The sequence below is a fragment of the Lemur catta genome, chromosome 4 (assembly GCF_020740605.2).
Source record: "Lemur catta isolate mLemCat1 chromosome 4, mLemCat1.pri, whole genome shotgun sequence".
NCBI classification, from domain to species: Eukaryota; Metazoa; Chordata; class Mammalia; order Primates; family Lemuridae; genus Lemur; species Lemur catta.
The window spans coordinates 94549813-94620184 of record NC_059131.1 but is presented as its reverse complement, the minus strand read 5'-3'; the positions used below and the strand labels follow the sequence as shown (position 1 = coordinate 94620184).

Below are 70372 nucleotides of genomic sequence, written 5' to 3'. Positions count from 1 at the left end.
TGTGTGTGTGTGTGTGTGTGTGTGTGTGTGTGTACATGACTATTCTTTGTGAACACACAGAAATGAAACCTTGAGATAAATAATTCTGCTGAAAAGTAGAATGTCATGTGTAGTGGGCTGTCCCCCGAAGATTCATGTCCACCTGGAATCTCATAACATGACCTTAATTGAAAATAGGCTCTTTGCAGAAATAATCAGTTAAGGATCGAGATGGGATCACACTGGATTAGGGTGAGCCCTAATGACTGGCATCCTTATAAGATGAGGAAAGGGACTGGGTATGGTGGCTCACACCTGTAATCCTAGCACTCTGAGAGGCCGAGGCGGGAGGATCACTGGAGCTCAGGAGTTCGAGACCAGCCTGAGCAAGAGCGAGGCTCTGTCTCTACTAAAAATAGAAAAATTAACCAGACATGGTGGTGCACGGGAGGCTGAGACAAGAGTATCGCTTGAGCCCAGGAGATTGAGGTTGCAGTGAGCTATGGTGACACCACTGCGCCCCAACCGAGATGATGGAGTGAGACTCTGTCTCAAAAAACAACAAAAAAAGATGAGGAAAGGACACAGAGAGACACACACAGAAAAGCCATGTGAAGACAGAGGTAGGCAGAGACTGGAGTTATCCACCACGAGCCAAGAAACATCTGTGGTCACCAAAAGCTGAAGGCTTCTAGAAGCTTCTAGAGCAGTGGTCCCCAACCTTTTTAGCACCAGGGACCAGTTTCATGGAAGACAGTTTTTCCGTGGACAGGGGTGGGGAAGTTGTTTTCGGGATGATTCAAATGCATTACATTTATTGTGTCAAACCTCTCTGCTAATGATAATCTGTGTTTGCAGCCGCTCCCCAGCACTAGCCTCACCGCCTGAGCTCCACCTCAGATCATCAGGCATTAGATTCTCATAAGGAGCTGCAACCTACATCCCTCGCATGCACAGTTTACAGTTGGGTTAGCGCTCCTGTGAGAATCTAATGCTGCCGCTGATCTGACAGGAGGCGCAGCTCAGGCTATGGTGCAAATGCTGGGGAGCAGCTGTCAATACAGACGAGGCTTCCCTGGCTCACCTGCCTCTCACCTCCTGCTGTGTGGCCCAGTTTCCAACAGGCCAAGGACCGGTACCAGTCCACGGCCTTGGGGTTGGGGACCACAGTTCTAGAATACTTCTAGAAGCTGAAGAGGCAAGAAAGGATTCTCCACTAGACCCTTCAGAGAAAGCATAGCTCTGCTGATGTCTTGATTTCAGACCCCTTATCTCCAGAACTGTGAGAAAATAAATTTCTGTTGTTTTAAGCTATGCAGTTTGAGGCACTTTGGAAACTAATATATTTTGTATATTAGATGCTTTGTTTGAAGTCCTTCTCTCTGAGAGCTTGGCTGTAAATTTACCAAATCCTAGCTCTGCCACTTACTTTCCAAATGACCTTGGAGAAGTCACTATCAGAGCTTCAGTTTCTTCATCTGTAAAAATCACAATACTGTCGACTGTCAGGGAGTTGGGGGGTGGGAGAACATGAGAAAAGGCATGTGGGAGCACCTTGTCGACTGCCAAGTGATACGTAGATATTAGTTACTAAATTGTTATTTTATAGCTGTGTTCAAATATCTAAAGGTGGTGTTATATGGCAGAGAACACATGGATTGGTCAATACAGTAGAACCTGGGTGAGATTATAAGGAAGTAGATTTTGGCTGAAAAATAATACACTGTCAGGTTCCTAGAAGCAGGATGGAGAGTCTTCTGCAAGTGATTTTTTGGAGGAGAAACCTGTAAGGAAGTAGGAGAAGCTGGAGATGGCAGGGGCAGAAGCAAGGCAGAGAGGAAGTTTTAGCTGAAGATGGGTTTCTAGCCTCAGCCTGCTCGTGCAAGGGGCTCTGGTACTTAAATGGCACCGCAGCACTGCCTGCTTTGAGGCTGGGGGCTTTTGTACTTCCCCATCAGTCAGCCAGGCTGTGAGCTTCCCACTTGCAATCCCAGAGGTAAGCAGAAGTCCTGCATAGGACTTCAGAGAAACGCCCTCCAAGGAATTGACTAGGAGGTTTATCTCCCCTTCGTTCCCCCCTCCTCTTCCCTGCAGCATGGAATGCAGATATGATGGCTGAAGCTCCAGCAGCCGTCTTGCACATTGAGGTAAACTTGAGACAGAAGCCAGGAAGATAGGAACTGGACTGTGTAACTTAACTTCTTTTTCATGAGCATAAACCCTTATCTGTTCATGCCTCTTGCATTTTGTGTTTTCTGTTATATGCAACTCAAACTCAATATGGGCTGGTGCAGGGCGGAAGCTATGGCAAAAAAAAATGTGATTTGTAACCAAAATTATACACACTGTATACTCTGCAGATGATGATGTTCCTCCCTTAAAAAGGGAAGAATTAGAACTTGGATAATAACTATAATTTTTCTGAAAATCCTACCAGTGTGTCGGGTGCTTTAGATAAACCATTTCATCCATATATCAACTCATGGGAGCTATGACCATGCTCATTTCACAGAAGAGGAAGCAGGACGGGACAGGGCAGGCTGAAGAATGTTGGCTCTGGAGTCAGACTGTCTTGGTCCCAACCCCAGCTCCACCTCTCCTTAGTTTAGGCAAGTTAATCTTTCTGTGCCTCAGTTTCTTTTTCTGTAACATAGGGATGATACCTTTTAAGGTACCCATGGGAAGATTAAAAGAGACAATCCATATAAAACACTTCCCACAGTGCCTGGAACATAATAAGTGATTAATAAAATTCTATTATTATAATGGCTCAAGATTAGAGCTGAGCTAGAGTTTGAACTGAAATCTAAGCCCGAGGCTCGTGCTCCCGCAGTCTCAGCAGCTGCTTATGCCCGTACCTTGTGGGATGGAGCGTGCTGCCTGTCCCTTCTCCTCTGCTCCCTGCCTGCCTGGTTAGCACCTATTCCCTCCCCCAGGGAGTGTGAGTGGGGGAAGTGCTCCTCTGCCGTGCTCCCGTGGCATCCTGCATGCACACCCGTGGTGTTAACCACGTCACCGGACACTGTAATTGCCCCATTACTGGCCAATGCTTCTCACTACGTTGCCCTTTGAAAGCAATGGCTGTGTATTTTTCTTATATCAGTAGCACCAACACACAATATTTAATACATATTTATTATAATAAGTGACAACTCTAATGAAATTCAAAAAATCTGAGAATATTTGAGAAGGGACCACGGAGTCATCTCATCGAGTGATTCCAACAAGGCCATGACACCTCCTAGGGAGCATTTTGGAACTGTGTGGTGTTTTTTGGTTGTCACATGATTGGGGGACACTGCTGCTATTTGGAGGGTGCTAAGTGGACTGTAATGGTTAGGACGGTCCACATAATGTCTGACGTACTTTTAGAGTCTGGACAGACATTTATGTAGATGGATAACCTGTTTATAATTACTTGAGCCTAGAATTGAACTTTGATTTACACTGTACAAAAACACAAAGTTGTAATATATCTGAATATTTCAGGAATGCATCTGCTGTGTAGGTGAAGGGGAAATTATACTGTGTTTTGTCCAGAAAAAAAAAGATTGCTCACCACTGTGGAAAAATCACATGACCAATAGCAACAAGGCTCATGGGATCTGAATTCCCAGCACAACCTGCCTGTACCATCTGCATCTGTAACTGCTACATTCATGCTAATTGTGTCTGTCAACAACTTCTGCATAACAGACCAGTCCAAAACAAAATGATGATCATTCTCCCCCACGCATTGGCAGGTTAGCTGGGGCTTGGCTGGTCTTGGCAGGGCTCAGCTGGGCAGTTCTGCCTCAAGTGTAGTCAACTGGGCTTGGCTCCTTGCTTGGGTTGGGCCCAGGTCTGTTCCACATGTCTCACTGGGGGGCTGAATGGGCAGCAGATACCTGGGAGAAGCTCTTCTCATGACAGTGCAGAGGCACAAAAGAGCAAACTCCACTGCACAGCACATTTCAAGCCCATTTCCATCTTGTCTGCTGTCATTCGAAATGGCCAAAGCAGGCCATACTGCCAAGCCCGAAATCGATGAGTGGAAAAGTGAGAGTACACACCTCCCAGGGAGGTGGAGGGAAGAGAGTGAATATTTTTGAGCAAAATTCAAATCCACCACAGTGATTTTACCTGATTAGTCTAATTTAGCCCTGAGTTCAAAATGTCATATATAAAGAATAAATTGTTTTGTCTTATCTTAAATCCAAATTGTATTCATTATAAGTACATGTCTCTGAAGACTTCATTATAACAACCACATGGTCATGCCTGAGTATTACCATATAAAATACATACAGTTATGCATCGTTTAATGACAAGGATATGTTTTGAGAAATGTGTCGTTAGGCGATTTCATTGTTGTCTGAACATCCTAGAGTGCACTTACACAAACCCAGATGGTACAGCCTACTACACACTTAGGCTGTGTTGTATAGCCTGCAGCGCCTAGGCTACAAACCTGTACAACCTGTTACTATCTTGCATACTGTAGGCAATTCTAACACAACGGGAAGGATTTTTATATCTGAACATATCTATGCATAAAAAAGGTACAGTAAAAATAGAGTATAAAAGATAAAAAATGGTACACCTTCATAGGCACTTACCAGGAAGGGAGCTTGCAGGACTGGAAGTTGCTCTGGACGAGTCAGTGAGTGAGTGGTGAGTGAAGGTTAGGTCATTACCATACACTGCTATAGACTTTATAAACACTGTACACTTAGACTGTACTGAATTTATATTAACAAATTGTGCTATGGCACTATGATGGCTACAACATCACTAGGTGATAGCATTTTTTCAGCTCCATTGTAATCTTATGGGGCCACTGAGCTACACATGGACCGTTGTTGAGCAAAATATATGGGGCCCCTGCCATATATATGGTCCATTGTTGAGCAAAACATCATTATGTGGGACATGACTGTGTTTTATTGTAAATAACTTTCCCTTTATTTTTTAATATATTTATTTTATTTGAAATTAGGTGTTTAGGTAAATTGTATTATTTATGAATTTCAAGTCGAGAGTCAAGGAGGTTGGCAAAGTATTTTTTATAAAAAGGGGGCCCTGAGCCCACAGGGTGGGAACCACATCGGTATCCAACATGGTTCAGCACAGTGGGGGGCAGTAGAGTTAAGTCAGAGACATCCGTCCCTTTGAATCCTGCTCACAAAGGATGTAGCTTCAGGCTCTGAGGCTTTCCCAGGTGTACTATGGGGATAATGACACATATCTCTTCCTGGCTGCAGTAAGAATTAAGTAAGATCACATGTGTGACATTCAGGATCCTGGCAGGAAACAGATGACACACTCAAGTGGGGTAATTGAAGGACATTTCATAAAGGGACTATTTGCCAGGTTGTGGGCAAAGTTAAGGCAAACCTCCCAGGGAACATGCATTATCTTAGGGTTATTAGAGAGCCATTTCCACCCCTAGTTCTACAGGGTCAAGGGAAGATGGAAGTTTCTGGAAATCAGAAAGAATAATTATATGGAAAGGGCAGCCCTGTAAGAGCTGTGACCTTCAGGAGAGGGCGTCAGCCAGCCATGCCAAGCCCACAGGGCAGAAGCTGTGGGGATGTGTGCTCCAGCCTCGCTCTTCTCTTTCCACCCTCAGATCTTTCTGCCATCAGTGTCTCCTGTTGGCAAAAGGCAGCCGGAAGTGAGGCGTGGAGGAGGCTGTTGATGCCACCTGTAAAGGTCAGCCTCCTAGAGCACAGAGCAGGAGGGTGGGGAGTGGGCCTGGAGGAGAAAACAGCTGTCTGGCACAGCAGGGAAAACACGTAGCAGAACACCTGGCAAAGTAAGAAATGTACACGTGGTAGCACCGCTGAACAAATAAGTGAACGTATACACATTCATGTACGTATACAATACAAATACACACACAGTAACTCAAATAACCTGCCCCAAATTATGAGTAGAACCTCCACTAGAATCTAATTGATCTCTTCATTCAGAGTCAAAGGCTTTTTCCACTGCATTCCTCCACAGATTATACCAAATTTCTGCATCAACAATGACAACTTGTCCCGAGCCACAGACTTTTGAAACTTAAAATAAAGGTAATATTTATATTTTTCCCTCAAGACATAGTAAGGGGCTGCTGTCCCAGTAAGGGGCAGCATTTTAGCTAGAAATTTGGGGAATTAAGCATTTCCCACCCCTCCCCGACAGCATGACAGCAAGTGTAGACAGATGTTAAATTGCTTGGGAGGTGTTAGGGCAGTTGCCACCCTAGTTTAAACCAGTACCTTGGTTGCCCTTAAGTGCTGCAATTTAAAACAAACACTTGAAGGGTAGAATAGCTTTCTGGACTGTTCCCAAAGCCATCCTGAGATGAAAGGCAGTGTTGTTCACCCCGACTGGCAGTCAGGCATAAGCACCTGGTTAAACCAGTTCCATCAGCCACAGGGATCAGCCCTAGATGTTGAGACAACATTCTGACTCTTGGGGAAGGCAAGTTTACTTGATTTTTCTGCTGCTTCTGCAGATCTCAATAGATTCAGAAGCCTTACCTGTGAGTAGGAATTGTGTAATCAGAGCTTTTGGAGCAGACAGGGTTCTGGGAGTCAAAAGAAAAATACACGCTTCTCTTTGCTTACAGAGATTAGCGGCTTCTCTTTGAAATCATGTGCTTTCAATTTCCAGATCTAAAAACTGCCCGCAGGGTGACATGCAGGAGCGCCAGCATTTCATGGGCTAGACCCAGGCGTCAGGGTTCTGAACAAACACCTTTTGAAATCTCTCTCAGTTCCTCAGGAAGTCAAGTTTGGATAAATCTCTAACCAGTGACCTCAGGTGCCTTGCCCTCTCCACCCCAAATTAACCCCACATGTACCACAGAAGAAAAAGCTTTAAAATAGCTTTATGATTCCAAATTTGTCACCACACCCCAAGAAAGATATCAAATCTAGAAATTTGCATGTGCACATGTACCCTTTATGCAATAATCCAAACCCATAAACATAGACGTATGCCTTGTTTCATCATCTAAAACTCAAAATCCAAAAGGGCCATTAATACACAGCTGCTCAGGTGGAAACTGAGCACATATCTTAACAGCATTTGTACCATATTTTCCACAAAACGTACGTCATTTATCCTTGTACAAACCTCTAAGGAACTATTCCCTCATGAGTTTTACACATGGAGAAAACTGATTTGTTTTTGTTTTTTTTTTTTTTTTTTTGAGACAGAGTCTCACTTTGTTGCCCAGGCTAGAGTGAGTGCCGTGGCGTCAGCCTAGCTCACAGCAACCTCACACTCCTGGGCTTAAGCGATCCTACTGCCTCAGCCTCCCGAGTAGCTGGGACTACAGGCATGCGCCACCATGCCTGGCTAATTTTTTTTTTTTTGCTATATATATTTTTAGTTGGCCAGATAATTTCTTTCTATTTTTAGTAGAGACGGGGTCTCACTCAGGCTGGTCTCGAACTCCTGACCTCGAGCGATCCACCCGCCTTTCGGCCTCCCAGAGTGCTAGGATTACAGGCGTGAGCCACCGCACCCGGCCGAGAAAACTGATTTGGGAGACTGCAAGATCTGCCTAAGGACACGGTGCAAACAAGGGGCAAAACCAGTGTTTAAAAGTTGTTCCCTTTTCCAAATCCCTAACTCACAAGATTGTCCAAAGAGAATTGTACATACTTCCCATTTATTGAAGATAAACAGTAATTAGAACATAAACTAAATTTACAGTATTTTACAATGACAAAAGTTAAAACTAATGTCACTTCATAGTGGCGGAATAAAGACTTTAAAGCTTAAGGATTTATTTTCTTGAAGAACTCTTTACATGGGTTCTGAAGCAGGTTAAAACTTAATTACTAAGTAAAATAACACAATTAATAATGCACTTTGCTTAGATAAATGCATTTTTGTTATATACTTTTACTGTTCAAGCCAAGGGCTTGGTGGAACCTGACTGTCCATCAACAGATAGATGGATAAAGAAAATGTGGTACACATACACAATGGAACACTGAATCACCTTAAAAAATACCATAGAAAATCCTGTCATTTGTGACAATATGAGTGAACCTGCAGGACCTGATGTTAAGTGAAATAAGCCAGGCAAATACTACATGATCTCACTGATACGTGGAGCGTAAAAACATTGATTTCATAGAAACACTAAAATGGTGGTCACTAGAGGCTGGGGGTGGGAGGATTGGGGAGATGTTGGTCAAAGGACACAGAACTTCAGTTAGAAGAATTAAGTTCAAGAGATCTGTTGTACATCACGGTGACTGTAGTTAGCAATAACACACAGTATTGTATATTTGGCAATTGCTGAGAGTAGATTTTAAATGAAAATATAGAGGTAACGCGTATGTTAAATAGCTTGATTTTGCCATTCCACAATGTATACATGTATCAAAACATGATATTTTACATCAGCCATCCCCAGCCTTTTTGACACCAGGGACCGGTTTCACGGAAGATGTTTCCATGGACAGTTGCGGTGGGGAGGGAGGCGGAGCTCAGGCAGTGATGCGAGCGATGGGGAGTGGCTGTAAATACAGATGAAGCTTCCCTTGCTCCTGGCTGCTCACCTGCTGTGTGGGTCCCTCCTTCCTGCTGTGTCCCCTCACCAGTTCCTAAGTTTCTTGGAAGACAATTTTTCCACGGATGGAGAGGGGTGAGCAGTGGAGCTCAGTGGCCCAGGTCCATAACAAGCCAGGGGGTGGGGACTGCAATTTTAAAACATTAGACTACTGTTTTCCTCTGCATCACAGATGTGTTTCTGGGAGTATCTTCATTTTGTGTAGATACATTATGCAGATTGTAAGCCTCTGTTTTCTCACGGCATGTTGTGAGATGTGTTCATGTTTAAATAAGATGGGTTTTTCCATATTTTTCCTTCTATATTTTTATAAGATTCCTATGTAGGAGGTGAGGGTGGGCCAGGACAGTTTTCTAGCTTCATGGTTCTAGGGCTCTCTCTTCTGTAGTTCCTACAGAGTATTAGAGAAAATGGTTTTGTGTATCTCTACCTCTTTAGTACTTTCTGAATTCTATCACATTTGGTCCCCCCTCTTCTATCAGTATCCAACCGCCCTCTCCTTCACGCCCAGAGCTCTTCCCTTGTCAGTGTGTCTTCTATTCGCAGGAGTTTCTCTCAGTACAGACCACGTCCCCTCACTGGCTATTTGTGAGAACTGTGGAGACAGATTGCCCCAGCACCCCCACCTTTCTGCAGGCCCCACCACTAGCTGTCAGTTGAACGCTGGGCAGCCTTCTCCCAGTTTTGACTGGGGTTTTGGATCTACCAACTGAGATTCCCACCACTACTGGGGATCTCTCCTTTCCAGGCTGAGTTCATGGTGGCAAATTCTGGGTTCTTTAGCTCTCAGGACCATCACAAATCCCCCTTCCCTTCTCTCTGCTTGCTCCGCCAAAGCTGCTGTTCCCACACGATCTTGTTGCTGTTGATGGTTTTGACCCAAACTACTCATATTCTGGGATTCACAGAGATACTCTGTCACCTAGTTTTTGTGAAGATGGTATCCCTGTATGCCTCCAATAACAGTTTTCCAAATTTTTATTTTAAAAGTGATTTGCATTTTTCTATTTATACCATAATGCCTAGGATAGGACAGACTAAGCTACAGTAACAATTAAATTAAAAACTGTGGTGATTACACACAAGCACTTCTTTCTTGTTCTTGTCACAAGTCCAACGCAGTCAGGAAGCTCTCCTGGTTGCTTTCCACCAACAGTGACTCCTGTGCCCAGCTGCTTCCATTTTGCAAATTCTTTGTTTATAGCCAAATAGGAAGACAAGAGAATGGCCAATCATGACAGTGAGTTTTACTCCCAGGCCTGGAAGTCACATAGATTACTTGTCTGCACATCTCGCTGGCCAGAACTCTGTCATGCAGCCCCAAACTAACTGCAAGAGAGGCTTGGAAACAGAGAATAGCAGTAAGAATTTCTGCCACAGCTCTGTACAGTTGCCCAAGCAACTTGGTGAAAGAAGGCAGACAAAAACTAAGATGCTACCTGTCTCTTCATATATCTGCACAAGGACGTAAAATGTAATTTGATAAAAGAACATGTCATCATATTTAATAAGGTTTTAATTCCTTAAAATTACTTTAAATTAAAAAAAAATTTTATAAGTCAAATTATTTTCAAGTCTGCAAAAAACCATGTCTCCACAGAGTCTCCAATTGCTAACAAATTTTGCGGGTGACAGAGTCAGCATATAATTAAATAAAATTAAAATGTCTCCAATTGTAAAGGTTCCAGTTAAATATGTTTTTAGGAATTATAAAGAATTAAACTATACCATTAACAAATGAAGTAAGAAAATGGTAGTTTGGCATCATTTATAAATGTGTATGTGTTCACATTCTAAATCTTCAATATATATAGACACAGAAGAAATATAACCTTAAAACAGTGATTTTTATTACCTTTAGTCTATTATGTTTGACTATAAATATAACCATTGGAAAAAACCACAATATTTAAATAAGAATTAAGTTCATGAACGTTTACAAAATACAACCAATATACTCTGACTTGTAATTGTATCTTAAATATTTCAACTTTATTTTTCTGGCATGGTCAGACCATTTAAAAACATTTTCACACTATTTTAATTTTAGGATATAAAACAGTAGTAATCTACTAAATTTTCCATTATAAAAATTAATATGGCAATTCTCAAAATACTGAAAAAACTGTTTTATGAAAGAACTCACATCACAGCAACTTATTTCCTTTCTTTTCAAACATATCTTCAAAAGGCACATTTTAATTAATAGTATTTATCTAAAAGATAGTAGTTGGAGTTTTGAATTTCCAGTCAATTTTCCATTATCTCAAAACTGAGCTCATGGAGGGTCAGAGGAGGTAGGAGAACACAGGTTTCCAATGAACTCTATTAAGGCGGCAGAATTCTCATTCATCACATCCATGAAGACCAAGAGAAAGACGTAAAGGACGCAAGAACTACAGGTCTGTCTTACATGCTAATTTAACCTTCAGGAAATAATTTCTACACAAAAATACTTTCTACACTAGACAATAAGCTTAAAAAACAAAACGTCAAGAGCACAAATTACTCAGTTTGGTCCAACTAGTGATGTTACCGATTTTGAGCTTGAAGAAAAGAACAAAGCTTCTGCTTCTCTATAATCACATCTTCATATCAGGCTCATTTCAATTTAAATCACATGGTGCTGCAAATTCCAAGAATGTCAGACATACTGATATTCAAAATAAAGTACAAAAATAAATTTTAAAATCAAATATAAATGATTTTCTCTGTCATGCTCTCCTTTAATTGGCCTGATAATATAAAGTTGACTGTAATTATAATAACATCTGTAATTTCAAGTACTATTATTTTTAAAAACTTATAACCTAGGACCCCAAAATGCAATCCAATATATAATTTGGGGTATGGTTTACTTTTTAAGTTTAATATTAATTGAAGTACTAAATTTTATAAGATCAGTACTCTGAAGTACTAATCTCAAGTACTTGATCCCATGCTAGAAAACAAAAGAGAATTTTATTGCTATTTTGGAATTCCAAAATATTGGGGATCTACTTAAATTTCATATTATTCCTGTCAAGTCTCACTTGAATGTTTCCATTTTTTAAGAAAAGGGGGAATGTCTTTAGAATTTTTCCTTACCTACAACAAAATAATTCACCAAAAATATTCTAAAGTACAAAAAAGAAAATGGTCACTTGATACTTAATGAAGATATAAATTTGTGGTCCCTAATAACAGCCACTTTAGGGGCACTTAGTCAAGTTCTAAAACAGCAGCTTTTAAAATTAAGGCAACATTGCTTTATTTTTATGTGTTTTTCTATTACCTAACTATTCTATTAAAGTTCGTAAGAGCAGTTTCAGACTTACGCACCCTCAAAAGCCTTTTGTAATGTAAAAAGAGTTAACATGAACATTCTTCTCAATGTTTAAAAAGTATATTAAAATTATTGTATTCAAAGTCAACAAACATCTTATTTTTCTACTTGGAATTCTAGGATAATTACACTATTCCAGCATGTGTGAAATTACCTTTTAAACTAACAACAACATAAAATACAAATTTTCTACAAAATACAATACAGGAGATTATCACTTCTTCCCTGAAATAGAAATTTAATATTGGGACAAAAACTTGTAAACTTTTGGTTACATTCAAAATATAACCTTTAAAGACTTGTATTTGTATTACTCAAGGTTTTGGCAACTGGCGCTCTTAACAGCAGATTTACATTACCGTAACGTTTAACAAAATAACTCTAAACAGTTTGTTTATCTTATTTTTACATCTGTTACCAGGCAGAAAAAAATGGCTTCCTGCAATGGACAGTCTGGGTAAAGCAATTGCTTAGGTGGACAATCCGACCCTGACTTCCACCTTGACTCCGTTCCACAATTACACAAGGCATTTGTACTAGCTGAAAAGGACTCTTCCCATCTTTCAATGCCTGAGTAAGGTTTAAGATCTGCAGAAAGAAGAGAGATTTTCACCAATTTTAGAAAGATAAAAAGCTTCACTTCACTGACATTATTTTAACCATTTATTCACTATAATTTTTTTCATCCACTTACACACACATGAGATTGTGATGAGGAGTGACTGCTATAAATATGATTATATGGATATATATATGTTTATATACACATGTACACAAATGCACAAAATTAGAAAAAAATAACTTTTGCCAATTGGTAGCTTTAAAATATTCTAGAATAAATATGTCCAGGAGCAATGGAATCAGAAAATGAATAAAGTGAAGAGTTCCACATATTCTATTCAACATAAAATCTAAATAAATACTAGTTTAAATAGTCTGGTTTTAACCAAATATTTACACCTTATCCACTCATTCAACAAATAAATTTACTGTATGCCTACTATGTGCTAGGTTCTGTTTAAAGTGCTAGTGATACAAAAGTTAAAAAAAAAAAAGCAAAATTCCTGCCTTCATAAAATGTACATTTTAGCAGGAAGAGGATTCAATAAATGTGAATAATAAATCATACCATGCATTAGAAGGTGCAAGTGCTATGGGAAAGCATGAAGGAAGGCAAGGGGGTTAGAGAATTTGCGAAGGTAGACATTTTAAACAATGTTTTATTTAAGAGCTTACTCTTAAATAAGAAAAATAAAACTAAGAAAAGTAAAATATATTACATTCTATGTCCAAAGACACCCTTGGAATTTCTACTTGAGCATACAAAGAAGGTTATAAAACTCGATGTATAGATTATAGCCTATTCTACTCTCTATTTAGATACAATAAAATTTTAGTAATTCATTTTCTTTCTTCCCTGCATATCGGGAAAAATTCCCTCTATTATGTACTTTAGAAATACAGATGTCTCCTTCAGGTATTTGAAAATATCTAATATATACATGCAGTACATTTTGATGGTTCTTGTAAAGACTGGTCAATAGTGATAAGCATAAACATTTCACATAAAGCCACACCAATAAGCAAGCTTCATAATTCTTTGAATAGTATAAACTAGATGGTTTAGTTCCTAGAAAATCTGGAGTACTTAACATATGAGGAGAATAGACCTGTACTAGCAATAGTATTATAGTTATAGATTATATTTGTTTTAGGTTCCCTTTTAAGTTCTTCTCTTAAACTTTTCTAAGTTGGCTATATTTGGATAACAAGGAAAAAAAGAACTTATGAAATTTAAGTCTATAAGCATGGTTCTTACCATGAAAATAAAACTATGTGCAAAAACATGGCTAAGGAATGAAATGTTCTGGTTAGCTTCTTCTTTGGGTTTTAAAAATTCTATTCTAAAAATGTTAGTCTAAATATACTAAACTTAAGTAACATCTAATATTTTCCTGCCTCTAAAAAACAATACATGATTGGTGCAGAGAATCTGGAAAACAGAAAGGTACACGAAAATGAAAGTCACTTTACAAATTCTCAATTTTTACAGTTATATAGCAGCAAAAATTATTCAATCCTAAAACTATACTATTAATTTTTCTTTGGGAGTTCAGAAGATACAATAGTCTTGCATTTATTTACTAAAGAAATCTTTGCTGAGCACTCACTGTGTTGAAGAAGGGCCTGCATAGGAGGGGAAAATCATGTGCGTCCTTAAAGAACTCACATTCTAGAAACAAACAGCCACGTGAATCAATAAACTGCAATACAGTGTGACAGACACTTTAACTACAAAGGACCTATATCCTGACTTTAAAATCTGATCCTCACCCCTACATACCACCCATTTTTTCACTTCTCAAAGAATAAGCAAATCTATTATTACATGTTTAAATCAGACAGGATTATTTTTAAAATATAGAATGGAACAAATACTGCAGGCGAGGGGAGATGCTAGAATACTCTACCCACGCCACATCTGAGAGCTTGATAGGCATATGACAGCCGTGGCAGAGGCAGATGGCATAAACTTGTGGGCTTCTGCATACAGACTTAGCTTTCCTTTAGATTAGTTCACTGGTTTTCAAATTTCAACGCGTATGAGAATTACTGCACTGTATACATCAAACCACATATATTCTACTTTATGGTCAATTTTAAGCTATTTTTCAGTAGTAATGTACCTGATATGCTGATTTTAAAACCACATTTCTGAGTAAAATGGGACACCAGCATATTCCCAGAAAGTGCTGCAGAAATCTAAAAAGAACAACTCCCTGGACTGCAGGAGGAGCCTAGGGAGACTGAGCTGGAGCTTGAAAGAACTGTTCTCCAGGTGAGGGAAAGGCATCTGGGGAGAGAACAGCGCAAGGGCTCCACAGGGAGACGGGAAGAAAGAGAAGTTACGAGTTGCTAAGCTTAAGGGAAGCCACAAAACAACAAAAGACAAAGGCAGGCACATTGCTTGGAGTCAGAGTGTGAAGGGTCTTGTTGACTGTGCTGAAAGCCTAGATTTGAGCCTATACACACGGGCAAATATATCTCGGGAGTTTTAAATCATGAAAGACATAATCAGACTTGTTTCTAGAGAGATTTTCTTCATCTTAATGTGGAAAAGAAATGGGACAAGAGGTAAGGACACCACATAGAATGTCAATAAATCCAGAGAAGAGATGATAAGGGCCCTAAGCAGAGGCAATGCCTAAATGGCACAGATCTGCCAGGCTAAGACAGACCCCCTTATTACACGGATGCAACATGGTACTTCACCACTCTGAGCCAAATTCTTCCATATAAAATGCAGATAACTGTAGAGCTGTGAGGATAAGCAATAACGAACACAAAAGTACCCAGTAAAGGGTCAAGTACTCAGAGGTACTAAAGTGCTTGTCTCACTTTCTTTAACATCAATTGTTACTAAATCTGTACATGAGCTTCTAGTTTGTAAATCACTGAATACTCGTTTACTGTATTTTCATAAAACAGTTTTATTTATCATTTTTGCCATTTTTTCAGATCATGGGGAAAATATATTTCACATTCCCATAAGTAAATATTCTCAGGTCCAATGTTCCAAATAGGCACAGGTAGAACGTTAATGAATTTTATTGAACCCGACTATGACCTATTAAATGTAAAAATCAAAACAAGGTTTATCTTTAGCTTTCATAAACATTACCAGTCCCAAACTACAAAAAAAAAAAAAAAACCTTCATGGTAGTTTCAGCCCACAACTTCATATGAAGAATTAGAGCATGTCACTGATTATATGCATAAAACTGAAGTCTTACTACAAACTAGGGCAAAAGGCTTGGTTATAGAAAACACAAATCATTAAGTTAATAGGCAAAACTGGAGGGGAAAGGAATTTAAGGGATATTTATAAATGATAGAAATAACACAAGCATTTTGACTCAGTGAAGGAACTGGCTAAAATAATGATTATGTTGTTTGGAATTTAGAGTATTATTACCTGTTTTTGTTAAGCCTCTCTTTAATAAGTCCTGATTTACTTTAGAATAATATCTGATTTTTTTAGACCATTTTTTTTTTTTTTTTTTAGAGATAGGGTCTTGTGTTGCCCAGACTGGACTGCAGTGGCTATTCCCAGGCACAATCATACTGCACTGCAGCCTGAAACTCCTGGGCTCAAGGGATCCTCCTGTCTCAGCCTTCCAAGTAGCTGAGACTAAAGGTGTATAACACCGTGCCCGGCCTTAGACCAACTTTAAAAAAATGAAACAACAACAATAACAAAAAGGCCAGCTAAAACCAGAGAGCTACACAATCATGTACATGGTCAGGGTACACTATTGTTTTTGGCTATGAGAAAGCTCAAAATCAAACTAAAATTAAAAGCAAAACAAAATCAAACTAAAACATATAACCAAAGTATCATCATTTTCTTTCTTTCTCTCCCCAGATCTTAACCCTGTCATTTTTGTATTTTATTACATACATTTTTATAATACCTTAAACTCCTTTGTAAATGAGACAGGATATGAATAAACCTAAAATAGCACATAACCACTGCTATATCTTGTACCAGACCTCAGAGTCATCAGAACTTTTCAGACAGGCATTTTTTTAACTTAAATTCTTCATGTGCTAACTTTAATCCACAATTAAAGCTTACAAAATTATTTACAGTATTTATTTCTTTATTTGTTTAAAATAACATCCCCAAGATAAAGATACACCTTTAAGGATAAGAAAATTCCAGAAGTTGAAGGATATTGATATGTCCAGTCAATCTGTTTCAAGCAAAAAGGTCAAATCAGGGCATAATTATCTATGCCTGAAAATTTAGCTCACATATATTCTGGAATGGTAAAACTGTGCAACAAAATTATAATCATTGATCATCTGATCCCTTCATTCATGCTAGAATTACCAAAAAAAGCCTCCTAGTGATGCTCGCTGGCTCTAGTCTCCTCATCTACTAAGCAAACCTGCACCCCACTGTTTAGCCTAGCTCTCTGCAGTGGTTCTTACCCTTTTTTGGGTTAGGGATCCCTTTTGCTGAGATATTCTATCTCCTCCCACACCCAAAATGCACATATAAACAAAATTTTATACACAATTTCAGGAAGTTCATAGAAGAAAACTAGAAGGAGGTCTCCTGTTCAAAAATTCTGTCTCATCACAGCCTTTCTTTAATGCTAAATTTCTAACTGCTCCAATTCCTTCTGTGTGAAATCTATATTTTGGTTCTTAAGGCTTTCTATACTCTGGTTCTATCCTACTTCTCCAGCCATTTCACTTACTGATTCCAGTAAAGCACTGCGTAAATGTGAAAGAGCACAGAGAGATGCACTAGCTAATAATCGGTCCCTTTTCACTGACCCCTGGCCTTCTCAGCAGAGCATAAGTTCCATGAGAGCAAGAATTTGGTTTTGCTCACGGCTTTATCTCCAGTGACTGGTTTCTGGCACTAGTTCTGTGAACAATTATTTGGTGAATGAATAAACGATTATCTTATTTAACTATCCTTACTTGATAAAGTTATATAATACAATATGAGTGTAAAAACTTGACTCATCTTCTTTGCCACAGGTATTGTAGCAAACAGCTACCTTAAATTAAATGTATATTTTAGGAAGAGAATGTTAATGTAAAAGTTACCAAAAGACAATGTTTACAGTATAATCTATTTTCATTTCAAGTCTTCCTTTTGGAATCTGAATACCATTAATAGAGTTGAAGAAACAAATGTCATCTGAGAGTCAGCCCAGCCTGCAGGTCCACATCAGCAGACTTATACCTTGAATCTCTAATATTTAATTAGAGGTGTGAGGAAGAGAGGGAAGAGAGGACTGAGTTACAACTAGTTCTTTCACGCCCCAATCAGTGCTGAACTTTGGTTATTAAACCACTACTCTAACAAAGGCCTAACATGTTCTGCAAGGAAAAGACTACTGACAACAGAACTTGATATTGAAATGCTCAAACAAGTGAATTTGAGAAGGAAAAATGTAATGATACTCAGGAAAATAGCTATCCAAATGGGGACAAACAATTCACAGTAGGAGGAAACAAATAGCTAAATAAACAATATACAAAACAAGGTCAAAAATACCTAATTTATAAAACAATAGAGTAAAGAAACTATTTAAATTAACTTCATTTCTAGTCATCTGAGCATAACAGGTAGTATTAAGAATTCTATCTCTGGGTAACAGTGGAAAAAACAGTTGACTAGTGTTCCAAAGAGATTTTTTTCCTAATGAATAAGATTATAAAAAAGTAACCTACCTGGCCCCTCATCACAGACATCTGACTTTCAAAAGTGGCTTTGTCAAATCCTTTGTCAGTCTATCACAGAAAGGGGAAAAAAATTATAATTTCTAAAATCGAGATCTTTGAAACAAATATTTGAAAACAAATGAATACTTCAACTTAGCAAATAAGATAATTAGAAAGCTTTCCTAATTGATAAAACAAAAAGAGTTTTTTACCTGATATCTTTTTGTATACTTTCAGAATGACAAAAAAAGATTTATTTATTTATACCTCCCCTTATTCCATAAGGGATTTAAGAGGGCTTAGGTTTTTCAAGAGAATTAAATAGCAGGTCACCAAATATGTATTATAACTTATGGAGTATTAATAATTTTGTGAAAGTTCAACTTTTGAAGAAAACAACTTCTTAAATTTTAATGCAGTCTCACTTCAAAGAATACTCATAGAAAGTGTAACTTTACAAATTTATGCTCCTGTAAAGTAAAACTGCTAATTCCTCTGTCATGTCAGATTCTACTGCAAGCAGCAATATAAGAAGTAATAAATTGCAAATTAGCTCTGTTAAGAAAATCTCTTCCATTTTAAGATTTACTTTTATTTTCTGCATAATCAAAATGAGACATTTATTTACCTTAAAAAGTTCATAAAGATCTTCACATAAATCTTGCACAAAGTTCATGTCAGAAATATATGGTAGAATCAAGTTTCTTATTTCTTCAGAAAAAGGAACTTTCGCTTGAGGAAGCCAAGCCCAGTGAAATGGATCTATAGAAAGAAGTATTCTAATCAGTGGGAAGAAATGGTTTATTTAGACTCACATTTATCCTGGTTCTTTCTCACAATCCTAGGTTCTTCCAAAAAAAGGACAGGAGAAAGAACTTAATCAGAATACATATTATTTACAATCCAAATTATTCAGATTTGGATAGCCAATTCAGACAGTAAAGCATAGTAAACTAGTTATGCCTCTGAGTTTAGACAGTAAAGAGTAAGAGTTTGGATAATGAGTCTATCTCAAAAAATATATCTGAATCTGGTTCCTGAGTTTAGAAATTGATGGATACCTATAATTTGCTCACAGTCTCAGATGAATACCATGGCTGAGGTCCCCCTGCCCTCCACAACTACAAATCATCAGAAGTGACTACTCACTTGTATATAGAAGATAATCTAAAATTTTAAATCATTAAGAAGTAAATAAGTGTGTGGCTTTAAGAGATAAAAGATCCATGACTCTGAGCTAACTCTACTTCTCCCCCAAGAAGACCATTAAATCTACACAGCCAAGACTAGAAAGATATATACAGACATAACAGAGGAATCTTCTAGAGAGGGTGCATATTCAGATTCCTACAAGTTAACGCTCACCACATTATGATCTACAGAGCTACTGTGGGTACATCGAATGAGAATCCTCAGCTTTGATGGATCCTACCTTAGAAAGCCCTGAGAAAGAAATCTGCCTTTGAAGTCATTCCTTCTTACTTCTCTATCTACTTCTTTGTACATGGTGGGAAAGACCCTCCATTCTAAAGAAAGCTTTTCCTCTGGACCACATCTCCTTGACACTATGTCCAATTTCCTTTGTACCTTTCCCTGAACAATTTCATTAAAAAAAAGCCCTTATTCTTTGCCTGCTTCCACTTCTAATCCCTACCCTCAACTTCTACTACCACCATGCAAACTCCCTCCCCTGACACCACCAGTCATCTCATAAGGGTCTCTCCAAAGGCCTACTTGCAGTCCTCATGCTACTTAATCTCTCTGTAGCAAGTAGCACTGTTTTCTACCATCTCCTTCATAAAATTCTCTCCTCTGGCTTTGGAGATATCACTCTCTCAAAGTTTACCTTGTTTTAAAAGCCATACCTTCTCTCTTTTGCTAGCTTTTCCTCCTCTTTTTCAGTGTCACTGTTCCCCCATCTTCCACACTAGTCCTTCGTTGTCTTCATTCATTAATCATTCATGAAACATTTATTGAGTACTTATGTACCTGGCATTGTACGAGGCTATAGTGATGGTTCTCCATGATTTCCCTGGGTGATAGCAAACACTACCATGGCTTCCACTATCAAGATGACAGGTTAAAAACTACATCCTCAATACCAATTCCTCTTTCAAGCTCCAGACTCTTAATCCTCAACTTCACGTTTGATAAAATTTCCCAGATGTATAGTAGGCACCTTAAACTTAACCTTTTAAAAATGCAATTTGCATACAGGTTCCAAACAATTAGGGGGAAAAAAATCAAATGGAACCAAGACATCTTAAATCAGTTCAACAAAAGATAAGAAAGACAAAAAACAATAAATTGGAATTCATGGTAAATAAAAAAAGAGAAGATGGCAGGAAAAGTTCAAGCATATCAGTTTACTGAGTATTAAACTACAAGGTTAAGTGTACCTTTTAAAAGACAAAGACTAGGTTAAAAAAAATCCACCTAAGTATTATTTATAAGTCATATACGTTAAAACAAAATGACTAAGGTTAAAAATAAAAGTAGAGAATAATACCAGGTGAATGCTAACAAGAAGAAAGGAGGAATGACAATGTTACAACAGACCAAATAAGAAAAACAAAAAACATTGAGAGGGATAAAGTAGGATATATTTCATACTGAAAAAAGAACAAGCCACCACGCAGATAAACCACTGGACCTTTATGTGTGTGAAATACAAAGCAAAAAATACGCAGAAATGTAAGAAGAAATGGATAAAATAACAATCACAGTGATCTTTAATTCTCTCTCAAAAATTAACAGATCAAGGGCTGAAAAAATAAATCAAGGATATTATATGAATAACAATTAACAAGTTTTAGTTAGCAGACACAGAATTTTGTGCCCAAACATTCTTTCCAAAAACAGTTCTCTAAATTGGCCATATATAAGATCATAAAGAAATTAATAACAAATTGCAAAACAATTCACACAGGCCATATTCACAGATCACAATGCAAGGATACTGGAAAATAACAATAATGAGCAGTTTTTAAAAAATAGCAACAATGGACAGTTGAAAATATAAACTGACCTAGAAATTTTAAAATCAAATAAAATACTTCTAAATTATTACTACCAAAAAGAAAATCAGAAAGTGTAAACATGTAAAGCAGAATAGAACAGCACCTATCCAATCTGTGGTTTAGCCAAAATAATACGTAGAGGAAAATATGTGGCTTCATATGCATTCACAGAAAAGCAATATAGCGGCCAGGCGCGGTGGCTCATGCCTCTAATCCTAGCACCCTGGGAGGCCAAGGCGGGAGGATCGCTCGAGGTCAGGAGTTCAAGAAAAGCAATATAGGATGAAGAGAAAAGAATAATGATGGAAAACATAAATCAACAAAAGAGAAAAAGCAACCTAACTAAAAGCCTGATCAATAAAATAAAAAGCCAATTATATGAAAAAAGCATAAATAAATGGGCCAACGCTTAACAATAGATAAATCTTTGGCAAACCTAATGACCTAATGATGACAAAGGCCCACTAATAAACAATAGGAAATTTAAAAGAGACATATCACTGATACAAAGATTTTTAAAACTTATCATATATTTTAGACATACATAAATTTTTTAAAAAAATTTTAATTAAAATATCATCTCCTATATTCCCAATAACCTAATTCAATTATTACCAAATTTTTGCAAAATTTGCTTCATCTGTTTCCCTGGTCCCTACCCCCACAAGCATTTTAAGGCAAATTCCAGATTATCATTTCATTTCATGCCTTAAATACTTAACATGCACTGAGGGGATTTTTTTAATTATAAGAGAATTCTAATAAAATGTTATAAATCTAAACTCAAGATATCATGGACAATTTTAGGCAAAATAAAAGTACCTAAAACTGGCTCAAGAAGATGTAGAAAACCTACTAACCATAAGAGACTGGGAAGGCAATTAAAGCACTGCTCACTCAAAAGGGGTTGGGGTTGTGGGGCAGGCCTAAACTGTTTTACAAGTGAATAACCCAAAACTCCAAATATAGTTCTACCAGAATATTAAAGTATATAATCCTCATGTTATATATATATTTAAAAATTGGAAAGCTACCAAACTCATTTTCCAAGGCTGATATAAGCTCAAAAATCAAAACCAGTCATCCAAAAATAAGCAAATAATACACAGCAAGGCCCATGTCATACATGTTTGCATCCCTAATGCCTAGAACTGAGCCCTAATGAATCATATACTTCAACAATTTTTTCCCCTGCTATTTTGATATCTGTAAATTTTGTTCCTTTCACATTCTGGAAGAGGTAATTATAAAATCTATATAAGGTTCTAAATACTCACATGCTCTCCATTCATCAGGGTGTTTGAAAGGAAATGCTAAACCATTATCAATTGCAGCTATTTTAATACGCAATTCCTTATCATCGATACATTTTGATTCCTAAAAAGAAAAATAATCTGTTGATAAAACAATCTATATAAATCTTACCAAAGGGTAAATTATTTTCAATAATTATTGAGATTTAAGAACATATTCACTCTGAAGAGCCTATAAAAATTAACAATAAGTTCCCAGAAAGAATACAAATTCACCCAGGAAGGGAAAAGATTGCCTTAAAAACCAGTAAGAATTTCATAATGACTATTTTTAAAAATTTGATATTACCTGTTTATCCAGTAATGGTTTTGTTTGTTTTCCTCTTTGGAGAAAAGGGCTTGAAAATACTAAGACTTAAGTGATGTTCTAAAATTCACTGCTAGATGCACTATTTAAATGTATGACATTTTGTAAAATATTAATGATTTTTTTAAGAAAATTTAACAAAATTACTTTATCAATATCTAGTCTTTCTCAGGGTCCCCTAGAAATAATTAGTTCAAACATAAAATGTTTCTAAATAAAACTCCCCCAAAGATCATAACTAAATATAATAAGATCCAGTAGAAAGAACCTCAAGATACTTATTCTTTTTTTTTTTTTCCTGAGACAGGGTCTTGGTCTGTCCCCTGGGCTAGAGCGCAGTGGTATGTATCATCATAATTCATGCAACCTCAAACTCCTGGGCTCAAGTGATCCTCCTGCCTCTACCTCCCTGGTAGCTGGGACTACAGGTTCACACCACCACACCCATATAATGTTTCTATTTTTTGTAAGAGATGAGGTCTCACTCTTGCTCAGGCTGGTCTTAAACTCCTGGCCTCAAACAATCCTCCCACCTCAGCCTCCCAAAGTGCTAGGATTACAACAGCTGTGAGCCACCACACCCAGCCAAGATATTCTTGATGATAGAATATAGGCCATTCCTAACTTCTACATCTTCTATAGCAGAAATGAAGACCTCAGGAGCAAGAGGGTTTTCATGTTAAATAGTATTTTCAGTTATTTAAAGACAGATGACTGCCACTACTAACTGGCCTAGATAAAATGACAAAAAGTGAAAAAAGGCAATTTTTAAATTAAAAGTACTACAGTGAAGGCTCATGTCATGTATCAGGTTTCTTTTGTTTCTTTTAGTTTGTATCAAATATCTTAACTCAATGAAAATGCATGAAATATTACTAAGGACAAAAAAATAAAGTTTTCAGCAAAATCTAATTGCTCAAGATATACCAATAAAATAAATTCTGGAGCTATTATAAATATGTACAATTATGTGTATATTTCAAATCCATTCCTGCTATAACTGTCATTTATTTTTATTTATATCATTCTTCTCTATTTACAACTAAATAATTATTGAGGCACAATTTACACACAATTAACTTCATATATTAACATACACAATTTGATGAGCCTTGACATATGTAAACCTTCACCCAAAAGTTTCCTTGTGTCCCTCTGCAGTCCATCCCCCCCTCCACCCCATCCCCAGGCAACCACTGGTCTATTTTTTGTCACTAGAAACTAGTTTGCATTTTCTATATTTTTACACAAATGGAATCATACAGTATGTTCCTTTTATGTATAGCTTCTTTCATTCAGCATTTTAAGATTCATTCACATTACAATGTGTATCAAGTTTGTCCTTTCTTATTGCTAAATACTAGGAATATTTTTAAATTTCTTTCATAAACACAAGTATAAACTTTTAAAAGTGATGAAGTGATAACTTGAGAACACAGATATTATAAATATTGAAGAAATTTTTTTAATAACTTAAAATTTTTTTTTTTTATATATATTTTTTTGAGACACAGTCTCACTCTGTTGCCCAGGCTAGAGTGCGGTGGCATCAGCCTAGCTCACAGCAACCTCAAACTCCTGGGCTCAAGCAGTCCTCCTGCCTCAGCCTCCTGAATAGCTTGGACTACAGGCATGTGCCACCATGCCTAGCTAATTTTTTTCTATATATTTTTAGTTGTCCAGCTAATTTCTTTCTATTTTTTTTAGTAGAGATGGGGTCTCGCTCTTGCTCAGGCTGATCTCGAACTCCTGAGCTCAAACGATCCACGTGCCTCAGCCTCCCAGAGTGCTAGGTATACAAGCATGAGCCACTGCGCCCGGCCAAAATTTTCCCAAATATACAGATTGTTTTAAACTTGTAAAACTATTCTGAAAATATCTTTTATGTAAATACGTAAAATTTGAACTTGGGTACTCAAAAGTTGATAGCAATTAATCTAAAATCTGTAACTCTGATAGTGTTAAGGGTCTATGCATTCTATTACATACGTTAAAACCAGCTTCTTATAAGAAGTACTTTTTTTTTTAAGTTCAATGGCTATGATTCACAGGTAAAGCACACATGTTCCATTGTATTAGTTAATATTGTATTATCTAATACTGACTCAAAAGACTCAGAAAGAAGTGAAATAGCAAAATACAAACATAGTGACCAAAAATACCAGAAGCCTTTATTACATAAAAGCAAAAAACATCTGGTGATCCTAAAATTTTCTAAGCTCTAAAAAAGTACTAAGTTGGTATTATTCTTCTATTTAAATACAAAATAAAAACTAAGCCGGGCACAGTGGCATGCCTGTAATCCCAGTTACTTGGGGTTCTGAGGCAAGAGGATCACTTGACCCTAGGAGGTCAAGGCTGTAATGTGCTATAATTGTGCCCATTCAGTGGAGCCACTGAACTCCAACATGCAAAACACATCAAGACTGTCTCTTAAAAAAAAAAAAAAGAAAAAGCTGCCCAGAGATAATAAGTAGAATTGAGAAACGCAATGTAAACAAATGATGGATAGAAAAAGGATGAGAAAAAGAGAGAAGGGGATTAAAAACCAAGGATCTAAGTGAAGGAAGGAGGAAATGGTGAAGAATGACTTAACTTCAAGGAATCTTTTACAGAAATTAAATATATATATTTTTTATTTGTTTATTTTAAATTTCCTTACCTTACAGTCAATCTCTTTTCCACATTTCTGCTTTTCATAACTGATTAACCAATTATCATTGCCTCTGTCTTTCAAAACAAAACAATCTGTTACTTCATTTTTATGGACATTACATTAGGTCATTAAATTATGAAATGTCTGATTTCGAATCAAAAGTTAGGTTTACTGTATCTCAAATAGAAGCAGTACGATTAATCAAAGTATGCCCTAAACTATCACAGTTTTGCCAGCTTAACGGTAGCTTGCTTATGCCAGCCATGAAGAAGCCTGGAGAGCAAGTGGCAATGAAATCACGAAAGACATTTTCCACAGCTTGTTGAGAATTGAATATTTTTCCTTACAAGAAGTGGTCCAAAGCCTTGAAGAAGTGGTAATCAGTTGGTGCAAGGTCTGGTGAATACGGTGGATGGCAGAGGGTTTCCAAGTCCAGCCTCTTCAGTGTGAGCAGCATTGTTTGTGCAACATATGGACCAATGTTGTCTTGCAAGAGGACTGGCTGTCTCTATTGATCAATCTCGGCTGCTTAATTGCAAGCATCCTCATCATTTCATATAGTTGGTTGCAGTAGACATCCGCTGTAATTCATTGACCAGGTGTCATGAAGCTGAGTGGATAATACCAGTGCTGGACCACTAAATAGACACCATTAGCTTTTCTGATGAACATTTGGTTTTGGACTGTGTTTTGGTACTTTATCTTTATCCAACCATTGTGCTGAATGTTTGTGATTGTCAAAAAACAGTACACTTTTCATCACATCTAACAATATGGCATAGAAAATATGCCATGACAGCAAAGAAAGACAAATTTCAAGACGATTTCTCTTCTGACACTCGTTTAATTCATGCAGTACCCACCTATCCAGCTTGTTTCACAGGGTCCAATATTGTTGGAATAGGAACATCAAATCTTGCTGCTAATTCAGGAGTAGGTTGAGATCGATTCACTTCCACTACAGCTTTCAGCTCATCATTATCCACCTTGGTCTCAGTTCGCCCACGTGGCTAGTTTTCAAGATTAAAATCACCAGGACAGAACTTCTCAAACCATCAACGTACTGTGGGTTCATTAGCCACATCCTTCCCAAACACATCATTGATATTCTTCACTGTATTGGTTCCACGATGGAAGTCACATTTGAAAATAACACAAATTTTTGACTTATTCATGGTTTCACAAAAATTACTCTAAAAAAATTTCAAAAGATAATCACAAGCCAAACCATGCATTTGAAAGAATGAGGATGTACCTTCACAATAAAAATGAAACAAGAATTGTTAAAGTGAAATATCAGAGACATCAACTGTCAGACTTAGTACTTAAGGAAATCAGACATTTCATACTTAATAACCTAGTAGCTTAATATTGAGGGAGCAAATCTAGTCACCACCTGATTTTTGAGACTTTCATTGGTTACTTGTAGCATGTTTACCATATTAAAGATTCCAATTTAACACATACAAACTAAAAAAAATAACCACAAATTTTAGCTAACCTTTATTGAACATTTTCTCTGTGCCAGACACTGTTGTGTTTAACATGTATTTAATTCATGTAATCCTCATAACTACCCTGCAAGGTGGGTATAATTATTAAACCAAGGTTATTAAAATCAAAGAACTTTTCCTTACCTGAGGATAAAAAAGCATCTATCCTTATTGCTAGGCAAATGTCTAAGTAGGCTCACTAATGTCAGTATAAGAGTAGTCCAGACTGTACACTAATGTTAATATTTACTTAAGAACATTAATTAAGAAGGTAAATCTAGAAAATTACATGATGCTTTTTCAGAATCTAATATAAATGAGGAAACATTTCTGAACCACTGGTTCTTAAACTTTAGGGTACAACAGAATTACCAAGAGGGCTCCTTAAAACACAGCCTGCTGGCCCCACTTGCAGAATTTCAGCAGAAATGGGGTGGTGTCTGAGAAGATGCATGTTTAACAAGTTCTCATGTAATGCTAAACCTGATAGTCTAGGGACCCACAACTGGGAACCACTGCTATGGATTATCTATACCACTGCCCCCCTTTCGGCACAGGAAAAAATTAAGAGTTTAATGTATTTATAGACTATACTGCTATATAATGTCAAAATAAGTATGTAACACAATTTACACAATAAAGTTTCAATTATTCATATTATGCAGATAACATTTCTAATATCTGGCTTTGTCTTGCCCCTAAGAAATTTCTCCGTAAGGGATAGGAACTGATCTCTACCACCTGGGAGAAGCCTGCTATGAGTCAGGATTCCCCATGCAGGACTAATTCTGCCCAGGAGCGGCAGCACTACATCTGTTTTCCAAAGCAGGTAGAGAAAGAGGCTTCAAGACTTCTGCATCAAATTTCATGGCTTTGATTTGGATAACAAAATACAGTCTGAAACTAATAAGAATTGAGTGAACAAATGAGAGAACTTCAATACCTGTATTTCTGATGATGTAATCCAAAATAACTAATCTTTCAAATTGTGACTGAAATTGTTTTCTAATATTCTCAGGCAAAGGGTCAGCTTCAAATTTCCTAAGCCAATATTCAGCCTCCTTGTAACCTTCAACAAATAACTGAAAGGAACCAATCTATAATTTTAAGAACTACAGTTAGAAAAGAAAGTACAAGAACAAAGGGATTAACTTTTTAATTTCTCAGCAGTACTGTCACAAAATATGTTATATAAACACAATAAGAAAGAAGAGCTAACACTAATTTAGATAAGCCACATTTATCAAGAAAACTATTTTTATATACTAATTGTAAATAATCACATAAAGAATACATAGCAAATAAAGAATGCTCAACCCTAGGCTCTCAAGGAGCACAACTATTTAGAATAATTAAAAAAGAGAATAAATATGTGCCCTCAAGGTGACACTTAAAAAGAATGCTATTTTCTAAAAATATTCATTAAAATAAATTTAATTATGGAGGCCAAATTTTAAACTTATCTTGGTTATTTAATAACAGTGAAAGTTTATCTAACTAAAGAAACTTTTCAGGATTCTTTTTACAACATAAAATACAAAATAAAATTTTATTTAAAAAATAGGATGGATTCCTTGGCCAGGCAGATTAAAGATCCTGTCATAAATTTTAAAGAACTAATCAATTAATCATAACCTCTCTAGTGTTTTCTATAAAAAAAAGTCCTTTCCTTGAAGATATAACCATTTTAAAAGGCACTGCTATTACTAAAATTACTAGTTAACATTAAATAATTCATTAAAGAAGGAAACATTAATACAAATTTAAACAGCACATGACACACATGCAATGTGTAACCTAGTGTGCCTCATAAATGCAAACAAATCACCACAAAGAAAAATCTATTTCTTATCCTAACACCTTATATTGTTGTTGGCATGAAATTTTAATGATTTCCTTAGAGTTTTCTTTAAAGAACTTATAAGTACTAGTAAATGTCATGAATGTGGAAATAATATCCTCCTTCAGTCACGCTTATTTCAGTATATCCAAGGAGGACCAGGCCTGCTACAACTTTTCAAACTTTCTGCCAATTTGGAGTACACTTCTCTAAAAAAAAAGTTAATCATGAATTCCTACTCAAATTCTTTTATCTAGATAAATGTACAGCAACTAACAAACAAAATAATAGGCCAAATATATTTAAAAAAAACAAACTCTAAAGCTTTTTCTAGAACATCTTTCCACTTTAACCCTTTCCACCCTTGCTTAGCTAGGGGCTACTCATCCCTCAGGTTTATTGAAAAGTCACAAGAAAAAAACAAAATTTAACATGCAATGAGTAAACATAGCTGCTACCATTTACCAAATCTTTACTATGTACCAAGTACGTGACATGAATTTCTTAATTGTATCCTCACAACAACGTAAGAGGTAGTTTTTATCATCCCTGTTTTATAGATACTGGAGCTTAGAGAATAAGGAACTTGCCCCAGGTCTCAGAGCTAACTACCAGAGAGTCTGGGATTAGAACCTAGGTCTGCTTCTAGATCTGAGCTTTTAGCCATTACTTTATAAAGCCTTCTATGTAACCTCTTCTTGGAAACATTCCCCACCCTTCCTAACTGGGTAAGGCATCCCTCTTCTACCCTCTCAGAGCCTCCTGAAATTACCATCATATCTACAGCTTTATCATACCTACAGCTTTATCATACTGCATTGAAATTACTTGTTTACTATAAGTTCCTGGAAGATTAAAAAAACTGTTTTCTTTTTTTTTTGAGACAGAGTCTCGCTGTGTTGCCCGGGCTAGAGTGAGTGCCGTGGTGTCAGCCTAGCTCACAGCAACCTCAAACTCCTGGGCTTAAGCGATCCTTCTGCCTCACCCTCCCGAGTAGCTGGGACTACAGGCATGTGCCACCATGCCCGGCTAATTTTTTCTATATATATTTTTTAGTTGGCCAGATAATTTCTTTCTATTTTTAGTAGAGACGGGGTCTCGCTCTTGCTGAGGCTGGTCTCCTGACCTCAAGCGATCCACCCGCCTCGGCCTCCCAGAGTGCTAGGATTACAGGCGTGAGCCACCACGCCCGGCCAAAAACTGTTTTCTTTATTATTATATCCACAGCTCACAGCACAATTCCTAATTCCTGGAATTCAGGATACACATGCCTAATTGCTCCCCAAATAAAGCTTATCAGAGAAACTTACCTTAGGAGGGAGTCCTATCCGATGAAACTTTCTACCTACTTTTGGCACTTTTGCTAAAGCATACTTTTTGCCTCTTGATTTTGCACGGTCAATGGCACTGTAGTTAAAGGTCTCACTGACAAGCCAAACCACCTAGAAACAAAGAGCAATGAAATATAGACTTAGGAATGAACATTTTGAGGAAGGCTAAATAAAAATTTATAAAAGCCAAAAAGAAAACAATAGCAATCTTTTAAGCATTTTTAGTTATCTCTACCTTCAATAGGATCTCTAGATCCCTAATCTTTTTCTGCTTTCTAAATGGTAGTTCTTTCTTCTCTTGTTAGCATTGTCTGACCTCAGAGAAATAAGACACATTCCCTGAGACACCATATGGATCTATACTACAGTCAATTTACTAGTCGCTCATGACTCCTGGATTACCAAAAAAAGGGGCTCAACTTTAAGCTTAATCATTAAGAATTATTACTATTCAGAGATAAACAGGCTGTAAATTAGAAGTACATGATTAAAACCAAATTCTCCTTTACCTTTGTTTTAGGTACAACGCCCAGATGAAGCTTTTCATCCACAAGGCAGGCACCAGCTTCAGAAAGGTAACCCTGATTAGGAACCAGGCAGCCTCTGCCAAAGCAGCAAGGGCAGCAGACCTTATGAACATATTTGGTCCATTTTGGATTCAGTTGACCATAAGGCTCTTCTGATTTGGGTTTAAACACACCAATAATCTTCTATAGGCAAAAAAAGTAGAAACCTTATTAGACTTTTAAAATAGATAATAATCCATAAAATGCATTCTGATAACTTGTTTTCTACTGCTTTCCACCACTGATTTAGACACAACCCTCAAATATTAAGAGTTTCAATCACATTTTTACATTCATTCCCATTCAAGCAATCTAAAATAAATAATCCTTGGACCAGTAGTTTTCAAATGGTGCTCTGACAAACCACAGAAAGGAGAGGGCAAGACTCCAAGACCCCATGCCATTTAACTAGATTAACTCTGATTTCACCTGTTTTATATTTCTGGGATTCCAAGTTAAGAAAAAGTTCCACTGATTTTTAAATGTTTATTAAAAACCACCACTGTAAACCAGGCACAGTGGCTCATGCCTATAATCCTAGCACTCTGGGAGGCAGAGGCGGGAAGATCACTTGAGCTCAGGAGTTTGAGACCAGCGTGAGCAAGATCAAGACCCTGTCTCTGCTAAAAATAGAAAAATTAGCCGGGTGTCATGGTGCATGCCTATAGTCCCAGCTACCTGCAAGACTGAGACAGGAGAGTTACTTGAGCCCAGGAGTTTAAGGTTGCAGTGGGCTATGATGACACCACTGCGCTCTACGAGGGGTGACAGAGCAAGACTCTGTCCCCTCTCCAAAAAATTAATAAATAAATAAAAACCACCACTCTAGATCAAACAGTGTTATTATTCATTATTTACTAAACGTCCAAATTATGTTTGTTTATTCTCTACTTTCCCCACTGTAATTTACATTCTAAAAAGGCAGGCGCTTTGTTAGGGCTGCATCTCCGGTACTTAGACTAGTACCTGATACACAGTAGGCATTTCAAGTATTTGTTTAATAAGTGGATAAATTCAATGACAAAAAACCAGTTGTCTAAACTACAAAGGTAATAAGATATTGTGAACATCTATGCTGTCAGACAGTCCTACTCTTAATTATTTTCCAGTTACTTTTTCATGATCAATTTTAAATAAACTTTAAAAAAAATTTGCTCTTGGATATCTAAAAGTCTCTATACTCTTTAGTATTGTCTGATACAATGTATCCATATTAAATTTACAGGCTGAATTATCCTTAAGCAAGAAATAAAAATCTTATTATAATTCTAAGTATATAATTGCTTTATAAAGCAATAAATTTAATACAATAAAGTCTGAGTCACTAGTAAAAAAATCAACAAGAACAAATTAAGAAATCAAGCTTGGAATAAAGATTGAGAGACTGACATTACCTATACATAATTTTAAATCTCAAAAAAAAGACTGATTCAAAATTATTTTTGGCTGGGTGCAATGGCTCATGTCTGTAATTCAGTGCTTTGGAAGGCCAAGGCAGGAGGATTGCTTGAAGCTAGGAGTATAAGACCAGCCTGGGCAACATAGCAAGATTCCATCTCTACAAAAAAAAATTTTTTTTAATTAGCCAGGTGCAATGGTGTGCACCCATAGTCCTAGCTACCTGCCGGGAGAATTGTTTGAGCCCAGGAGTTCAAGGTTACAGTGAGCTATGATTGCACTATTGCATTCCAGCCTGGGTGACAGAGTGAGATCCTGTCTCTAAAAATAATAAAAAATAAAAAATAAATGATTTTTAAAATACAACTTCAATCTTTGCAAGAAAAATTTGGTGAAATTATAAACCTTCTTCCCCCTGAAAAAAGAACTGCTCATTATGCATCATTCAGAAAGCTTTTAGAAGAAAAAAACAGGTTTTTTAAAAAAATTCTAGATGAATTGGAACAAAGTGCCATATCAACTTTTCCTTTCTGCTCTAGAATCAGTTTGGTTCATTTCACTTTATCAGATGCCAATGCCTTCAAACTTCTGATTGCCCAGCCTCCTCGCCCTGGTATAATGCTAAAAAAAAAATATTTGTAGGGCAAAATATAAGATAAGGACTTATGAATATATATATGCTCAACAAGTCTACAGCTGGAATATGGGCATTCAATAAATGCTTGAAACCAAATATAAAATAACACAACAGAAAACTATGACTTAAAATGATTAGCTCTATTTCTAAATAGTAACGTGCTTTAGTAAAAATAAAAAACTGACCTTTATTTTGGAAAAGAGGTTGCAATCAGATTTAATAGGAAAATATCTTCAGAAACTCACAATGACTTTGCATTTAAATTAGTGTTTTCCAAAATTTCTGTTATATATAGTAGGTCTGTGAAATTCTCACCCTTTTAGGATCCTTCACAAAGTAACTTCCACTTGAACCTTGAAAGATTCTTTCTGGAAAAATTCCAACTTCTATTGCTTGCTCTGCTCTCAACATAATATCAGCAAATTCTGGATCATCCAAGACTGCATTCATCTCTGAAGTACTAGCAGTTACTGAATTAAGAAGAAAGACCAGCTATGAGAATGCTCATGATACAGACCTGTAATATTGGATTAGGTTAGTGGCATGAGGATATTAAGGTACAAAAAATGTAATCACGTATTGTATGAAACCCCACTTCTCTTAAAGTTCTAAATAATCACATATGGGAAAAAAAAAGTTCAGTATTTGTTGAAAGAATCATACTAATATCTCTCATTTCTTTGAACTTCTCTCCTCCAGTGATTCTGTCTGTCCTCCTTCAGCCTCTGACTCCATAGTCAAATCTCAGATCTTGTCATTACCAGTAATTATAAGCTCTCCATACTTCCTTTTCTTCTTTTCTTTTTCTTTTTTATACACACAGTATCCTGCTATGTTGCCCAGGCTGGTATTGAACTCCCAGCCTCAAGCAATCCTCTCACCATGGCCTCCCAAAATGCTGGGATTATAGGCATGAGCCACTGTGCCCAGCCCCATACTTTCAATCACAAGCACCTCCTACCTTCCCATTTTAGACCCTCTGGCACCTTCAGTTCAAAAATTCATCCAACCCACTAGAAACAACAAAGCACTGATCTACCACGATGTCACTGGACTTCACCGTCTTCCTGTTCTTGCTACCTGCTCCTCGGCCAGCTTAAACTATGGTCAATCATTGCAGAATCACTCTTTCCCCCTCCCTTCATCATGATCACCTGGAAAAATCCCAGTCCTGGTTAAACCCCACTGCTGTTTGCCGACTCCATGTTTGCACCAGGACAGCTGAATTTGATCAATTGAAATCTTCCAGTTGCTTAGGCCAAAACCTTAGAATCATCTATGATCTCACACTCTCACTCTCCAAATCCAACCTATCAGCAAGTCATGTTGGCTCTATCTTAAATAAATATCCAGATTTCAACTACCTCTTACCATCTCCATTCCTTCCACATGATTAGGTCACTCTCAACTCTCACCTGAATTACTACAAGTGCCTCCTAACGGGTCTCCCTCTCTGTACTTAACAAGAGAAACCATAGTAATCCTTTCATAAGACAGATCACGCCACCCCTTTGTACCAAGCAGCACAGTGGTTTCCCATCTCACAGTAAGTCCAAGCCCTTATTATGGCTCCCAAGACCCTTACTCAATCACTTTTAACCTCCACTTTATTTTTCTATTTAGCATTTATCACCTAATATACTGTGTGTTTATTTTGTGAGCTCTAAGACGACAAGGATTTCTTTCACTGCCATATCCCGAGAACGTACTAGTTCCTGGAACATACTAAGCACTCAATAAACACTTGCTGAATGAATTAATAACTAATCACTTAAAGTGGCAGACATGCCAAAGACTATTCACATTTTATTTTTTATTTCTTTTTATTTTTTTCAGAGAGAGGTCTCACTCTGTCACCCAAGCTAGAGTGCAGTGGCAGGATCATAGCTTACTGCAGCCCCAAATTCCTGAGCTTTAGCGATTCTTCTGCCTCAGCTTCCTGGGTAGCTAGGACTACAGGTGCTGTACCACCATGTCTGGCTAATGTTTTAATATTTTGTAGAGTCAAGGTCTCGCTATATTGCCAAAGCTGGTCTTGAACTCCTAGCCTCAAGCAATTCTCCCACCTCAGCCTCCAAAGTGCTGGGATTACAGGTGGCTAGCATCTACCTACCCCAGTAATTATTCACTTTTCAATTTGGAAGGTATTTCAATGCTATACATGTGTTACTATGAAAATTCAAAAGCAATCAACTTCTCTTAATTTAAAATTTGCCTTAATTCAGACAGAAATAAAACTGTTATTTACTAATTTTTAAAAGTTTGTGCTGAGAAAAATACTGTAAAAAGGGCTGATGGGCATATTTAACCTACTCAAAAGAATAAAAAATCCTTTGCTATACTGTAGAAGATGGGGGAAAAAAAAGAATAAAAATCCAAGTGTTTTAGTCATGCCTATACAATTGACATGCTGATTCCAAATAATTCTTATCTATCCTTTGAAAATCCTTAAGAATGAAGGGAGGAACTTTGTCTTTCTTGTTCACTTGGAAGAGGACTCAGTATTTAGTGTGCACATATAAATATTTATTTGAATAAATAAATGTGCCAGTAAACAATATCATTAATTAAATGATATTTCCTCTAGGTCAGGGATTTAAGGGATCTTAACAACAAGCACAAACTTGAAAAGTTATTTATTTCAACCTTGCTCCCAGTGCTGGTATACCTTCTATAATACATCACCAGCAAGTGGTCTTTGGGCCAATATTTAAACACTTTCAAAAAGAGGACATTCTTTTTTTGTTTTTTGTTTTTTTTTTTTTAAGAGACATGGCTCTGTCACCTAGGCTGGAGTGCAGTGGTGAGATTACAGCTCACTGAGGCTTTCCTGGGCTCAAGCAATCCTCCTGCCTCAGCCTCCCAAGTAGCTGGCACTACAGGTGGCACCACCATGACCAGATAATTTTTTAATGAGGGAATCTCGCTATGTTGCCCAGGCTGATCTTGAACTCCTGGGCTCAAGCGTTCCTCCAGCCTCAGCCTCCGAGTTGCTGGGATTTCAGATGTAAACCACCACACCCTCCACTCCTTGTTTTTTTTTTTTTATGTTCCTTTTTGTTTATTTGAAAACAAACATAAACTTCCTTTTCCAGAAATGAAATAAGTCTCCTGCAGTTTAACCTTAGGTCCTAGACTTGCCATCTGGAGCAAAACAAAAGTCTACTTATACTTACTTCTTTCTTCCCAGTGATAGCCCTCAAAAAGTTGAAGATCATTTCACATTCCCCTAAGTCTCTATTTTCCACTTCCTTCCATGTGGAAATATTTTCAGGTTTTTCAGCATCCTAGTAGCCCTCCTCTTTCAAGCCTAAATATTTCAATATATCTCCTTAAAATATGGTCTCCAAAACCAAGCAAACCATTGCAGAGATTCGAGACACATTTTAGTCTTGATGCCATCCCAAAATAAGAAGCCCTGTAATACCGCAGTTAATTACAAGTCCTATCATACTAATTCATACTGAAATGGCTAACCTCTTAGACCATTCTTGGTCTTGCACATATGAACTTGAGCAGTTCTTTTGGACATTATGTGCAGACCTTTATGTTATTACTATCAAATGCTGCCAAATTAGTTTATGGGTTATGTTTTATGAGTTCATCACAGAATCTCCCTTTGTTGCTCTCATGGAGCCCACAATCATCCTCTGAATACTTAATAATTCACTTTCAACTAAAATCAGATCAGAAACATTCCTCTAAAATAAGCCAGGAGGTTCTCATTTTCTTTCTTTTTAACTTTTCCCTTTTTGAGCATCTCTTTAGGATAAATGAGATAATATCCTTTCCATATTCTTTTATTTGAAGATGACCTGGATTTATCACCAGTCTAGAAAGGTGCTTAAAAAACAATTCGTCCTACTATCTAATTACTGCCAGAAAAAAGGCTACATATCAACTATTCTAAATTCAAAGTAATTAGCTTTTAGTAGATAATTTTTCTTTAACTGACTCATAACTGACAATTAAATTCCACAATTTTCTTCATTCTAGTTACTTAAATGTACACTGGTAATGAGTTTAACTTGTAGGACACCCCCAGATGTTACACAGCCTCAAGCTAGATGTGCTATGGATGATCTGGTCTGAAGGTCTGTTGTTGTCATTTGGTTTGATTCTTAATAGCTGAGGGCATGGTTAGCTACATTTTAATTTTTTTTCAATTAAAACTATCACCCCCTTAAGGAATAAACTATGGTATTTTGATTTGGAAATATTCAAAATTATTTTCTGAGGAGAATCTTAACTTTACCTCTGTGTACTTCCTTTGGGTCACCTCTAAGAAGAGTTGGTGGCCTCCTGGTCAAGTTTCAGTCCCATTCGAGCTCCTCATTTTTCACAAGATGTCCAGCCCACTCTTTAAACATGCTGTTCCCGTGAATAAGTCAAGCTTCCTTCCCGCGGCTAATTTATCTTCGTCTTTCACACTTACCATACTATAACAAAATGATCTAAGTTCCATGCAGAAAGAGACCTTTGTTTTGTTTTCTGATGTACTCCAAGTGCCTAGAACAGGGCCTGGCATGTGGTAAGCCCTCAATAAATTTGTCTGAAAAATTATCAAACTCTCCCCTTGACCACACTTCAGGGCTACTACTGGTCCTTCAGAAAGCAGAAACTATTAATAAAAATGGATTAAAAGAATCCATTGCATAACTTGTATATTTAATTGACTGTAAGTATTCATGGTGACTTATCATTTTCATTTCAAATAAATAAATCAAAATGAACTTTTCCTCTCTTAAGGATTAGAACATCTTACTCATCTTTACTACATCTTTTCCACTTACCAGAATATTTTCTAGAAAAAAGTGGGTGCTCACAAGTCTGGTGAACTGAACCCTGCCTCAGGGGTCCCAGGGCTATTCACCTTCAGGTCTCAAATTGGATGCCATTTTCTCTGCTGTCTTCCCTGGCCCCTACATCTACAGGATGCCTCTATGCTTCATGGAAATCTCAGTGTTTCCCATATGAGCACAAATACAGTCTGTCTGTTTTAACTATTTCCTCCAATAGGCTATAAAGCTATGAGGGTATAGGGTAGGTGACTGGGCATCCATCTGATACAGGTCACTTTGTTTCCCAAAGCCTTCATTTCCACTGGCTACAAGCAGATACTATTTGATGAGTGACGTATTTCTGCAATACATGGAAAACAAAGAATGGCTGTATTTTAAGCACTAGTTGAGAAATCATCTCCAACATACCATTGCTTAATATCTTTCAAAAGTTCAGTTATGGAGAACTGTCAAGACCTATGGGACATATACTCTTCCAAAACCTTCCTCTAAATTAAACCAGATTATCAGTGTCTTGAACCTAGATCAGGTAATACAGATAGCACCAGCCATTAAAACTACTTCTACTGAAATGGAATTCAGGAAAGTGATAAGAACTACCCCTAAGAAATTAATCACTTTTACCACAAAGATATTGTTCAGCATATAGTCTTTCCAAAAGAATACATGACAGGTTATTCTTTGTCAGTTCTGTTTGGTTCAAATAAACTGTTTTAACTTTATAGATGCAATGACAGTGTTTTTCTCAAGTTAGCTGCTCAGTAATCTTAAAGATCAAATTTATGGGTGTCTGTATAAAGCATCTGATGTACATTTTGTGTACTCATTCTAGTCTCTATCTTACTTAAGTTCACTACTCTTATTTCCCATTTTCATCTTTTTTCCTTACTTTAAAATGATTTTCTTATTTTGTTTATACATTTATAAGCCACCATAAATCATTAAGTGACTTATAAGTACACATTTTCTTTTACTTTAGTAACTCTTTGCGAATGCTAGTACTGTTCCCTAACTGTTAGGCTCTCCAGCAGAAGGCAAGCGCTCCTGATTTGTATTAACTGGGACCTTGGAGAAGCCACTTGAACTCTCTGCGATTTCTTAAAATGAGAATAAAAACTAGTACTCACTTCATAGGAATAGTTATGAATTAATATATGTGAAGGGCATAAAACTATGCCCAACACATACTAACTGCTATGTAGATATCAGCTATTATCATGTTTATTATTACCCAATGCACTGATTAAAATGATAAATAGGACAAGGAATGCCACTAATCCTACTCTGACATTGATCCAACAACTAATACTATAGTTTATGCTATTTCTAGACTTTGCCTTGTTAAAGATAATAAACGTATGACATTCTTCGACTGGCGAAAATACATAAACCTCCTGTTTATGTAAACAAAATAGTTAAGCACCATAAATGATGTTAATATTAATCTAAAGGCAAGAATTTCTTGGAACTAGAGAGGTGATTTCATGGAAGATGGATGCTAAAGGACAAAGGAAGCTAACGGATTCATTAAAAAAAACTAAACTGAAAAATCTAGTTAAATTACTCAGTCACAAACTTTTTAGGAGTCTTAAAATTTTTTAAACAATTTGACAATTCAAAACTATTTTAAAATCCCATTAAAAATAAAACCTCCATAATAACCAAAAGTAACAATAATTTTATAACACTTACAGATCTATGGCAAAATAGGAGAAATACAGGATAAGAAAAAAGAAGTAGGCTCACTCCTGGCTTTACCACTTCCTGCATATTTGACTTTGGGCAAACCATTTACCTCTGAAGTTCTATGAACTGCCTACGGGTCATTACTGGTTTATTAATTTTGAATTCTCTTAACAAGGATGAGGGTGAATCACAACTAACTAGCTGGGCTACTGTGAGAATTAAATGAAATATATATTTTAAAAAGATCTTAGCAAACTGTAAATTGTAATACAAATAAGATACTACCACTAAAAAAGGTAGGAATCCTCTTTAACAATCCATTTGTATTCTAACACTATACTCTATCCTCACTTAGATTTTTTTCTAGTCTTAATAACTATTTACTTATAAAAGACCTCACTTTCACAGAAGGAATGCACTTGCAAGGCTTTAGGCTCTTTTAGAATCTAGCTACACAAGGTAACTGGCATAGAGAAAGGCAGATGGCCACACAGATCCCCGTTACTTCACAGACTGGATTCTAGGTAGCATATGCCCAAATTGCCAAGGTAGGTAGGCGAATGTGGGTCCATATGTGATCTAGTTCCAACTTCATGTTTGTTTGGTTAAACTGTCAATGCATCCAACAGCTAATACTATAATAGAACCTGCGGCCTTAAGGTGAAATGTGATCTTCTAGGTCCTTAAGTGCGGCCTTTGGACTGAATCCAAATTTTCCAGAACAAAATTCTTTTATTAAAAGGGGTGCAGCAAAGAAAAATGAAGGTTTTCTTGCCTCCTTTGGTGCTTAAAAAAGAAGAATCTTGAAATCAGAAGGCTGCAGGTTTGCCACCCCTGCATGGGCTTCTTCAGTTTCGTTACTCTAGAATATGTTTGAATATAACTTCTACTAGAACTTGAATGACCTATTCTACCTAAAATTCTCTATATTGTTGAATACACATTAGTGTACTAGTAGTAGGGCATGCAAAATCTAACAACTCCAGAAAAACTAAGCAGTGTTAATGAAAACTACATTTTCTGTGGCTTTTCTTTAAGCTGTCATGTATGAAGTGATAATCCAATGGTGCGCACACCATCTCATGTAATCCATCCCAACAACCAGCAAGCAGGTGTGTTATCATTACGATTTTACAAACATGTCTGTTTCACCTTTCGCCGGGCCTCTTACATGTCTATGCTATTTCCACTAAATTAGCCTGACTCCACTGGACGCACCAAAAAACTCTCTTCATCAAGGCCTGCAAAATAGCATGTCTAAATTTTACTAACTTTCAACATCGTTTCAATCACCGTCTCTTTCATCTGAGGCTATCAGTCTGCTTAACAGTGAAAAGGTTTGGGTTTTTTTATAGCATAAGTATAGAAGCGACACAAGAATAGAAAACTTAGCAGGAAGAGAGAGCAGAACAGGATTCAACTGCCTCTGCCCCCTTTGGCTAACGTCACAATGACATTTACTAGAAAAAGGTTTTGAAACTCGTCCCAGCGGCAACTGGTTATTTCTTGCTGTACATCTGTCATCCACCTTGCAAATCCGCAAATCCACACAACTCCGGGAACTTTCTGGATCGTTCAGGGTTCTTAATTCAAAACTCAAGTCCAAACTTGAGCAAACAACTTACGTTACTTTACAGTGTTAAGTTTTCCTCTGGGTCTGATTCCAAAAGTTTGGACTCACTTTGGGCAGGAGGCCTAAAGAAGCAGTATAATGACAACTTCGCCTCAGGTGAAGCGCCTGGAAACAGGGCGAGTAAACGCGGGAGCGGGAGAGAAGGGCGAGCTGTGCGGGTCTGGCCCGTGCTCGGATCGCTGCCGGCGAGCGGGGAAAGCAAGCGCAAGTGCGAGCGAGGTCCGAGCCGACCCGGGCGGGGCGCGGAGGCGGCAGGAGCCCCGGGAGGGACGCGGAAGAAGCGGGGATTCGGCTCGCACCTGAACCCAAGGGGCGGATCCAGTCCCAGTTGGTGGCCGAGCTCTGGGAGACCCCCACGTCGCTGGGCGGAAGCAACAGTTCCTCGTCGACGGCCACGGGAGGGGAGGCCGCGCCGGCCTCCCCGGCAGCCTCCAGCAGCCTCACGGCGCTGCCCGGGGCGCCTTTCCGCCGGTCGGCCCAGGCGATCCGCGGCAGCAGCGGTTCCCGCTCTTCATCCTCTTCTTCCCCCTGGCTCCCGCCGTCAGGCCGGTCAGGCTCGGAGGGCTCCGCCATGGGCTCCCTTGGCGCCTCCCGCGCTGAGACCAGATCAGAGAGGCCGAGCGCTGGAGTCTGGCCTCTGCATGGCGGGGAACGGGAGCGGCCAGCTCGGGCAGACGCCACCTCGCCAGCTCACTGGCCGGCTCGGCGCCAGCCCGGCGATTGCCCCGCCCCGCCGTCGGCAGCGCCCCACCTCGCGCCTCGGCGGGGCGCCAGCCGCGCGCCTGCGCAGAAAGGCTGGGGCGGTGGCAGAGGTGGGGGACGGGGGCGGGGGCGGGGGCGGGGGCGGGGGCGGGGGTGGGGAGTCGGGGGGCGGGGCCGCCACCTGCCTCTGAGAGCTTAGGGAAACGCCAGGCAAGGCTAGTGGTGGTTCTTCTGGGGTGAGGGAACCTGGGTAATTGCCATAGAGATGCCCTCCTCTAACGTAAGTAGGCCTCTCACTCCGCTACAGAATCCTCCGTTAGAATTTACTACAATCTATAGGTACAGATTTACTTGTATGACTATGTTTTTTTCCTCTCTTAGAAGTCCCTAAGAGCAGGAACCTTGTCTTTCTTCAGACATTACTAGTGGTAATTTGTATATTCTTTTTTTCTGACTAATCTAGCCGGAGGTTTATCAATTTTAAAATCTTTAAAAAAAAAAACATCTTTTGGGTTTGTTGAATTTTGCTCTTTATTGCTCATTTGGGTTTTGATTTCCTTTTCTTTCTCTGGTTGGTTAGGGTAGAAGATTACATTATTGATTCTAGAATTTTCTACGTATAAATAGAAGCATTTAAAACTATGAGTTGCCCTCTAAGCACTGCTCTAGCTGCATACTACCATTTTTGATATGTTGTGCTTCCGTTTTCCTTTAATTGAAAATAGTTTTTAATTTCTCTTATGATTTCTTTTTTGACTCACTTCTTTGAAGTGTGTTAATTTCCAAATATTTAGGGGCTTTCCTAGATATTGGCACTTCTAGTTTAAGTCTATTGAGGCCAAACAAGATGTTCTAAGATTTCAATCTTTTAAAATGTATTGAAACTCATTTTGTAGCTCAGCATATTATCTACATTGTGAACATTTCACGTACACTTTAAAAAGAATGTGCATTCTGCAGTTGAGTGGTTCTATAACTATCAATTGGTCTTATAAATACCAATTCAGTTAAGTATTGATAATATTCAGATCACCTGTATCCTTATGGATTTTTTGGTGTAGTTCTATTGCTAAGAGGAGGATATTACAATCTATTTATGACTGGGGATTCATCTATTTCTTCTTTTAGTTTGGTGAGTTTTTGCTTCATACATTTTGAAGTTTTGTTACTAGGCACACACACAAGATTTTTATGTCTTCAGTTACACTTTATGTTTTCCTAATGATTTGACTTTTTAAAAAATTATTATTATGAACTGTTCCTCCATATCTCTGTTAATACTACTTGAGTTTTAATAGGCTTGAGGTCTATTTTGTCTGATACTAATAAAACCACTCTACCCTTCTCAGCCTTACTATTTGCTAGGTAAGGCTTTTTACATTCTTTTCTATTAATTTGTATCATTGTATTTGAAATATATGTATCTTTTGTAGATAGCTTATGGCTGGTTCTTGATTTTTTTTTTAAATCCAGCCTTGTAATTGAAGTTTTTAGTCCATTTACATGTAATGTAATAATGCTGTGATGAGATTAAATCTGTTATTTTTCAATTCTATCTGTTTTATCTTTTTATTTTTGTTCTTCTCTTCCTCCTTTCCTGCATTCTTTAGAGTTAATACAGTATTTCTGATTATTTCATTTGAATTCCACTATTGGCTTTCTGCTTTACCTTTTTACATTAAATTGTAGTGGTTGTGCTAGGGTTCACAATATGCATCCTTAAATTATCTCAGTGTACTGAGAGCCCAGAATGTATTGCATAACATAAAATTTAAGAACCTTGCAAAAGTATAGTTCCATTTATCCCCCATTCTTTATGTTATTGTTGCCATATATAATAGACTTACATATATTTAAATATAATGAGTAATTTTTGCCTTGAACAATCACATCTTTTAAAGAAATTAAAACAATTTATTTTGTATTTACCTACATATTTACCATTTCCAGTGTTCTCCATTTCTTCATGTAGATCCTTCATGTTTTTTTTTTTAAAAAAAAAAACATTTCTTATAATGCCCATCTGCTGGTGCTAAATTCTAAGTTTTACTTAGCTTGAAATTATCTTTATTTTGCCATCATTTTCAGAGGATATTTTCTCTGGGTATTGAATTTTAGATTGATGTTGTTCCCCTCATCCATCCAAGTTCAAGTCTAAACATGTCATTACATTGTCCTCTGGCCTTCATTGTTTCTGAATCATATCTCTCTGTCTACCCACACAATTTGGACTGTGTCATTTTCTCTAGCTGCCTTTAAAGTTTTCTCATTATCTCTGATTTTCAATAGTTTGATCATGATGTTCTTGGTATGATTTTCTTCATGTATGTCTTGCTTGGGTTTTGCTAAGCTTCTTGAATCTATAGATTTATGTTTTCCACAAAGTTTGAGAAAATCTCAGTCATTATTTCTTCAAATAGTTTTTCTGTCCCATTCCCTCTTTCCTTTCCTTCTGACATTTCTATTACATGTATGTTAGACTCTTTGATATTATCTCAAAGGTCAGTAGGATTCTACCTACCTATTCATTTTCTTCAATGGTTCCTATCTCTGTTCTTCAGATTAGATAATTCCTCTTAATCTGTCTTAAATTTGTCAACCCTTTGACTATTCATAATCAGCTATTAAGCTCACACAGTATATTTTTTTTATTTCAGACCTTGTACTTTTCAGTTCTAGAATTTTTTTTTTTAATTCTTTTTGTTGTTGGAGCTTCTGTTTCTCTGCTGAGGTTTCCCATGGGTTAATTCATTATGATCATTTTTTAAGTCATTGAATATATGTATAATAACTCTTTAAATGTTTTTGTCAGCTAATTCTCACATTTGGGTCATCTTAGTGTCAGTTTCTATTCACTACTTTTTCTCTTGATTATGGGTCAAACTTTCTTTACATATCTATTAATTTTTTATTATATACTTGATAATGGGTATGATATATTGTAGAGCCTCTATATTCTGTTATATTAATATTCCTCTACTGAGAATTGATTTGATTTTTCAGGTAGTTCACTTGGCTGGAGTCAAACTCCACCTGAAACTTATTATCGATCATTTCTTTCAGCAAGCCAACTGTTACTTTTTGCTGGATTCCTTGAAGTCTCCCCCTCATGTACACAGTTCAGGAGTCAACCAAGGATTTGGCCAGAACGTATGTGCAGATTTTGGAGTTCTCTCCCTCTCTGACTTCTTCCTTTTCAAGATTTCCATTTGCCATTTCTGGCTTCTCTGAGAGCCCCAGAATCTATCCTCTAACTCCTTAAGCCATTAAGACTGTAGCTTTCTGGCTAGGCATAGTAGCTCACACCTGTAATCCTTCCACTGTGGGAGGCCAAGGCAGGAGGATCTCTTGAGGTCAGGAGTTCAAGACCAGCCTCAGCAAGAGTAAGACCTGTTTCTACTAAAAATAGAAAAAGATTATCAGGGTGTGGTGGTGCACACCTGTAGTCCCAGCTACTCAGGAGGCTGAGACAGGGGGATCACTTGAGACCAGTAGTTTGAGGTTGCAATGGAGCGAGACCCTGTCTCAAAAAAAAAAAAAATGTAGCTTTCTGATGGAGTTCCACCTGCCTTCCACAGTACATACTGGGAAGTCCCCTCAGGTAAAAAGATATATGATCATAAATTTCACTCATTATATTTCCATTATTTGAAGAATAGTTACCCCTTCAACTTCTGTCTGCCTGCTTTTAGTTGCTTTCTAGTGTCTTCTTCATATAATTGTTTTTATATTTTGTCCAAAGTTTATAATTTTTATCTATAAGAGGGTTAGTCTGATAATCTTCTATGATAACATTTTATTAGAAATGCATTTTTAGCTAAAAGAATAGTGCTGTTTTTCTCAGTGGTTCATGTGTTAGTAGGGAAATATTATAGGTAGATGAGATAGGATTCAGCATCATTTCTATTCGTAGTTAATGCTTTTGTAAATGTAAACACTGAGAAAAATCTGTTCAGATAATAGATGGCCACGGGAAACGTCTTGTAATAGCAATGTCACTCAAATCTTAGCCCTCCATCCAAGATATATGCCAAAAAATTACAGTACTCTAAAATCAAAAATTATTTTTTATGATCTGTCATCAAGCACCTCATTTAGGACCTCTTTTATTTGAGTTATTCATTTTCTCAAATTCCAAGGTATACTAAAAAGACTTTTAAAAGACTTAGCAAGTTATTAACAATTATCTGTAACTCTTTTATTTCAAGACATCTTATTTTTTAACTTGGGGTTGAGAAAATAGAAATAGTAACATTTCTCTAAATGCTTTGCCCATATAATATTTTTTGCTAAAATACTTTTATCTTGTCATGATCTTTAAGTATATTTTTGCAAAACCTTGGAACTGCATATTTGGCTCATTCAATGTATATAAAACATCTAACTTTAAAGTTAATCAGCAAAGCCAGGCTTCACTATCAGATCAATCAGCCAAAGCAGACTTTTTTCAATTCACATAAACATGTGAAAATGTGTCATTGAATCAACATCTGAGATTTGAATTTTAAGGCTCTGCCACCTTCTGTATTGCTTACTGACTGTTTCTTCGCTTTGTTCCCATGGGATACTCCCTTATGCGTGCATTCTTTAATAGTAGTCAAGATTTAGAAGAGGCAAGACCTCTAAATGAAACTTGTCATCACTCCCACACCCTTACTGCGCAATACATATTTATTCAGAACATCCTAACTTAGGCCTAAATGCTCCATGTCCAATGTCCCCATCACCTTTAAAAGAATATTTCTTTACAAGAAAAGACAAAAAATACTGCTGCTACTTCAGAGGACTACTTTAGGTTTGTTAAAGGATGCTCTGCCAACACCTCTATTTCAAAGTCAGCCTTTGTTGGGAGCCTCAGGTTTGTTTACACCTTGGGGCAAGCAGCCATTGGAAGATTCAAAATAGCTATTCTGACACTAATTTGTGTACTGCCATTCAATTCTGGCACTAACCATCAGAGTTAATGCAGACTCTACTTAGTCCTCCAAAAGTCTGTCCTCACTTCAGATGCCAGACACAGTTGGGGGTCCCCAGTCCACCTCCCCTTATGACCAACTTGCTACAAATTCAGGGGGTCCCATGACCCCCTCATGTTCAATAATGTGCTAGAATAACTCACAGAACTCAGCAAAGATCTCAGGTGTTTTGCCCTCATGGACATTCTGATGAGATGGGACTCACAGCCCAAGAAACTGGCATTTCCAACGAAGTATGCTGAATGCTATGTGGAAGAAGTACAGGCTGCTAAGGGATCAAATAAAAGGGGTCAAAATTTGAGAGGATCAGGAAAGGGGGTTAAGAAAGACATTACAGAGATCGGAGAGAGATTTGGTTGCTGTTAAACTCCATGTGAGATTTCAGATCGTTGCTTTCAGCAATCCAGCTGTTGCTTTTTGCTGGACAAATAGATGGTCAGGGAAGGCCTCGAACAGATGACATTTAAGTGGAGACTTGAAGAATAAGAAAGAGCTGTTTATGCAAGAACAGGGGGAAGAGTAATCCTGGTAGAGAGGACAGCTTGAGCAAAGGTCCCGAAGAATGCTTGTGTGCCTTAGGATTCGAAGGTCTCTGGTGAGCACAGACGGGGGAGCAGCGGTGGAGAGAGGGGAAGTGAAAGACTAGGTCCAAGAGGTGGGCCAGAGCCACACTGTTGTCCTCAATAAAAATCTCATGCAAAGATTTTCAGCCTTTTGGCTGAAGTTCCTGACCCTCCGTCTGCTCTAAGGCTGGAACTCATAGGGTGGAGAATGACACAAAATGAGCTTAGAGATTCAGGGGATTTACAGGGCTGGGCTGTGTGGGTCAGCGTAGATTTGGATTTAATTAGAAATTCAGTGGGTCTATAGTCCTCCCAAAAAGGATAAGAACCTCTGCTTAAAGGGACATTTAAAACAAATATGTTATTCCTCTAGTGAAAGAACACAAAGCATAACCACATAACACTGTTGAAGATTAATTTTAGCTTAATCTTAGATGCACGTGTGCCCATGTCAAATCCCTGGAGCCTGTGCATGTAATTTGGAGAAGAGATCTTTGCAGATGTAATTAAGTTTAGGATCTTGAGATGAGATAGTCTTGGATAGGATTATCAGAGTGGACCTTACATCCAATGACAAGTGTCTTTATAAAAGAGAGGTGGGGGGGGGTGGGATTTGAGACAGAAGAGGAGAAGACACACAGGGAGGGCTGTGAAGATGAGGCACAGATTAGAGTGATGTGGCCACAAGCCAAAGAAGCTAAAGGATGCCAACAGCTGCAGGAAAATAGTACAGCAGTCAAACACTTGAAGAGTCTTGGTAGAAGTGAGGGAGGGAGCTACTAGGCTACACAGGAGAAGAATGTTCTAAACACATGATTAACTCTAAATCCCTTCTATATGGGAATTCTGGAACCTCTACTTCTGCATACATTTTTGCACTGTTTTTTTTTTTCCAAAATTACATTAAAAATAATTTTAGTGCATTGCAAGGCTTTTATAGCAATGGAAAAAATGAAACAAGAACTACTTGAGTAAGCTCCAAAGTCTTAATTAGATGTAGTTGATTTTTAAGGCTGCAATTCAACTAATATGCAATCAGTAAGCATGGAAAGCAGAGAGAACACTAGCCTTTTAGTAAAATGATAACAGCCCCATGGATGATATGTTTATTGGCTTTGTTTAGGTGACTGCAGTGGACTTTTACTTCATGGGGAATCTGTCATCACCTTGCACTTGAAGAAACACAGAGATCCTCTACATCCTCTTGCCAGTGTTTATATCTGCTCCACATTTCCATATTTACATGTATATGTTGTGATCTGAGTTTTCTGTCATTTCTTATACTAACACTGAATCTTGCTTTAAGCAATATCCTTAATAAGTGCAAATAAAATGCTTGTGAAACAAATGCAGCTTTAATGCAGTAATAATGAAGGCTACAGTTTACTGAGAGCCAGACTTTTTTCCATGTGCTTTATGTGTATTAGTGTATACACAACAACCCATTTAGGCAGAAGTTCTTATTATCCCCTCTTTACGAAGGGAAAAACTAAGACATATAAAGGTTAAGTCATTTGTCCCCGATCACTCAGATATAAGTGGCAGAGTTAAGTAAGGCTGGAGTGCAGACAGTCTGGCTCCATCCTCTTAACCACCCTATTATGCAGCCTCTTTTCACTTAGGAAACTAGTGAAAGGTTCTTTCTAAATCACAACTCTGATCCTTGTCACTAACTTCTGATGAAACCATCCTTACATGGTTAACAAGAATTACATGCTGGGTTCTGGACAGAAATATATTAATAGTTATAATTAAGCATTAATCAGGCTACACTTTGTCCCACTTCCTTGTAGCTGCTTAATAACCAAAAGTCACTGACCATTTGCATCTCCATTGTCCCTACAGATAGGATCTCTGACGTTAGAATCATAGGGTGTTTTTTTAAGAATTGCTTAAGATGTTTTTCAGATCCTGAATTCCAGCAGAACAGGCTGATGCCAACAAGTTTGAAGAGCCCCCGCAGAGGAACTGAATCAGCATGAGAATGCAGTTTCTTCAACTCTCCATCCCATGACTTCACTTTTTTTGACCAATCAACTATCCCCACACCTCAGCCCATTACTCATCCAAACCCCTTAAAATCTCTAGCCCCAAACTCCTTGGGGAGGCACATTTGAGGTTTCCTCTCATCTCCTTGTTTGGCTGCCTTGCAATTAAACTTTGCCATAACTTGGTGCCTTGGTGTTTTCATTTGCCACGCATTGGGCAACAAACCTGGTATGGTTACACTAATGTTATCCCATTGTTCACCAAAAATAAAAACAAACAAACAAAAACAAACCCAAAATATAAAAGGTCACAGTCTAGGCTCTAACCTCTAACATAAGCCCTAGGTTTCACCTAGTCGCGGCGGCAGCCATCCTGAACCTCCTATTTCTAGAACAAGTTGTTTCATGTCTCTGTGTTTTTCTTCTTGCTGTCAGGATAACTTATTTCTTCTCTACTTGACGAACATCTATCTAGCCTTTAAGTCTGCTTTAATGTCAATTCCTTTGGAACAGTCCCTGAAATCAGGGACAATTCCTGGAAACAGTCCCCAGTTTCCTAAGCAGAGCTCTTGTCTCTGTTCTGTGTGCTCTGCAAACCCTTGCTCTGACCTTTAGCTGAGCACTCTCCTGCCAAAGTTTCATTGTCTTGCTATTTGAAGGTGTCATGAAATCGTGAGCCCCTTGTGAAAAGGGATCTGATGTTCTCCTCTCTCTATTTCTCTCTCACTCCCTCCAGTTTCTAGGAGAGTGACTAGAACATACTGTGTTTGGCAAAAGTTTTATAAATGAATGAATAAACACATGAATAAATGAGTAAAATTGTATTTTAAGGAGTTCTGTAAATAAATTTTGCTTACTTACAACCTCCAACTTTTCTTTGGTAATATTGGTATTTGCTCCCCAAATATCACCAAGATAACCTGTGCTGGAGGTTCCCAGGTTTAATAATTCACTAGGAGGACTCACAGGGCTTAGCATATAGTCATATTCACATCTATGACCTATAGTGAAAGGATATGAAGAAAAGCAGCAAAGATAAGAGGCACACGAAGTTAAGTCCAGAGGAAACCAAGAGCCTGCTTCTAAGAGCCCTCTCCCAGTGGGGTCACAAAGGACACTGTTACTTCCCCAAACTACAAGTTATCACAACACATGTGAAATGTTGCCCACCAAGGTATTTCATTAGAGACTCAGTGCCCAGGGTTGTTATTGGGGCTGGTCACTTAGGCACCCTGTACCTAGCATGTGCCAAAATTCTAGGCGTCTGGAAGCAAAGCAAATGTTCAGCATACACCATATTGTTTGCACAAATAGTTTAGGTGCAGTTAGCCACTCTTATCATGAATAATTGGAATTCTCCTGAAATTCAAGTTTTCAGATGCCAGCCAAGGATCAACTTTCCAAGTAGGGCTTTCTAAGGATAATAGTCACAGACCTGCTATATTAACTCTTTTTTGCACACAACCTATCAATAAGACAAAGCCGAGTTATTGCTTACCACAGTAAGAAAGACCACCATCTTGGTAAAACTTGGCAGCATCCCAGAGGGGAAAAGTCAAAGTCAGAATTTATTGAGATTGTGAGTTTGCATTTAAAGTAGGTCTTTGAATGCAGGGCATAGATTAGAATTGAATTAGGAATAGTGAAAATTAGGCAAGGAATTTTGATACAAGAGATTCAAAGAACCTAATGGCTGAAATTGTCTTCTCATTCTTTCTATTGAAGGGTAGATAGGTTTTCAGGAAGTTGCTTTAATGAACATCAAGTTATTTGCCTGGACAAGAGTTTGCTAGAATAGTAAAGTTATACTAATGAAGATGGTGGAATAGTAAAGTTAGCTTAATGCAGATAGTTAGATGTGGAAGGGTAGGTAGTTTCCTTTCTCAGTAAATATGTATTTTTAAAAAAATGTCAAAAATTTTTTAAATATTCAAAAGTACAGTTGACCCTTGAACAACACAGGTTTGAGCTTTGAGGGCCGGGTTGTATGCCGATAATTTTTTCCACCTCTGCCACCCCTGACCCAGCAAGATGAACCCCTCCTCTTCTGCATCTTTCTCAGCCAACTCAACATGAAGATGAGGATGCAGGTCTTTATGATGATCTACTTCTACTTAATGAATACTAAATATATTTTCTTTATGATTGTTTTTGGTGAACAATGTGATAACACTAGTGTAACCATACTTAAAAACACTTTCATTTCTCTAATTTACTTTATGGTAAGAATACAGTATATAATACATATAACATAAAAAAATGTGTTAATTGACTGTTTATGTTATTGGTAAGGCTTCCAGTCAACAGTAGGCTATTAGTAGTTAACTTTTTGGAGAGTCAAAAGTGATACACAGATTTTTGACTGCACGGGAGGTTGGTTCCTCTACCTCCTACATTGTTCAAGGGTCAGCTGTGCATGTTTTGCTAGTGAAAGCTGAAGATAATTTATAACTGAAATTTCTAAGAAAAATTAATAGCAATTAATTCAGTGTACTCCCTGGTTATGGGGAAATTGGATTGATTTATTCCAGAGATTTGACTTCCAGTCCTCCATCATTATAATCTGGGAATGACCTCTAAACACAAGGTGAATGAAAGGTGATTTGAGGGAAGAGAAGAAATGATGGGCAGTAGCAGCACCAGGCGTTTAAGGAGAACCTACTACACCACAAGCACATGCTTTACTCATATTGCCTCCATCTTTACACCAACCCTGAAATTTAAGTCTTATCATCTTTATTTTACGGATGAGGAAACTGAGATTCAGAGAAGCTAAATAACACATCCATGTTTCCATAGTTAATGAGAAATACAAATAAAATCCTAAGCCCCCCAACTGACTGAATGGAACCCCTCTTGGCCAAGGGGATCCCAGAGAAGCCTTAAAAACCAAGCTCCTGGCCATGATGCGATGGGAAGTCGAATATGCCTCATTATACTCTCTTCTTTGCTAACCGTGATTAGGCTTTCTTTCCTGAATGAAACAGAAATGGGCCCTTTCAAAAGATTTGTTCCACCACTAATTTACACAACAACTGACCAGCATTCCTTGCAGATAAAAGAAACATGGACTGGTTCTGGACAGTTTTCAGAGGCTGAGCACGGGAAACCTCTGTGTCCTCCATTTTGCCTTGACATATAGAGCCTAATTTTAATTCATTTAAATAGTAAGTTACCCCAAAGTGAACGTGGGATATACGTAACATGCATGTCTGCTTACTGCACATGTGCACACTCTCCCTTGTGAATATTCATAGCTCCTTCTATAACCTGTTGAATATGTATACATAGCCAACCATTCAGTGTAAATTCCCACGTCACCCTTCCCTTCCTCTAAGTGCCTGCTTTCAGTTTCTGCCAGGGGCTACACTTCCCAGCCTACAGGGCCAGTCTGCAGGCTATAGCCCTTTATAAGAAAGAAATAAAGCTCTCCTTTCCAAATTTATGAACCTTGTGATTCTTCAATTAAATGCTAGTAAGTAGAAGAGTTGAGATTTGAACCCAGGTATCTGGGCTTCCAGAGCTCATGATTAATTTGCTTTTACAAAGTTATATCCCATCACTTCAGGTAACTTTACTTTTCATAGATACTCACAGGTGCTGCCTTTCTTGGGCAATATTCAAAACTCTGTGACTTTTCTCCACCCTGTTTTCCCTCTGCACAGAAAATTCACTTATCCTCTGATTGGCTGATTAATCTATTATACTGTGTGAAAGGGTACCAAAATGCTAAAGAGCAGGATTTTCTTTCCTTAACTAACATGTATTGATCACCTACTATCTATCAGGGACTTTAGCAGCTGAAATCCCGGTCTGGCAAGGGGATGAATTCATGCGATGTTGTTAGGTCCGGAGGCAAGATGGAGACACATGAAGCCTTGTGTGGCAAAATGCTGTTTGTATTGAGCATCTGGGTGCAGATGGGTGGAGGTGGGAAAAGCGTCCACACAAGGGAGGGGAAAGCCTTGGGGTTTGTAGAGGACTTTTCGGGGGGGAGTGAGCAACATCTGCAGAGATAGGGGGATAGGGGAAGCTTTGTCCTTGTCAGGGGGGATAGGAATGCCTGTGTCCGCTGCAGCTGTCTGTGGTCGGAGTTAGATATACAACCTCCAGACTCTCCAGACTCCTGCAGCTTTTGTTTCACAGGCTTTATGATCACGATCTAAGTCTTCCATTAACCGCATTATGTCCTGTCCTATGCATACTTTTCAGGTTCCTACCCTAAGCCAACCTAACAGATGCAAGGCTGTGGTAGTGGTTAAAAATATACGTGTTTAATTAAAATGTATTGGTACTTTCAGTTTGTGCTGCTTGTATTATTTTTAGAAAACAATTTTTAAATTTTATAATTATAGAAGCATACAATTCAATTTTTGTTTGTTTTTTAATAGATAGAAAACTAAAATACTCAAGTGTCAATTTAATTGCTGGATCAATCTGAGAACTAGAGTACAGGAACAGAGGTTTTACAAGTTTTGTAAACTTTGTAATTTCTCGAGGATTTTTATTTATGTGCTTGTCTGTAATAATTAGTAAAAAAATAAAGCAGGTAAGCAAAGAGGATCATAAGCTTATTAGCAGGAAAATGGGGAGCTGGGAAAACCATTTACCACTTCACAGCTGGGCTGGTAGAGCAGAGTATAGGTAATAACAGTTCCTGAAAGAAAAGGAAAATAAGCCAAATCCCTAAACCGCAGGCAGAGAGAGAGAACCGGGGTGAAGGTCTGGGCCTGCAGAGAGGCCTGGGGCTCAGCCATTACAACCTGTATTAGTTTTCTAGGGCTGCCGTGGCAAACTCCCACAAACTGATGTTGCTTAAAACAACAGAAATTTATTCTTTCACAGTTCTGGAGTCTAGATGCTCTAAATCAGAATGCTGGCAGGGCCATACTCCTTCTGAAGGGTTTGGGGGAAAATCCTTCCTTGCCTTTTCCCAGCTTCTTGGCTCCCAGAAATCCTTGGTGTTCCTTGGCTTGTGGACACATCACTCCAATCTCTGCTCTGCTGTCACATGGCCTTCTCCTCTCTGTGTATCTCTGTTTGTCCTTTCCTCTGGTCGCTGGATTTAGGACCCACCTTAATCCAGTATGACCTCATCTGAACTCACTACATCTGCAAAGACCCCATTTCCTTATTAGGTCACATGCTGTGGTTTACAGTGGACAGGAATTTGGGGGGTTGTTTAACCTGTTATAAAACCCTATCACAGTAACTTTCATCTGTTATTATCAGATGGAAGCTCCCATAACAAGCCTCAGTGTGTCTATTAGTGTAACTTTCCTAGAATCTATGACTATCACAAGAAGAGAACCACTGAGCAAACAATAAAGATGGAGTGAGCACAAGGAAAACCTCTTCCTGGATGTGACCAGATTTATACTGATTTATGGATGAAAAGACCATGATTCCAAATTTCTGATGCCAAAAGCTCTTTGTGGAAGGAAACCTGCCAGAAAATCTGCCCATGAAACAGTACATGCTAAGTGTGCTCCATGAACTCTTCAGAACATCTTGAATGTGCTCTGAGCTTGAATGGCATAGTCTCTTCCTCCCCGGGAATGTGATGGGCCCACCAGAGGTTAGGGAGAGAACAGGATGTACACACTTCTGATCTGTCACACTTAACAGACCTGTCCGGGCCACCCACAGAGATGCCTCGGCTACCCTAACTGACACGGCCTCCTGCAGCTCCCTTCTGGAGGCTGCTGTCCTGTAGGCTTTCTCACCAAGCTGGCCCCAGGATAGAAGAAAACTTGATTTGTTCAAGGAAGCTCTGGCAATTGGAGATTGTCACTCTTGGCTATGAGGAAACACTTGAGAGTGGCTGCACAGTAGTTTCTGCTCCTTGAATTAGACTTTTGGACTCTGACATAGATTAAAAAACAAACTTCACATAGTGATACTGTCTTTAACTTCTAATCTCAGAGTTGGTATTGTAGGGTCATGGATTAGATTAGATGCAAAAGAACATCAGAAGTACAGTCATAATCATTCCTGTTCGATAAGAATTTTTCAAATGGCATATTAAAATATGAAGTAATTATTAATGTGTATAGAACTTTCCTAATGACTTAATGTACCCATCCTTCAATTCCTCCATTCTCAACCCTATTGATCTACTTCTGAAATAAATATCTCTTGAATCATCCACTTTTCTTCCTTTCTAGCACTACCACCAACCACCATAGCCCAAACCATCATCATGCCTGTCTCGACAACAGTCTCTGAACTAGACTCTCACTTCCACTCTAGTTGCCCAAATAGTTAGGATGCTACGGGCTGCAAAATAGAAAACTTGATTCCAGTTGGTTTAAAGGAAGTTCATTATCTTGCGTAGGAGGAACACAAGCAATTGGGCAAGTTAGGGAGCTGGTTGACTCAGTGGCTCATCATTGTCACCAGAGACCCAGGTTCTTTCCATGTTTTAGCTCATCCATGCTTAGTTTGTCATCTTCACTCTCAGGCTGCTACCTTCATGGGTGAAAGATGGCTGCAGCTGTGGTCAGCAATGTCACACCCAGACATGGGCACATCCAGAAGCAGAAGAGACTATCTCCTAGCGCATTCTTACAAATGAGGATGCCTTTCCCAGAAGTCTCCCCCCATAGACCCCTCCTCAAAGCTCATTGGCCAAAACATGCCCACTACTAAAACAATCACTAACAATGAGAATGGAAAAATCCATATTGGCTTAGACCAATCAGGATTTATCCCTAGAGTTAGGAATATGATCTCATTTTTCTGAATTACCTGGAGGAGAAATGGACACTGGAACAAAACTATAATTTCCACTGTAAGAGGTAAGGGAGAAAAAGATATTGGAAAAGCAACCAAAGGTGTCAGCCAGGACTTCTACCCCAAATATCTTTTCTGTAGAGAAACCAGAATAATCTTCCCAACTTGCCTTTCCAATTATGTTCATCCACTGCTTAAAGCTTCAGTGGCTTCCCATGATACGTGGAATGTAATCCAGAAACCTCATTTGGGCTTACAAGTCCCTGTGGGTTCTGGACATTGCCGTCCTCACTAATTGTAAGCTAATCCTTCTTGCATCCTCTCTGTCTTAGGGCTTGCATGTATGCCTGCACTTGGACTGTATCAGTTAGGGTTCTCCAAAGAAACAGAACCAACAGGACATAAAAGATTTACTTTAAAGAATTGGCTCATGTGATTGTGAGGGCTGGCAAGTTCAAAATTTGGAGGGCATGCATTCAGGCTGGAAATTCAGGCCGGAGTTGATGCTGCAGTCTTGAGCCAGAATTCCTTCCCTGGAAAATGTCAGTTTTTGCTCTTTTGGCCTTTCAACTGATTAGATGAGGCCCACCCACATCGTCAAGGGTAATCTCCTTGACTTAAAGTTAACTGATTCTAGATGTTTGCCACATCTCCAAAATATCTTCACAGCAACCCCTGTCTAGTGTTTGACTAAATAACTGGACACTATAGACTAACCGTATTGACACATAAAGCTAACCATCACGTGCACCATTCTTCTCTTCCCTTGTCCAGCCAGAACACACCCCTCAGTGTGGTGGACTAACCCTTCCCCATCCATGTCTCAATGCCCCCCAAAAGACTTCTGTGAGGGGCTCCTTCCCCAGCCAGATTAGATGCCCCTCTTTTGGCTCCAAATGAATTCTCTACCTCTAACACATGCTAACACCACACAGTTTCATAATAACCTATTTACTTGTCTGTAATGCCAACTAGAAGATTAGCCTGAAGAGTGAAAAACTGTGCTTAGTTCACTGTTATGCCCCATTAGCCAGCACAGAACTTGTTAAATAGTAGACACTCAATAAATATTTACCAAATGAGTGCATCTCGTCCAACTCCATTTTATGGTTGAAGTAATGGGTTTAGAGCGATAAGTCCCCTATCCATGATTACACCACAAATAGTAGTAGAGCTGGGTTAGAACTCACAACTCCTGCCTGTAAATTTGGGCTCTTCTTCACTTTGCTACTCTTGTTTGTGCTGGAAGGATAAGATTCACCAGCGCGGTGAGGTTTATTTTTTAGAGGGATGTGTGTGTGTATGTGTGTATGTGTGGGTTTCTGCAAATAATAGAATTTTTTTTTAAAAGTATACCCATGATGATAAGGGCGATAGAAACTCATGTAACAGAAACTGCCACCCAGCCGGGCCTGAAGGAAGCCTGAGGGAAACTAGATTCTCTCCTGGCCCTTAAGCAGCAGAAGGTCACCAGTCCCCTGCCATCCTGCTGACTCAGCTGTCCTAGCTCTTTGCCCTTCCTGCGACTACCCGCCCATGACTTGCCCTCCGTGCATGCCTTCCTGAGCTTATGGCTGCTGCTTAAGAACAACATGGACTCACGCAGGCCTTCCCTTTGCAAGTTTTCAGCGTCTCTTCCTGTTACCCAATTGATTCTCTCTTCATGTTTTCTAAATCTAATTTCTGACTAAGGCACTCTGGCCAAGGCATCTTCTGTCACTACTTTTCCTGTTCGGGTAGAGCTCTTCATGCCTGGCCACTTCCTCGGGTAACCTGTGGACTGGCTGCTTCTGCAGCCAATTGGCCATGATGCGGGAGGGAAGGACGCAGCAGATCCCGTGGAATAGAACATGGAACAGAACATGTTTTTTCTGCAGAGACTGGGAGAAGCATTGTTTTCTTTTCCTGTGACTGAGGGTGAGGCAGGTAACATCACTGACCTGTCCAGTACAGCAGAAAAAGATAACCAGTGTTTGGATAATAGTCCAAAGTATTGTCTCATGACAAGGTATAGTACTAATAGCATTTTTAAAAGGCTGACACTCCTTCATTTCTGGCATATAATGGCTCTCAATTTTCCATTTCAGGTTAAGGGACGGGGGATAAAACATGCTGGGGGTGGTGTGAAGAAAATGGAAAATGGAAAGAAGTTAAATAACCCTGAAATTATAACATTATTTGACTTAGACAGTAACAAGTGAATTTAAATGAAGCTAGATCTCAAAGTGATTTGTATGAAAACAGACAACTAAGTTTTATTTTTCTTTCTTTCTTTCCTTCTAAAAAAGACTTTAATCTAATCTAGTAGAGTAGGAGAAAATAACTCAATGTTCTGAAAATAAATTTCCCAGAGGAGGCCATTAAGGCAGCCCTTTTGTTTCCTGTCATACTCTGAATCAGTTACAAGGACAAACTCTATTTGTTTGGGTACATTAATTTTGCTCAATGGCCTTTCTATAAAATGAGCATCAAATTGATGGGACTGGACCTCAGTAAAGAAGAAGTTCCAATTTTCTCTGGATGGATTGTTCTGGACGTGCAATGGAAAATTATTATTAATAGCAATTCATGTTTACTATCCAGCAAGCACAAAAGAAAGATGGAGTTTAGAAATACAGCTGTATCCCACTAAGCACTGAGCACCATAGGACAAATTACTAGGGAGTGATGATCTGATCTTTGCCTTCTATGTGGCTAATCTGTATGGGCCATATTTGGTGTGTTGGACCATAGGTTTTCTCTGACTGTGTCTTGGTTCAGGAACTTCAGGGAAGCAAGGTAAGTTTTTATAATAATATGATCTAGTCATTTCAGTTATCTTCTTGCAGGTACCATATGGTGCTGAGGTCCTGGAGGCATCTATGTGTTTATCTCAGTTATTCAACTGGACACATGGTGAGGAGCTGAACAGATGTACTTCCTTCCCTCATGGAGTTTATATTCTAGTGATTAAATCTGGTGCCTAGACCTTTCTCATTCTGATTCAGCCTTCAAGGATGAAACCTATGTGGTGGCTCTAGATCTTCCTTTTCAGGTTAAGTGGTTGGGAGTAAAGCATGCTCTAAGAGCAGTGAAGAAGGAAATAAAGAGGTAAAATAACTTCATCTTCCTGGGGCTCAATCAGAACCCAGCAAGTTCCTGCAGCCAGTGGGGTATGGAGAATTACTATAATCCTCATTTCTCATAAATGTATAATACTTTTGTCATTTGCATTCTATGTGCTAAGCTCATTCCTGAGTTCATTTCTCTTCTCTGCTGTGGAAATAAGCAAAGACCAACCCAAATGAGAACAGGAAAAGCCTCTTTATTCAGAGCTTGCTATAGTGAGTGAATCAACCACCACCACTTGTGTTTGGCAGAGACTCAAAGGCAGGCGGGAGAGTAGGAAAACTTTATAGTCGAAAAAAGTGAAGGTTTCAGGTACACCTTAATAGGAGGCTGTTGGCATAGGGAAGGTGGAGGCAGCTAACCAGAAAGAAGGCATCCTATGTGATTGGTTTGGGGATATATTTGGTCTCTGGCTGTCCTTGAGTTGGAAACAGGGACAAAAATTAGGGAAGCTGGCAGTTATTAATCGAGTCTTGGCCATTTTAGGCCAATTGCTACAGGGGTTATTGTTTAGCGTCTAGGCTGTTTGCTAGAGATAATGGGTTGGCTTCCTGCATTGGTTGCTACATACTGTAGGTCAGAGTTCTGCTCTTATATATGGTCTGGCCTTTGTCTGCTTGTATATTCAATCTCTCGCTTCTTTTCATTTTACCTAGATTGCTTCATGTATTTTAACTTCTAAATCCTTTATCTTATACATATCTATTAATAGCCATCAATTCTGCAAACTTCATAGTACATTTACAAAAAACTTTAAATTACAAAAAAAGCACATGTTCATTGAATAAAAAGATTTTTTTTTTGAGACAAGATCTTGATTTGTCACCCAAATTGGAGTTCAGTGGCGTGATCATAGCTCACTGTAGCCCTGAAATCCTGAGCTCAAGCTATCCTCCTGCCTCAACCTCCCAGTTAGCTGAGACTACCGGTGCCCACCACCATACCCAGCTAATTTTTATTTTTTTTGTAGAGACGGGGGTCTCACTATGTTGCCCAGGCTGGTCTTGAACTCCTGGGCTCAAGCGCTCCTCGTGCCTCAGCTCCCAAAGTGCTAGGATTATAGGCATGAGCCACCAGGCCTGGCCAAAAGGTTTTAAAAATAGAGGTAAGCAAAAGGAAAAATAATTTCATAAACTCCCACCAACCATATCCCTGCTGACAATTTGGTCTGTTTTTCCTATGCATATATATCAATATAATCCTGTAGCACTTTGTACATTCATAACTATCTTATAAATAGTTGTTGGTGTGTGTTTCTCCCATAGGGGGTTTGCAGAGATGAGTTATTCAACCCTTTATCTCCAAACCTCACATGGTGCATTGACCCTAGTAGTGTGCTCAATAAGTATTAATTGAATATTTTATTCTGAATCACACAAAGTTGTCTTTTTTGTAAGTCAAAAATGATCAAATAATGGGCAATTTCAAGTTGTTAAACCTAGTGGATGGATAGATGGGTGGATGGATGGATGAATGGCCGGATGGATGAATTATAATGCCTTTAACAATTGTCAGTTCTATTCCACATAACTAATGATTTAAATATCAAAGTTCTGAATGAATGTGTTGTGGCCTCCTGACAGCAATCAAGAAAATTCTGACTTCTGCTCTCAGCTTAGTTATTTCTTACATTTGTCTATGACTGATATTTAGCCAGTTACCAAATGACAGTGTCAATCCTTTTCATCCATTTGTGCATTCAACTTTTTTGTAAAACTGCAATCTCCCTGTCATGAATAGATGGATCATTTTCATTTTTCAATTATTTGAGCTTCAGTTTAGGACTTTGGTTAATGGTTTTGTAAGACATTGATTAGAGAGGTCTTTTTCTTTCCTGATTAAAAGCATGTATGATGTCTTCTCTCCAGCTATCTTTTATTTGTATCTAGTAATTGTGGATCTAAATATATCACTATGGTGATCTGTCACATACTATATTATGTGAATTTTTCAGGAAGCAAAATAGATTTTTTTAAAAAAATCATTTCAGAAGGTTGTCATTAGTCAGACTAAGGATTTTGGAAGTAAATCTTATGTAAAATAAATTGTTTTCTATAAAACACTATAATAGCAAATCACTGTTGCCAACTCCTATTTAATATTCCTCCTATTATAATATCTGTGTATAATATCCAGAGAGGAGTTGCCATATAAATTATCTCTCAGGCAGTTGTTCTTAGGGCTTGGTCTTTAAAAAACTACAGTTGGTAATGTAATGTGGAGGCTAGGACTACAAAGACAGCCGTCCTGAGTTCCCTCTCGGTGCTAGCTCTGTCTCTAACAAGTTCTGTGAGTTCATATGTGTTATCTTTTCTGTTGGAATCTCAGTTACCTGCTCTGTAAAATGGGGGCAATGTTATCTTATAGAAGGTAGTCATCCATTGTTTCTTTCAACATATGCTCACTTATGCATTCAGGCCCTATTCTAGGCAGTGCTGTTGGGTGATAAAATTCCACGCGCAATGTTACCATTGCTTTTGACGCTTTGGGGCTGCAGTAGGGAGGAGGCAGGCCAGGCTTCCTCTAGTCTTCTGTTGTACTGTAATATCACTAGCAACTCAAAGTTAAAGGCCGGTTCCCCATACCAGCATTTTGTAAGTTGGAGGTAGGAGTACTGTAAATAATGGTTTCGCTTCACTTACTGTCCAGAATTGTGTAGGTAATTACACGTGTTAGCAGTTTACATCCGTTACCTTAATTAAATGAGATCATCAAAAGACATTATCTCTGCACATGCTCTTTATAAACTGTAAATATATAATGGGTGATTAAAATAATTTTTCCTCTTTTTTTAAAAAAAATCAAGTTGATTTGAGGAAAGCAATGTTTTTCAGTTTTTTGGTAAGAGTTAAACTTTTCCAAGAGTTTTAAACTCTTTCCTGCACCAGGCCAAGACAATTTACCCATAGCATTACTCAAAGTCATCACTCCCCACCAGGCTTATTAGCATTAACCAGGAAGCATTTTAAAAATAACCACACCAGGCCTGCCCCGAAGCAATTGAATTGTAATCTCTGGGGGTGGCGCATTAAAAAACTCCCCAGGTGATTCTAATGTGCAGTCAGGGCAGAGAAAAACACAGCCCCAAGAAATGATTTTCTAATCTAGCACCTGAAGTTCTGCCAGAAAATCTAAGCATTGCAGCTGTTCTGGGTAGGCAGGTAGTGGTTTACTCAGCCTCCCTCCGGCTTTTGGGAGGGTGAAGGCTGTAACCAAACCGAGTGCTTGGGCAGGTGGATAGACGATCTGCCCTCTTCCATTATGAAATGGCATTGCTACCATTTAATATCCTTTACAGTAGTAATAAAATCATGTTTATAACTGAAGTGCTTCACAGATTACAGAGTGCTTCCAAATGCTTCATCTCATTGAAATAAATGTACTTTTTTTCAAATACAAAGAAACATATGGTCATCATAGGAACTTAGAAAGTATAGAAAAGCTGAAAGAAGACAATTAAAAATCTCCCAAATCCTGTTACCTAAAGACAACCGATTATCCATATTTTATAAATTTCCTTCCAGTTGTTTTTTTGACAAATTAATTAAAATTTTTATCTTAAAATTATGCATGTTCATTGTAAAAAAAAAAAAGTCAAATACAGAGTTTATAAGGCAAAAAAAGAAAGTCCTTGTCCTCCTTCTAATCCCTCCCCCAACCCCAACTTCTACTCCCACCTTGCCAAATTACATTCTTCAGAGGTAGACATTGTTAATGGTCTTTACACACAAATTCTTTCAGGCCTTTCCTTTCTATGTGCATAAGTTTAAAAAGTTTTGTTCTTCATGGTTGTATTGTTTTTTAAAATTTATTTTTTTTGTATGTATTCATGTGGTACAAGTGCACTTTTGCTACATCGATATATTGTCTCATGGTGAAGCCAGGGCCTTCAAGGCCACCATCACGGGAGCAGTGCACATGGTACCACCAAGCAGCCTCCCATCATCCATCCCCCTGCCCCCACCCACCCGCTGAGTCTCCACTGGCCGTCATTCTTTTATACACTCTGCTTCCATATGTACACATTGTTTAGCTTCCATATGGTTGTATGCTTAAAGTATATGCAGTTTTTATTCAGTTTCACCCCACTGAATGTTACATCATAAGCTTTCTTGAGCATAATTTTAATGGCTGCATTAATATTCTATTGAATATATGTATTATATTATAATTTGCTTAATTATATGCTGTTGAATAATTAGGTTGTTTCTAGTTTTTTACTGTTATAAATTCTGCAGCAACTGTCTTTATACAAACAACCTTTTCTGTTCTACTAAGGCAATTTCTGTAGATAAATCCATACTCCAGAAGAACATTCCTGTGTAACATCAATGATTCTTTCCATGACTCTAGGTAGTTGGCTATGCAGGTAGCTTCCCATTTTATAGTAACACAGAGAAAGGAGCATGAGCTTTAGGGGTCAGACAAACTTGTATTCTAATCCCAATTTTGCCACTAATTAGCTGTGTGACTTTGGAAAGTAATTTAACCTCTCTGACTCTCATATTCTGCATGTATGATATAAGGATAATAGCACCCATTTAATGGTGTTATTATGAAGATTATTTCATAAGGCACTTACGGTTATACTTTCTCTGAATAAATGTTGAGTAAAAGATGTTTCCTGTACTTCCTTTAAAATAACAACTGTTTTGGGCTTTTAAAGAATTGAGGTGTAACTTATATACGTAAAGTACACATATTTTAAGTGTACAGCTTGATGATTTTTTTTAAACCTATGTATAAACCCATGTAACTACAATTCAGATCAAGAGATAGAACATTTCTACCACCCTAGACGATCCCCTTATCCCCCTTTCCCGTCAGTAACCATTCTCCTTCTCAGAGGTAACTGCTGACTTCTATCAGTATGGATTAGTTTTTTGTTTTAAACTTTATTTAAAGGAATCTGACAGTATGTATTCTTGTGTTTTTGGTGTCTTTTGCTCACTAATTATGTCTGCAAGATTCCATGTTGTCGTGAGCATTAATAGTTTGTCCTTTTATATTGTGTTATATTCCAGTGTATGAACATCCCAGCATTTGTCGATCCATTCTGCCACTGATGGACATTTGAGTTGTTTCCAGTTCAGAGCTATTAAGAACACTTTGGCACATGTCTCTGGTAGACACAGAACACTCATTTCTTTTGTATATATACCTACGAGTGAAATTATTGGGTTATGGGGTAGGTGAATATTTAGCTTTGGTAGATATTTCTGTTATCTTCTATGAAAACAGGTTTTGAAAAGTTGAAGTCATTTATTTAGTTATTCAATAAATGGTAAGTGTTTATTATACACCAGTTACTGTCCTAAATCCTGAGTTGGGAGGCTCCAGAGTTAATTGAGAGAGGCAAAGATATCATTAAGGACCACTTTTCCTTCTCACCATGTTTAGAGTGTTTTGCAGTATTGAACTTTATCTTCAGGTTCCTACCCTCATGGTCTCAAGATGGCTGCTACAGCTCCAGGTTTGATATCATTACAAGATTTCATCCACAAATAAGAAGGGGAGGGGTAAAAGGTTCTTCATGTGTGTATCTAATTTTATTTTATTTTTATCTTCTTTTTAAAATTTTAAAATATTAAAGGGGTACAAATGTTTTTGTTACATGGATTTTGTTACATTATTTCATACCTTTTTATGGCTGAGTAGTACTCCATGGTATATATATGCCACATTTTCTTAATCCACTCATGAATTGATGAGCACTGAGGTTGATTCCACATCTTTGCGATTGTGAATTGTGCTGCAGTAAACAAACAATCCCATTAAAAAGTGGGCAAAAGACATGTACAGAAGTTTTTCAAAAGAAGATAGACAAATGGCCAAGAAACATATGAAGAAATCCTCGGTACCACTAATCATCAAATGCAAATTAACACTACAATGAGATATCACCTTACCCCTGTCAGAATGGCCATTATTAGAAAGTCAAAAAACAATGGATGCTGGCAAGGATGCAGAGAGAAAGGCACAGTTGTACACTGTTGGTGGGACTGCAAATTAGTACAGCCTCTATGGAAAACAGTATGGAAAGTCCCCAAAGAAATAGATGTGGACTTACCATTTGACCCAGCAATCTACTACTAGGTCTCTACCCAAAAGAAAAGGGGTCATTTTATAATTTTATTTTTTAATCAGAGAGAAAACTTTCCTCAAACTTCCCAGCAGGCTTTCCCTCTGGCCCCATTGGCAAGGTTGGGTGATATGCTCGTGCCCTACCAGCAAAGAAGTCTGGATAAAGAGTTTGTAGCATTTTCAAATTCTTTAATGAGAATCATGTTTAGCCAGCAAAGAAGAAGAAGGAAAATAATTATAGACAAGCAACCAACAGTATCTGTCATAACTACTTTATAGCTGTTTTAAACTTGAGTAAATCACTTAGTTTTTTTTAAGGCTTTCCAATCAGCAAAATGGGAACAATAACAATAGCGTTAAAGATTAGGGTCAGTATTAAATGAAATAAAATAACATGTGATGTGACAGTCACTATAAGGGATGTCAAATAAATGCTAACACCCGCCTTTTATTCTTGCTTGTTTTATTCTCACCCCCATGGTGCTCAACGTTTGTGGAGATTTCATCAGTTGTTCAAATGAAAGACCAGTTGAGAAAAGCAAAGAGAAGAAACACGGAGGATGCATTTCATGTTGTATTATAGCTATGTAATTTATAAATTATGGCCAGAGAAATTGTAGTTTGTTATTTTAGGATGCAAAAAAGAATGTGGAAATCTGAATCAGTTACAGGGAGATGTATTGCCGTTAACCAAATTGTGTTGCTTCACAAATACATGAAAAAATATGGTCATATGAAGGATATTGGATACCAAATGGGCTTTATTTTTAACTGTTTGTTTTAATAGCTCATGAAAATATGGTGGTCCTTTTATGGCTGTAATGAATTTTAGGAATAGGAGACTTCACTGCAGCATTCTAGCACTAAATCTTTTTAGTGGAGAGATAAGAGACTTAGTATGCTGGTGTCTCTCCATTGCATCCTGGAGGCCAGTTTCTCATCTTGCTGTTCATTTTTTTCTAACAATTGAAGGCTGTGAGTGTAGTAGAAGGAGTGATAATTTCAGGAGTTGGTGCCTAGGAAATTAGCATCTTCCCTCCTGAGCTTCATTTGCCTTCCTCAGGTTGATTCTTCTTTCTTAAATACAAAACATTTTCCCTTCCTGTGTCGAGCATATGATAGCTTCTTTGGCATTTTGAGACTTTAAAAAGGAGAGGACTAACTGAATGCATAAGACTCTTTTATTTCAATATCAGAAGTTCGCTTAACTTCTTAACTATAAAAAGAGAATTGATTAGCTTATACAACTGAAAAGTCTAGGTCATACTGACTTCAGGCATGGCTGGATCCAGGAGCTCAAATTTGTCAAAGGATTGGTTTGCATGTCTCCTGTCTTGGCTACTTTCCTCTATTGTGGTTTCATTTTCAGACAGGCCAGTCCCTAATAGTGACAGGATACCTACTAGTATTTTATCTTCTCAGAAAATGCAGCAGAAAAAAAATACATTCATTCTACAATAGTTCCAGAAAAAGGTGTCCACTCTGGAGGATGAAGGGTAAGGACAGGGCTGATGCTGAGCCAGAGAGCATAGTACAGGTCGGACAACAGTTTATAGTTGGCATCGGGTTGGGCAGTGTCTATGCCGTACCTCTTGTTAGCTATTTTGAAGTAAAGAAAAGTGGCAAACGAGTTATCCTATCGGTTCTCTTGGGAACTTTCATTTCATTTCATTCATCTTCACCTTCATTTTTCTGTAACCTCTTTCTTTGCCCCTCCAAAGTCTTAAGAAGTGGGTGAGTGAGGTTTGATACTAGTTGGAGAATGGGGATGATATAGTTGTAGTGGTGGTGATTATGTGTTTGGAGAGTGGGCCCTGGTTATTTCAGCCCGTTTTCCACCACAAATCCATTCATCAAGAAGAAAGCAGAAAAAACTTCAGCTTCACAAAGGCAAGTGCCCAATGTCTCATTCACCATTATATTTCCAGCACATTGTAGACAAGTGCCTGTACGTCAGAAGTATTCACCAAATATCATTTGGATGTAAAAGAGAAGAAACCTGGAGAAGCTATAGGATTTTCCCCCTTTAGTTGTTTGAAAGAACATGGACAATGGAGCTACAGCTCCTGGGCTTAAAACTGGGCTTCTTGGCCAGGAGTGGTGGCTCATTCCTGTAATCCTAGCACTCTGGGAGGCCAAGGCAGGAGGATCACTTGAGGTCAGAAGTTCAAGACCAGCCTGAGCAAGAGTGAGACCCCCATCTCTACCAAAAATAGAAAAATTAGCGGGGCATGGTGGTGTGCACCTGTAGTTCCAGCTATTCGGGAGGCTGAGGCACCAGGATTGCTTAAGCCCAGGAATTTGAAGTTGCTGTGAGCTAGGCTGATGCCACAGCACTCTAGCCCAAGTGACAGAGCAAGACTCTGTGTCAGAAAAACAAAAACAAACAAAAAAAAACCCACAAAAAACTGGGCTTCTTAGCTCTGCCCTTATGAGCTGTGGTTTGGGCACATTGCCTAACCTTTCTGTGGCTCAGTTTCCTTATCTGGAAAATGGGGATAATAATGGAGAATTGTTGAGAGAATTAAATGAATTCATACACATAAAATACTTGTGCCATAGACTGGATTTTTAATCACCTATATGTAATCAGCTATGGGAAGAATGTGCTGCCTTACCCACTTTATAGTTAGAAGTGGTCTTGTGACTTGCTTTAGCCAATGCTATGTGAGAGGAAATCCCATGTGTTACTTCTGAGTGGAAGCTATAAAAGCCAGTATGTGTTTTGACATATGCTGTGTAGTAAAGAATTTGGTCTTGCTCAGAAAAAGGAATGGCCTTTGCCCTCAACTTCTATGTTATACTTAATAGGAATGTCTTTGGTTAGGGTGGGCTTGGATACATCGAATCCTAAGATGAGGCTGACCATACCCAATAGTCTTAGGGCAGGGGCTAGCCACACCCAAAATACCAATCATGTGATTTAGAGTGGAGGCTCTGGGTCATGTGGTAACTTGTGGGTACCGAGTTCAGCCTTGTGGGCAATCATTCATGGCTCTGTAATGAAGCCCCAGTAAAAACTCTGGACATAGAGGCTCAAGTGAGCTGCCTTGGTTAGCAATATTCTGTGTGTATTGTCACACATTGTTGCTGGGAAAGTAACATGTCCTGAAGACAGTGTAGCTTTGTGTTGGAAACCTTCTTAGATTCTGCCCTTTAGGTGGTTTTGATCTGTACTCTTTTCCTATAATGAACTGGAACCATGAGTGTAATAGCTTTCAGTGAGTTCTGTGAGTCTCTCTACTGAATTATAGAAACTGAGGGTAATTCTGGGAACCCTGAACTTGTGGTTGGTGTCAGAAGTGAGAGCAGTCTTGGAGAACATGCTCTCAAACTTTGTAGTATGGCTAAACCTGGGTACATGATTCCCACCCCCTAACCCCTCACCCAACAGGGCAATTGGCAGTATTCTCGAGATTGGCAGCTCTGCTAACCTGGGTTTTGGGATGAAGGTGCTAGTATTGCTGAAGTGGGATCCCCAACAATTTGTGTAGCATGAGTGAGAAATAAACTTTTATTTATTTAAGCCACTGAGATTTGGGGGTTTGTTTCTACCACAACATAATCTATCCCATCCTAACAGATGCAGCATGGCCCAGGGCCTGGCACATAGTAAGCATTCAATAAATATTAGCTACTATAAATTAATACTATAGCATGTATGGGTTTTTTAGTAATACAGGTATATATAGATCATCTATCTATAAATTACAAAAAAATGTATCCATAGTGTCCATTCTTTAAATCCTGGGAGCTCAAAAATAAAATTTCCATCCTCATTAGTATAGTGGTGAATAATAAACAAAAAAGAAGCAAAAACTAAAATAACATAATAAAAGGAAAAAACAAAAATAATAATAAAAATTAAAAAAATACAATTTCCAAATAGCACTCCATAAATAACAAAATCCTCTTAAATATCACACATAATGAAGATAATCAATTTCTGGAACTGCTGAGGATATAGCATTTATTTATCAAAATGTAGAGCCCCCACCCTGTATCCCCCCCAAAAAATCCAGAGCAATTTCAGAGTAGATTTCCCATTGAAATAAAACCAGGGACACTACAATTTAGTCCTAGTTTACCCTTCCTAGTACCTCCTCCAACCTAGAAATGAGAGAACCAAGAAAGATCTTCTTCCTAAATTATATATAGGGGAGGAACATTCGGGGAGATTATCCAAACCAACACACCTGTCTGACTCTCTCAGAAGCTCCCTTTTTCCTGCCACTGTATGTGCCACACAGTCTCAATCTCCCATCCAGGGTCTACAGAGAGGACAGAGCTTGACAGGGCTCCCACATTTGATTTCCAGCCCCCACTTTTTGTGCTATTTTCTTTTCTTTTCTTTCTTTCTTTTTTTTTTTTTTTTTTGAGACAGAGTCTCACTCTGTTGCCCGGGCTAGAGTGAGTGCCGTGGCGTCAGCCTAGCTCACAGCAACCTCAAACTCCTGGGCCCAAGTGATCCTCCTGCCTCAGCCTCTCGAGTAGCTGGGACTACAGGCATGTGCCACCATGTCCGGCTAATTTTTCTATATATATTTTTAGCTGTCCATATAATTTCTTTCTATTTTTAGTAGAGACGGGGTCTCATTCTTGTTCAGGCTGGTCTCAAACTCCTGAGCTCAAACAATCCTCCTGCCTCGGCCTGCAGAGTGCTAGGATTACAGGCGTGAGCCACCACGCCTGGCCTACTTTTTGTGCTATTTTCAAAGAGGAAAATAATTTTTAAAGGATTATATACTTCTTTTTTCTCTATTTGTCTTATCAGTACATGGGTGGATAGTAACCCAGGCTAATGTCTGGTTATCTATTGTTGTGTAATGAATTACTGCCAAATGGTTAAAACAATAATCATAAACAGTATACAAGAAAAATAATAATATGTTTAAGAGTGAAAGGATTACTGTTTCTTTCCTTTTTTCTTTTTAGAGACAGGGTCTTGCTATGTTGCTCAGGCTGGCCTTGAACCCCAGGGCTCAAGAGATCCTCCCACCTCAGTATTGTGAGTAGCTGGGACTATAGCCACATGCCACTGTACCCAGCTAAAATTATTATTCTTAACATAGAAATGACTTTTAAAATTAAGAGTAGAAAAATTCATATGGAAATGCAAGAGATCCAGAATAGCCAAAACAATCTGCCCAAAACACAACAAACTGGGAGGACTTATCCTTTCTAACTACACAACTATAGTAATTAAGACTGTGCTACTGGCATTAGGATAGAATGTAGATCAATTTAATAGAACAGATAATTCTATAATAATTCTAAAATAAACCAATTTATAGTCATTACTTTTTAATTTTTTTCTTTTTTTTTTTTTGAGACAGAGTTTCACTCTGTCACCCTGGGTAGAGTGCAGTGGCATCATCATAGCTTACTGCAACCTGAAACTCCTGGCTTCTCAAGTTG

At 38.1% G+C, this 70372-nt stretch overlaps 1 protein-coding gene and 1 long non-coding RNA gene across 3 annotated transcripts; one reads left to right on the top strand and one right to left on the bottom strand.

Annotated features, from left to right (window-relative positions):
• Window positions 1-10370: 10370 nt before the first annotated feature.
• On the bottom strand, window positions 10371-41500 carry PI4K2B (phosphatidylinositol 4-kinase type 2 beta). The gene is made up of 10 exons (XM_045550465.1): window positions 41098-41500; window positions 32993-33147; window positions 30586-30786; window positions 30056-30187; window positions 27849-28002; window positions 25419-25486; window positions 22414-22513; window positions 18745-18878; window positions 18126-18185; window positions 10371-12455 (listed from the first exon to the last, which is right to left on the bottom strand). The coding sequence occupies exons 1-10, from the start codon at window positions 41369-41371 to the stop codon at window positions 12282-12284; spliced, it is 1452 nt and encodes a 483-aa protein (XP_045406421.1). The 5' UTR covers window positions 41372-41500; the 3' UTR covers window positions 10371-12281.
• A 200-nt stretch (window positions 41501-41700) lies between these two features.
• LOC123636512 lies at window positions 41701-49198 on the top strand. Of its 2 annotated transcripts, none has more exons than XR_006734566.1 (3): window positions 41701-41780; window positions 44564-44650; window positions 48948-49198. It is a non-coding gene; the product is annotated as an uncharacterized LOC123636512 (long non-coding RNA). The 2 variants fall into 2 exon arrangements; XR_006734567.1 differs by having other exon boundaries at window positions 48163-49198.
• Window positions 49199-70372: the final 21174 nt, after the last annotated feature.

Excerpts from the sequence above, each read along its gene's own strand:
- PI4K2B (XM_045550465.1), bottom strand. The coding sequence starts at position 41,371 with ATGGCGGAGCCCTCCGAGCCTGACCGGCCTGACGGCGGGAGCCAGGGG. Across the intron at positions 22,514-25,418 it reads GAAAAGAGATTGACTGTAAG|GAATCAAAATGTATCGATGA; the intron begins GTAAGGAAATTT and ends TTTTCTTTTTAG. Across the intron at positions 12,456-18,125 it reads TGTCTGTGATGAGGGGCCAG|ATCTTAAACCTTACTCAGGC; the intron begins GTAGGTTACTTT and ends TTCTTTCTGCAG.